General features: G+C 39.9%; 2 protein-coding genes, 1 long non-coding RNA gene and 1 pseudogene across 3 annotated transcripts; 2 read left to right on the top strand and 2 right to left on the bottom strand.

Annotated features, from left to right (window-relative positions):
• The first annotated feature begins 3047 nt into the window (after positions 1-3047).
• On the top strand, positions 3048-3975 carry LOC146312549 (uncharacterized). Its single transcript, XR_014772115.1, has 3 exons — positions 3048-3132; positions 3280-3364; positions 3600-3975. It is a non-coding gene; the product is annotated as an uncharacterized LOC146312549 (long non-coding RNA).
• Positions 3976-33721: 29746 nt separating this feature from the next.
• Positions 33722-37212, top strand: LOC146312548 (uncharacterized). The gene is made up of 6 exons (XM_084739203.1): positions 33722-33937; positions 34676-34804; positions 34891-35084; positions 35862-36009; positions 36559-36767; positions 36888-37212. The coding sequence occupies exons 1-6, from the start codon at positions 33722-33724 to the stop codon at positions 37189-37191; spliced, it is 1200 nt and encodes a 399-aa protein (XP_084595329.1). The 3' UTR covers positions 37192-37212.
• A 271-nt stretch (positions 37213-37483) lies between these two features.
• LOC146312547 (uncharacterized) lies at positions 37484-39899 on the bottom strand. The gene is made up of 6 exons (XM_084739205.1): positions 39714-39899; positions 39333-39610; positions 38786-38976; positions 38498-38594; positions 38156-38361; positions 37484-37677 (listed from the first exon to the last, which is right to left on the bottom strand). The coding sequence occupies exons 1-6, from the start codon at positions 39807-39809 to the stop codon at positions 37484-37486; spliced, it is 1062 nt and encodes a 353-aa protein (XP_084595331.1). The 5' UTR covers positions 39810-39899.
• A 14238-nt stretch (positions 39900-54137) lies between these two features.
• Positions 54138-62303, bottom strand: LOC146312546 (uncharacterized; annotated as a pseudogene).
• Between the last annotated feature and the right edge of the window lie 9786 nt (positions 62304-72089).

Raw genomic sequence — 72089 nt, 5'->3', positions numbered from 1 at the left:
AAAATGTTGATTTTTCAAAAATGGAAACAATAACATGCAAAATATTAAATTGTAATTAAGTAAAAACACTAATACCACAATGTAAAAATCTGAAGTATTTTTTCCATCACAGCAGGTCAGTGATCAGTGTTTCAGTGACTCTCTGTGGATCAGTGAATAATGTTTTATTTATGGCGGCCGCCACATTAAAAACATCGACACCACGACATGATTTTCTATTTTTGGAGCTGCGCACCTTTGTCGGTCGTGTCTTGAAGGTAACGCTTTATTTGCACAACTCTCGCGAGATTTGTGTTCGTTGTTTCTACTAAAATAATCAAACTTGCGCGATCTTTCGCGGGTCTAGGGTTACCTTCTAGACACGACCCTCTCTGTCTCTGTCAAACTACAGACAGCAGACTGTCTGTAAACAGCACAATGTTACACTCTGCAGTGTTTCACACAAAGACTTTATTTGTGTGGACACCCAGGTATGGTTTGTCACGAGTTTTGGTATTTTTATTTTTTTAATTAGTCCGAGAGGACGACGGTATCAGTGATTGATTAGTGATCAGTCTGCCCTCCTCTCCTCCCTCACCTGTTCACTCTGCTGTGAGAAGATCTGAAAGTTTCTCAGAGAGAAACACAGACTCTCCTGTTTTACATATAGGCCTCCTTATACGTTGTTTCATTTTATAAGAGCATCTGGTTGGTGTCGATGTCATTAACCATCACGTTAGTTTGTGTTGTAATAAACTCCGTCATTGACAACAGTCTCCTCCACACGCAGCTCTCTGCAGTTGGTCTGTGTGTTTCCTGATCAGATAAACCAGCACCGGAAAGACTAGAATAGTTGCGCCAGTTAAAATAAGAGCGTCCCGTAAAAAAATAAAATCTATATATCTAATCTATATATAGGCTAATTGTCTTTCTGGTGTAACCAGTCACATATGTGCCTATGTTTAATTAATTATGTCTCATGTGATGATGTTTTTATTTGACAATTATTAGCTGATAGCTTTATTACGTGAAGATTGTTGGTTATGTGTGAACGTTTGCTTAATGTAGTGTGTGTAGAAGTGCCTAGAATTTGAATATTTATTATGAATGTACTTTTTTGCAAACCTATGGATAAAAACAGTCATAACTGGTGCTGCTTAGTTTGAGGAGACATACACACAGACAAACTGAGATACATAAGATGAGACTAATATATTGTTTCCTCTTCTAGGCAAAGAGAAGTACATTTGGAGGCTGTGCTTGATTGGTGAGTGAAGTAAAATCTGAACTGAAAGTGACAACAGAGTACATTATTTGACTGTGGACTGTGCTTAGCTCCCTTAAATGGGACAGAAGAACAATATGGCTGACATTAAAAATGGTAGCAGGCAGCCATGTATATTAGACTTAGAGCCAGACATTCAGTTAAACCAATCACAATCAGCTTTGAAAATTTCTGCCCAGCAACTGTGGGTGGACATGTATCCACTGTGTAGGCAAGACATGCATTTGATGAAAATCTGCCTCTCGAACTACTGCCTCTGAGTGACAGACCCTAAGTCCCACAGCCAAACCAAACACATGTTGAGTGACAAGAGAAGACTGTGAACACAGCCATGTAAATTTTATTCTTGTGGTGCCAAATATGTGGCCACACCAACGATTTAAAGAATTGGAGTCATCTGCTTTTCTCCTGAAGGTCTTAATCTGAGTTAACATGGGAGTGAATGGGGCAGTTGGTTGGAAAACTTGTCCTTTTTGACCTCGCTGAGCCAAAACTATAAGTCCTTTTTCTTCTGTGGTCACATGTTGCTACCGGCACAGCTTTTCCTACAATCTGATGTGCAATTTGTGTATGTTGAGAGAACACTGAAGTCTGAAACTGAGAAAGGATGTAAGTGAGAGAAGAACAAAATGGCTGACAATAAAAATGGCAGTAGGCAGTGATGGATATTAGACTTAGAGCCAGACATTCAATGGCTGCTATGGCCAGCAGCTATGAGTGAGCAGATGAGCATAAGGCACACTCAAAGTTTTGTGCAAAATTTTCTAGTTATACTTAGTGATGCCTATGTGAATTGTACATCAGGCACATTGAATGACACTTACACTACAGCATTTACAGTGAACATGATGCTGAAGCATCCCTTTAATAAATTTAATTCTTTTACAGTAATAAATTCATCCCACTGCAGTTGAAGTAAATAAAGGCAGACTTAAAAAGTGTAAATGTTTCTTTTATGTCAGTCTGCTTTCTTGAAGTTGCATAAGTTAGTCTAATGCCATGTCTAGGTCGGGAGGCTTAAACTGCATTTTCTCACAAAACATGTTGATATACTATTTGTTGGTAAACAAAAAAGCCAAGTGCCTTTAAAACAATTTTAATAGCTTTTAAAGGGATCATTCAGCTTATTTGAAGTGGGGTTATGTGAGGACCTTATCTATAGTCAGTGTATTAACTACAGTGAATTTGAGTCAGCACACCACCAATTGGGACAAGCAGAGAGGAGCACCATTAGGGAAGCTAAGCTGCGTACTACCGTGGATAAGGTCAGTAACAAAACATATTCCATTGTAAATGACCCACTGGTAATCCAGAATTTTACTTATGTCAAGATTAACTAACTCAGATTTTTCACTAAACCTAGAATACACCCCTGGTCTTAGCACAGTGCAGGAGGAGATGGAGTCCAGCAACCCGTCACTGCTGTCCTCACCACTAACCTAAAGCATCCATGTACCTGGGAGTGGGAGTCGGCACACCAAGAGGCCACTGCTTCACCATTATTTAACCTGGAGCACAACCTGGACCTGGTGGGTAACTATGTTTGTTTTTCTTTGATTCTTTGAATGCTGCCAATAACTTATAGTAATACTTATGGACACAGTAAATTCTGACCATGTACATCATTGGTTAATGTCATCTCTCTCTTCCACTGATCTATAAACATGAAATAATTAACATACATAACTTACAACATCTTGAAATTTTTTTTTTTATTATTTTCATTTGCAGAGGTAAACATGTGAATGAGTGTTGATCTGTGTTTGTGCACTTGTTCTTAACAGGAAACAAACATGTTCCAGAGATGGAGAGACAAAACTCACAGGAACACACCACTACTATCTGCTCTATAAATCGACCTGTGCCAGGTAAATAAGAACAGCCTACTCCCATGCATGATATGTGTCTCTTTTTTATTGTGTATTAGTGGTATATAAGCATGTAATGTACACTGTCTGTATTGTGCTTTTTTTATATGCATCAATGGTGTAACATTTTTCTCTTCCTCTCACAAGGCTCTGACAAGATGTGAAGTTGGACACATGTCAATGAAGCAACAAGCAACATCAACAGTCATCTTGAGCTGGAGTCAAACATGCTGTAAGTCAACTTTACAGTTCATAGATTGTGCATACCATTAGTATGAGCAATAGTTATAATGTGAAAACATTTAAAGGTTCAGTCACTGCTCCTTCTGTTTTGCTCTGACACTCAAGTGTTAAACAGAGATTTCTGTGATGTACATGTGCAAAACCACAGACTGTTATGGTATATGCCAACTGTCATATCCTTTTTTTATGTTTGTGTGCTTGTGTCCTTCATGAACAACAAACAGAAATCAAGGAGGGCTCCAGCAACATTTGACCGTGCTTTGCACAGCTAAGCCACACTGAGAGGCTACGATGAATACACCTGACAACTGCCTGACCTGTACCTCGTATGCGACTGTGTTTTTCTGTCAGTCATAAACACTGTAGTGTTACAGCATGACTCTGAAAACTGTTGATTTCCAGACAACAAATAACTGTGGGTTGTTTGTGTTGGCCGTCTACATCATCAGTCTTATAGTGTCCTCTCCTCTCGTCACATAACCAGAGCCACATGGACCGAGGGACAGGAACAGGTAGTGCAGCTATATGTCTTGACCAAACGTGAAGTAGGACACATGTCAACGAAGCAGTGCGGTACCGACAGCAACACTTGAGTGTGCTTTGCACACCTAAGCCACACTGAGAGGCTACGACAAATATACCTGACCTGCACCTGGTATGTGACTGTGTTTTTCTGTCAGTCATGAACACTATAGTGTTACACCATGACTCTGAAAACTGCTGATTTCCAGACATGGCGCTAAAGTTTCCTCTCCTCTCCTCTCCTCTCCTCTCCTCTCCTCTCCTCTCCTCTCCTCTCCTCTCCTCTCAGGGACAGGAAAAGGCAGTGCAGCTATGTGCTTTTTACTCAACATTCATTGCTAATCTTCAGATGGACCCAGACCATCTGTAAGTATCCTATATAGCAGGGGTCCCTAACAGGCGGACCGCGGTCCGAGTCCTGACCCACACGCCGTCCTATATGGACTTGGACCTATAACCAATAAATTCTTAATAGATTTAAAATTTTGACGGGACGCTTCTATTTTAACTGGCGCAACTATTCTAGTCTTTCCGGCGCTGGTTTAGCTGATCAGGTAACGCACAGACCAACTGCAGAGAAGCCGCATGTGGAGGAGACTGTTGTTAATGACGGAGTTTATTACAACAGTCAAAACTAACGTGATGGTTAATGACATCGACACCAACCAGATGCACTTATAAAATTAAACAACGTATAAGGAGGCCTATACGTAAAACGGGAGAGTCTGTGTTTCTCTGTGAGAAACTCTGAGATCTTCTCACAGCAGAGTGAACAGGTGAGGGAGGGGAGGAAGGCACATTGATCTATTCAATCACTGATACCGTCGTCATCTCGGACTGATTAAAAAAAAAAAATGCCAAAATTGGTGACAAATCAAACCTGGGTGTCCACACAAATAAAGTCTTTGTGTGAAACACTGCAGAGTGTAACATCATGCTGTTTACAGACAGTCTGCTGTCATTAGTTTGACAGAGAGACAGAAAGGGTCGTGTCTAGAAGGGAACCCTAGACCTGTGAAAGATTGTGCGAGTTTGATTATTTTAGTAGAAATAACGAACACAAATCTTGCGAGAATTGTGCAAATAAAGAGTTAGAGCTTCTAGACACGACCGAGAAAGGTGCGCAGCTCCAAAAATAGAAAATTATATTGTGGTGTCGATGTTTTTAATGTGGCGGGTTGCCATAAATAAAACACTATTCACTGAAACACTGATCACTGACCTGCTGTGATGGAAAAAAATACTCAGATTCTTTACTTAGGTATTTTTACATTGTGGTATTAGTGTTTTTACTGAATTACAGTTTAAAAATTTTGCATGTTATTGTTTCCTTTTTTGAAAAATCAACATTTTTATTGTTGTTGTTGTAACTTTAATGGTATTCATATTGGTATTTTTGGATGACTAAATACAGACCTGCAAACTCGTAAGAGGAGAAAAAGGTGGCATGTTGGAAAACCAGTCCCAAGTCACTTGGGGGTCTGGGAGCGTCCTGCTCCAGAAGAAAAATGTTGTGATTTTAACATGTTAACAAAACATTCTGGTGACTGTTTTAGTTAAAAGAGTTAGTTGCATTTTCTGTTTGTGGTTTCTGCAGACATTACTACCTTTACTTTTACCTTTGTACTTGGAAAAAGAGTAGAAAGTAAAGTAAAAACAGTAAAAGCAAATCTACATTAAAAGTAAAGTTACTTTACTGAGTATTTTTACTTTAGTAATTTATAGTTGTTCATTTAATAGACCTGTCTTATCTTCTCTTTTGTATATTACCATTGTTCTTAAATAAAGCAAAAGTAATGTAATAGAAAAAAAATGCAGACCACGCAATATTTCTTATTTGATTACTCAATTAATCGCCAGAATAATTGATAGATTATGCTTTAATTTTACTGGTCCAGCCCACTTGAGATCAAATTGGTCTGTATGTGGCCCCTGAACTAAAAAGAGTTTGACACCCCCCTGATATAGATGTTGATACAACTACTACACTACTTCAGTATATATCACTCTCATAACACAAGTTAGACATTATGATGTTCCGGACTTTTGCTTTAGGAAATTTTCTCTAACTGGACCTCTTTGAATTTTAGTTGAATACCCCTGCTATATAGGCTTGGTTTTGAATAGAGTTAATACTTGTTTACAGTTAAATGTGTACTTGTTTTCCAAATCTATTTGTGATGATGTGCTTCATGTTTTTTCTGTTTGCCCCATTATAACATTTATAATGAGATTTTTCTTGTCTAGAGCCAACGCTGCGTTGAGAGAGTCTGAGAGTCCTGAACAGCCAGCCGAGATACATCTTGTTTATCATCAAAGGAACCACTGACAATACTTCTGGTAATCATAGTTTGAATGTAGTAGTAGTTCTGTTAGAGCAGTGAAACTGAGTATTTTTATGTGTGTGGGAACCTGTAAATTTAGAAATGAGTTGATAAGAAATTCGGAGTAGAGACTCTGTTTAAGCATTTAAAAATCTAGATCAATTAGGACATGCTGGCTATGACTTTTCTCATTCATAAGAGTCATTGTTTTTTAAATTCTTAAGCAACAGACAGTCCAATGTTGTACATAATTCAAACATTATTATATTATAAAGGTAGCTATTGAGTGTTCATTATTGCACTAAATTAATGTTATACTGCTTTATAAAAACATTAGTGTGTGTGTTTCTGTTGTTTCAGAATGGCTCGACCAAATAAGCAGTTTGTAGCAGAAGCAGAATTCAAACATTGTGATATTATAAAGGCAGCTATTGAGTGTGGGGTCAGCTTTCTAACAAACATTCAAATATTCTACATAATTCAAATATTATATTTACATGGCAGGTATTCAGTGTTGCGTCAGGTTTTTAAGTAATATTCAAATATTCTACATAATTCAAATATTACCTTAAAAAGGCAGCTATTCAGTGTGGTGTCAGTCATTCTACAAACATTCAAAAATTCCACGTAATTCAAACTTTATTATATTTTAAAGGTAGCTATTCAGTGTGGTGTCAGCCTTTCTAACTAATATTCAAATATTATACATAATTCACGTATTATTACATTATCATGACAGCCATTCAGTGTGGCTTTAGCTTTTTAACTAATATTCAAATATTATACATAATTCAAACCTTCTTATATCATTCACGCAGCTATTCAGTGTGGCGTCAGGCACACACTGGACCTTGTGTTTACACTGGGTGTAGAAATATCCCCTGTCGAACTCTTGGAGATGACTGTATCAGATCACAAATGTATAATTTTTAACTGTGAATTACCTGTGATCAGTACAGCTACACCCAGCACCTTGCCCACTCGATTTGTTAATGAGCGCAGTATCTTAGAGTTCCGCACACTGTTTGGTGATCAAAGTTCACAACTGTCTGAACATCCCAATACCAATGATCTGGCCAACTGCTTCAATTCAATCTGCTTGTCTACTCTCAATGCCATTGCACCTCTTAAAGTTAGGTCTAAGTCCTCAGCAAGAAAACAACCCTGGATAAATGATGACATTCGCAGCTGCAAAAGAGAATGTAGGAAAGCTGAGCACAGATGGAAAAAATCCAAGCTCCATGTACATCTCATTACTATGAAGGGGTTATTGTTAAATTTTAACAAAATGGTCAAGAATGCAAGAACATATTATTTTTCTGACCTTATTTCCAAACATCAACACAATCCTAGAGTTTTATTTAAAACGGTTGACCAGTTGCTAAATCCTCTCCCCCCCTGTGCCCCAGCTGGAAGTAATGCTGATTGTGAAATGTTTTTACCCTAAATTCCTTCAGGGGTCCATCCTCTTTTGTAAGAATGAGCAGTTTTTGAAGCAATGTGACCTTCTGACCTTTCCTGAGAGTTGGTAGTTAAGGTTTGTTTCATTACTTGAGGTGTATTTCACCGTCAATATTGTTATTATTTTTATTATTGTTAATAGTGATTTTGAGGACAGTTTTGCTCTAATTTTTGGTCTGAATGCCTTCCTTTCAATATTATTTGGGTTTATTACATTGACACCAGGCCTTTTCTCTGTATTTGCCCACATGTGTATATTATCTTTCCTCATCTCGTTGTGATGGCCCACTAGCAGATGTAGACATAAAATATTTTTATATTGTGGTGGATTTATTGGACCATGATGCTGTATTCGCTGTGTAAAGATTTATTTAATCACAACTTACAATTTACAATTTAATTTAGCAGACATTTTTATCTAAAGTCACGTACATCTGAGAGCTGATACAACACACAAGCAAGGATCTAGTCATGAGAGAACAACACGAATAAGTCCCATGAAGCAAAGTTCAAGTCTGACTGAGAGACTCTTGACAATCGTTCCACCAGAATGGAAGAGTCTAGTAAGTGACCTTGAACTCTGTTGTGGTGGTCGAATCTGGTGTCTTTCATTTTAGATTATTAGAACATGATGTTGGTCTAAACCATGGAAGAAAATACAATTGTATTTACCAGAAAATGTAAGTGGTTGTAAGTCACCATTTACGTTTCACTTTCAAAGAAACTGCCCATAAAAACTGTACAGATTTGATATTTGATTAGAACTTTAAAGCGGTGAAGAAATTTTCAGCAAATGCTGCTCTAGATGTGCTTTAATTTTACAGAACTCTCTTCTTAAGGATTAACAGAAGTGTCCATGAACGGCCCAGGGGATATACTGTAAATCTACAGAATTTTCCATTTTAGGGTTGAAAGAAATGTCCACAAACCTAACAGAATATGTACTGATAATTTTTTGCCAGGACATCATTAATTACTCTACAGATTGTTTTCTTACAGTGTAGCTGAGTTAACTAGAATAAATTAAAAATAAGTTAAAAAATAAATCTGTAATTTTTACCCAGTAAATACATAAATAACCTGAGGCACAGCACATCTTAAGACAGAAGTTGTTGTCCCTTTATGCCACAAGAGGGAGTATATGTTTAATGAGCTCAAGGAATTACATACATCACACACCTTATGCTGTGGTGCTATAAAAGAAAGGCTGGGCAGAAATGTATAAAAACACTGCAAACTCTGGCTTTTTTGCAGAATACCAACCATGAAAAGGAAAAAAAAAAAGAATTCTTTATTCAAGGGTCAGACAGATACAGCTAACATTTCCTGCCACCTACAAAGTTTTAGAGGAATGGATTTTTTTTTTTAATTCGTATAGATATTCTGGGGCAGTGGTTCTCAAACAGGGGTCTGTGGCACAAGTGGATTGGTGAAAAGTTTTTAGACTCATTAATTAAAAAAAATATGTAAATAAATATCTAGCCTATAGTTTTATTCATAATTCAACAAATAATATATTTTTAATCTTAGCAGTGCCTTTAGCTATGATGAAATGAGACAGAATAAGCAATGCCTGAACATATCAGAAAATAGAGATAACACAATCAAAGTGACAAAGTCATTTCTGGTTTTGGTTTAACTTCTATTCCAATTGCTGATTTGAGGACATGGACCAAAAAAGCAAGTGGATTTTTCATTGTTATTATTTTTTGTTTGTTTGTTTGTTTGTTTGTTTGTTTGATATATCAATATATAATGATATATTGTATATTTGTTTATCCTAATTATCAAAGTTAAATACAGTTTGGGAGGGATGATACATAGACCCCTCTTCAAGATCAAGATCCGTTCGCTCACCTGGTAGAACACATGCCTTATTTGCAAAGGTGGACTCCTTTCAGGGTTTCATTCCAGCCCTTGGACATGTGATGCATGTCATCTGTTCTCTCTCTGCCACCTTTCCTATCACATTCTTCAGTCTGCCCTGTTATTAAAGCCAAAAAAATCAAGCTGTAATGTTATTCAATACATAAGACATGATTTTTAATGTCTGTAATGTGGAAACTAGCTTCTAAACCCTGAGTGGAAAATGAAGTGCTTTATACCAGCTAATCTCACTGTTAGGAGATATATTTTAAATTTTGTGTGTGAGTATAGATTTGAAAAGAATCTCAAGTCAATCTATGTTCGGATTCCTCATTAGCTCAACTGTAATTACACATGTTCCATATGCAAACACTGCATCCTTACTGCAGCGGCCCTGGTTTGATTCCAGTCAGAGTAGGGAGGAGGCTTAAGTGTTTCTTAAGCAGAGGAGAACATGACAAAGAACTGATGAGTGACAGTGAGTTAGTAAAACGCTATGGATTGGACTGTGCGGGGATAACATTTGTGGTCGATCTCATGAGAGACGTGCTCATGTAACAATAATAATGATAAACTTTTTTTTATGTACCACTTTTTTAATGTTACCAAGTACTTTACAAGACAAAATAAAACTAGACAAGGCTGATAAATCTTCCTTAACAACAATAACAATAACACTATGATACCAGAAAATAAAATGATCATAACAGGGAGACTTTGGTCTGTTACAACTTTCCATCAGCAGAGTGATCACACAATTACAGTGCTTTCACAGTCTTACATGGTGATACAGTTGATTTCATTTCCACTGGATGCCCACATCTGCCAGGCTCACAAAATGGCATTCATGGACACAGGAAGTACAATTAGGCTTACAAAGTATTCAGTTCTTAAAGGATAACTTCAGTATTTTTCAGCCTGGGTCCAATTTCCCCATGTGTATGTGTGTGTATGATTGATGGGGACAAGTCATTTTGAAATTGGTCCAGTATTGAGGGATGCAGATGCAGCCAGCAGTCGCAAAACAAGTTACAACAGTATATATGGGGGTAAATGCCTCCTGTAAAAGTTCATGCATTGAAAGTGCTTTTTTTCCACCACAGACCAGCTCAGATCACCAGTGTAAACTCTGTTAACAGCATGCAAAGCACATCTCTTAACCTTCACTTGCTCCAGGCTGTGTGTGACAAAATCTCATGGGATCTTAGTGTGTTGCCAGAAGAAAACAAAGGAACCATGACTGAGAGCCGGTCAGAGTGGAGTTGGTTGTCCCTGAGTGCAGTTGAGAGTTTCACTATATCGATAAAAAAAAAAAAATAAATTAAAAAAAAAGATGCTGAAGTTGTGGCTAATTGTGCTACAAATTGATGCTAACATTCCTGTCCAGACACTGCATCTTGCAGACCATTGGGTCTGCAGTGTACACTTTTCCTAAGATCACTACTGCCAGCCCAAGAAGAGAATACATCCGATTTTAACTCATATGCTACAAGTCTTTAAAGCGGCAGAAAAATTCCTCAAAGTTAAAAGTGTTTGGTGTAAATTATCCCCACTATGGAATAATGGTCACCTTTTATCTAGGGGGAAACCTTTTACTAACAAAGCCTGGGAAGATAAAGGTATTACAACAAGATATTAATGGGGCAAGCACAATCCTTAAGTTCCATACAATATTGACAAACATTCTCTTTTTGGGTCAGTTTGTTAAGCCTATAAAGTTCAGTGGGAATCAGCCTTACAAGAACATCCTATTTTAAGTTGGATACAGTGTGCTCCAGATGAATAGTGGCTTATATATATGACAAATTAAACTTGCTTGGCTTGGGGGAGAGACATAGCTGAGGTGGAACAAGAACTGAAATGGGTTGTAATTTGGAATAAAGTTGCTGATGCCTCCTAAAACCCAAACCATCAGTATATATACATTTGAAATTTTGTCGTACAGCATACCTTGAAGGGGACCTATTATACTCATTTTCGGGCCTTTGTATTTGATTTCTGGACTCCTATAGAGCAGCTACACACATTCGCCCGCACAGAAAGCTTTGTAGAGCTTCAGGACGCTGTGCCTCTCGCTACATCTCTTCCTTGTATTTTCTGCGTCCTGCGAAAATGGTCTGTGTAATTTACTCCACCCCCCCGGCCCTGCTCCATGTACGCCTCCCGCCGAGCCCACTCCGCTGTGATTGGTCACACTCCCGAGGACTTCCGAAGGGCTGACAAGCGCTGCTGAACTCAGCTACCGGCTAATCCAGCTTCGTATTGGCCCGTGTTGACAAAACAGTCCCCTGTGAAGTGCCATAGACAGACAAACACGGAGGTATTTTTCCTTTGCTGGCTGGGAAAAAGCAACTCTATCCACTTCTGCCTGGTGCTCGCCTCTTTAGGAAAGCTAAACAAAGTTAACTTTCCCTCACACCCAAACAATCATTTTTGGAAGCCATTGCTCAACGTACTAACACTGAAATCATTGTAGACAGCAGGGGGCTGTGCTACGAAGAAAGCTCAACACAGCCGGGCTTTCTTTGCACGACAAAGCCTAAAACTGCAATCAGAGATAACGGGTATCATGATGGTGGTTATCAACTCACTTTGTTAATCCAGGCTTTCGTCTTCAGACTCTGTGCGCGTTCATATAAAAGGGGCATTTGTTGCATCATTTGACTCTTCTTCCACATGAAATTAAGCGATCGCGAGCCTTACTTAAGTCAAATCATCAAGTTGTTATAATTATGAGCTGTGGAAAATATACAAAATACATTACGGCAAAAAGCAACATTGTTGCTGCAACGAAAGCAGGAAAAGAAGAATGCCGTCAGAAAATGACTGATGGACTAAATGTGGTCTTAATGCTGCTGTTTATTCTAACATGAAAACTGCACATTAAACAATAAAACTCCATACAGCAGATTTAAACATGATGAAGTCTGTCTGACACTGTCCTATGATGACAGAGACGTGGACATCACTGAAGTTTTTGACCAACCCAACGTAAAATGAGTGTAACTGATTTAAGATTGGCTGTGATAAATGATGATGAATTTTCTAATCAGTGATCTGAGCTGCAAAATCACAGAGACAAAACAGATAACAGTAAAAAGTATTCAAAGTGTCTGTAGTTGCTTCATCATTATTTTACTGTGTGGATTATATACCATGTCAATTTAAAGTGTTAATATGATCTGGAGCAAACGGGAAAAATGACTCTGCATCACCAAACGGAGGTTACCATCATTACAGCGCGATGCAGACAGTTTGTGCTGCTGTTACATTTTTACATTATATGGATTCGTTCGGTGATATTACGAGCATACAGCTCAGTAATTTTTCAATGTTAACGTCCTCCCTCAGTTAAAAAGCTAAGGACAAAAATTAGTTAAAGAATAGCGTGTTTTACATACGATTTAATTTGAAACTCTGAACATAACCTGCTTTGCGACCAGGTTATGAGTTTAGTAGTTTACATGGTTACCAGGTTAAAAGAGAGCCACATTCGTGACACTGAAAATCCTGGCTTTAGACTCAACATAGCTCGCTAACACATTAATCTCACTTCATAGTTCACCACTCAGGGCAGCGATATAACTTCCGAAGCAGAGCGGGGGAGCAGGCAGGCCTAGAGCACATGCCGGGGTATGACCATATAAGTAAGTCTGGCACGCATTGACGTCAATGTTACTACACCGTTTTAAAAAAAGACAGTAAAACACAGCGTGCAGAGCCATCCAAAACAGCTTGCGGGGCTCGCTTCCAAATGCATGAACCTCATTATTTGACGCTTTGGAATCGTTTAACACAAGTATCCAACATTGTGACAACATTTATAGGTCAGAAAAGAGGAAAAAGCATAATAGGTCCCCTTTAAATAGAATGGAGTTGGCCATGGACATTGCAATCTATACAATTCTAAGCATACAGTTGTTTGACATTGACTGTTAGATACTGGTTGGTTAATGGTTTAATAATTTGTGTATCAATTACTTTGTAGCTGATCAGGTTAATTTTCAGCTAATTATAGTCAGGTTCTAACTGCAGTATGCAATAAATGGTTGCCCTTTGTGTGTGTTTACCTGTCACTCACTGCTGAAAGTACAGAACACAATTTAAAACAAATTATATTTTATAATAAAGAGATATTAAATGAGTTTTTAGGTTGTCTGATATACTGCATTTATTTATTGGTTTGATTAATGCTTTACAGTAGCTCATCTGGCTTATTATCAGCTAAGCCTGTTTTATTTTCATAGAGTCTAAATATCACCTACTGTTTGTGCACTTTTGTGCCCTACAATGTGGCCAGAAAGCCCCAATAAATTTGAATTCATCATAGGCCAAAGTGACTTCTCCTAAAAATGACCTCATTCCAGGTCTGAGTCTACATTTCCAGTTCTGACAAAGAAAGAACCAATATTTTTATAGTCATACTTGGAAGAAGCTTACCTTAATGGTGATAACGCACTTGCCACTCTGTATTTTACACACAGCAGCAAACTCCTGGAACATAAGTATGCACACAAAGTGTTAAAGTCAAAAATATGGTGACACAAAACATTGCGTGGCAAAAACACAATATAGGACAAGCAAATGTATAATTCCTCCGGGATGAAAAAAAAGAAACATTCCAAAAACACAGAAATAACCTGATAGTTTAGTCTCACTGGCAAATTTGGCATGAATGTAACGAGTTGTGGCAAAGGACAAACCCATCGTTACTTTGTGATCATCTCATGAAATCTTTGAATTGATACAGAAAAGTACGTAGTAATTTGTGTGTTACTGTATCTTCTGTTTGTTCTGTTTTGTCACGTGCTTCTGTCTTTTATGTGATACAGAACAGGAATTAGCTGTAAACCAGCTTTAAATGAGTCAGGGCTGTTTAATTTGAACTGTAAACAGTAAAGGTGAACAGTAAAGAAGAGTACAGTAAAGATGGATGTTACTACGCTGAATGAAATAATGAAATATAGCAATATGTGGATTGTATCATTTGTCGTGTGATTACTGTTGTTTTGTCAAGGAGACTTTAAAAAGTTTTAACTGGCTCGTGTATCAAAATAAATGTTTTTATTCTTCAGTGCTTATTGTCAAGGTTTATTGCACAAATGCAATAATATGTTTTCAGTCGGCCAAAATATGTATCCCCTGTCTACAAAGCCAGTCTTTACCATATCATCAAGTGGTTTTATTTTACAATTTCTTACCCAGCAAAAGATAAATAACAGAAAAAATTATACATGTCACATGAAAATAAATATCAGTCTAATTTAATTACATACAGCATTCTGAAAGGAACAAATGACCAACATAACATTACATTCTCAAATTAACAACTAGGTAAACATAAAAGATGAATGCTCCATCCTGTCTAGATTACAGTCAATTGTCTACTCATATACAGCATGCTAGCCACGCTCATAGATACACCTCACTAAACTCATCAAACTGTTAAAAACACGGCCAATTATCACTCAAACACATGGCGGACTTTCACCCAACATGTACACATGAACCAGTGAACAGGATGGGTGGTTTTAGTGCTGACGTTTAGACATAATGTAGGATACTGATCCAATGCTTACCTTGCGGAGCAAGCGAAAATAAACTTTGAAAAACATGGCGTCCTACACGGAGCAAATCCCAACACTACGGTGCCCTGGAAGGGATAAACAGATCGAATCACCAGATCAACTGCAGAACAGGCAGCGCAACAGTACCACCCTGTGACGTAAATAGGCAACTGCCCAACATCAAGTAACTGTCTGACAAAAGGAATTGAGAACCGTAACACCAGTACCTCCTTCCCCAACCTGGGTTGATGACACTGAGGGTGAGATCTGAGTTTGCCATCTAGAAAATCAGAACAATCAGTTAAAAGAAGGTTAAAAAGTGTTAATTAATTAAGTGGTGATAATTTTTTACTTTGTGAAAATTCACTAATATGGATTACTGCACTTTTAACAAACAAGAAATTGTTGTGTAAGCGGCAGTTTTTTAAAGAGTGATTATATACATATAAACACAGCTTATAAAATTTTATAAATTTTATTATTTTTCTATTTTTACCTGTTATAATGAAGGAAAACCCCAAACATAAGTTTAGTGTGCATGTGTAGGCCTACTTTGAAATGAATTAAACACTGAACTATGCGTGCCTATTTGTGTAAAATTAATAAAATAAAAACTAGCCCACTTTAATATAAATAAAACATATAGCAGCACCTTAGCAGCTTAAAAAAAGTAAACATAAAATCAGGAATGTTTGTGACTAAAGTCCATTTCAGTGTGCTGTCATCCTTTTCTGTTTTTGTTTTCCTCAGCCACGTACAGCAATCAGCACCGAGGCACCTGAACATACAAACAAAACTACAACAGCTCCGGGTCTAAAATAAATGTTTTTCTGAAAAGCAATAACCTATTAGATTCTAGTGTTCTCACCTATTTAATGTGACTTGATCTTCATCTGTGAGGCGGGAGCAATATTTGGAATTTATGAAGTTCATGCTCAAGAAAACCTGCTCACATAAGTATGTTGAGCCAAAGATGGACATGACTTCAAATGGTTTTTCATGTTCATATAAGTGTCGGGAATGGCATTTCATGTTTCAAAAACAAGTTTGTCGGGTTTGGGGGGGTTTCAATATCACTTCATTAGTGCTCTTTAGCGAGAACGGCCTTCTGACAGATGACTTTTTCAAGATCTGCTGTCAGGCTTTTGAACTTGGACACCCATAAGTCTTTATCCGCTATGTCGACCAGTTCAATTTCAAGATTGGGCTGAATTACTCTTGTGAATGCAGAAATGTTCAGCAGGGATGGGTCCATGTCCAGGGGTGTGACAGGGAAGGACAGAGTGTTTTTTTCCCTTTCTGAACTCGCTGAATCTTTCCCCAAATGCTGTTTGAGCGCACAGTGCTTCTGGGTGCAAGATGCAGTGAAACGTCAGCAGCTTTCGATCCAGTGACTTCTGAAGTAAATTCACAAAGCCCTTCTGTGCTCCTCTCATACTACTGTCAGTTGCCACTGACACCAGGTGAGTGTTTTTTTTTTTCCTTTGGCTTTTAGGCAACTCACAACAGCCTCACAAATGTCCTCCCCCCGTGTTTGTCCTTTTAGCAGTATGAGTTCAATCAGTTCTTCCTGCAGCCCAACAGAGTTTACATATCTGCATAACAGTGCTGTTACATCACTTGACTCATCACAGGCAATTGAATATGCTTGAGCTGAATTGATGTCATGTCAGATGCGCTGATATTTTTATGAACGATTCTTTCATGTATTCTCCATCTGTGAACTGCTTTCTCCGCCTTACGATCTCATGAGCTGCCACAAAACTAGCAGCTGTAGTTGAGTTTGGAGACTGAATGCACTTCTTGAAAGTATGTTTACTCTGCTCAACTTTCCGTTGTAGTTCTGAAATCACTCTCTTTCGCTCATCTCCAGTTTGGTACTTTTCAGCAAATGCTTGTTCTGAAAATGTCTTTCAACGTTACATTTTTTTGTTGTTTGCTAATTTCTCGCCACATATCAAGCACACAGCATTGCTGGCGCTAAAGGCAAAGGAATATGTCCACGGAGAATTAAACTCTCTATTTTCCTCTGAGACTTTTCTTTTTTTGGATTTATTCATGGTTGGCTTACCGAGGGCGAGGGTCGCAAACTCAAGAAGCCGCCTGCAGGTAAAGGTGTGGACAGACGTGGATGTGATGCAGATTTTAGTTGACAGATTATTAAAACTTTTTAAAATTAGTATCACCTCAAACTCCAAGATAACTGTGCAACAAAATAAATAAAAATAAAATAAATCAAAGTTAAATTAAGAAATCACTGTTATTCATTTTCTTTCTTTTCTTTTATTTTTTGGTCAAAGCCAGAGGGAGCCACTACAAGGAGGCTGAAGAGCCGCTTGCGGCTCCAGAGCCATGGGTTGCCGACCTCTGCCTTAGACCTTCTTGAAGGTCAGTGATATCTTGCTGGTGACTAAGCCATCGAGACCAACGCTGTTGCTCGGTGGCTGACTTGATAGTACTGACTTGTTTAAGGCAGACTTTCGTGGTGTAGTGGAGGATCTGCATGTCCGGGACTGAATTTGCGCTCATCCCGGTGTCTGTTAGAAAAGAATTTTCAGACACTTGAATCTTCTTCATTAAAGTTTCTCCTAACAGCACAGCACAGGACAGCAGACAGAGCTGTGTTAGTAGACAGAAATAATAAAACTGGAGACTTATGATCCTTATCCATTAGTACAGCTCTTAATATCAAACACAAACTTAATTATAACTTACCCAAACAATAGTAACAGTAACAGTAACTGCAGTAAAGTTTTAGTACAGAAAACGCTTGTTCAGCTATTATTGTGTGGTGTTTGCTGCCCTCAAGTGGAGTTTATATATGGCATGTATGTATATAGTACAAACATGTCATGAGCTAACTGCGGCCTCCCCCTTATTCCAGCAAAATCCTTTTCCATTTTGCTACATTTTTGGTGTCTGGCAAAGTTTTGACTGAACTGAAGTCCCAGCTCTAATCGTCACGGTTCGCCGCTGAGGTGCAATTCAGGGATACTTTCAACAAATGTCTTTTCTTTGGTGCTTCTATGAACAGGTGCTATGAAAAAAACTGTAAACCTGAGTAAGTTAGGCAAGTACTAGATAATAGACTTATTATTATTATTATTGTTATTATTATTATTGTTGTTGTTGTTGTTGTTGTTGTTGTTATTACTATTTAATATTTATTCACTGTAAACCTGAGTAAGTTAGGAAAGTACTAGAGTAAAGCTAACTTTTTTTTGCGCCAATAAACTCAAAAGTTCAGGGTTATCAGTGCTTAAAATTTTGGAATAAGTGTTAGATGTACTCTTTGATTACAGTGAAAATTGAAACTGATTAAGCAAACAGATATTTTCAACACATGCAACTCTAAATTTTCGTTCACCTTACTCACTGCAAGAGCTGAATAATTTCCAGTATGAAAACTAGGTGTGTCACAGTAAAATGCAGAAAAAGCAACAACAACAAAAAAAACCCCAAAATCAATTAAGTTTAGTTTCTTTTCATTTACGTTGAACAGAGTAGTGCAATTTACTGGGAGGAGCTCAGACTGAGGATACACTGGTGTATCCCTTGATTGGGCAGTTTTGGCGATTTTCATCTTGTGTCATCAAGACCCACAAAGGGAGATCAAAGTCCAGTGACTGACAAAGTTTCTGCAGCACTTTAATGATTCTGCTGTGAATATTTATGACCTTTGGTTTCACAAAGAGCTCATGAAGAAATAACTGATTGCATATCGCTGCATGTTGTGAATAATGACACAAGCAAGTAGAAAGTGTGATGTGTGTATTATTGTGCAGATGACCATAATGGAAGCTGATAAATAGCCTAAGTACACAAATAACACTCATCAGTTGCCTGTATTAATTATAAGATATAAAAAGGAATATTAAATGATGATTAAAATCAACATCAGAAAGAATACTAACAATAATCAGCCATTTCAGTTTACAGATCTAACTGAATGCTGTCAGGTGTCAAAATCGTTCTTAGATTTGTTTCTGTGGACACTTGTACCAGTCAGTTTGAGAGCTGATACAGCTGTTATTAGCTCGTCATCAGTAACTGCCATCGCTTCAGACTAATGCTAAAAGGAATCAAGGATTTTTCATCTCGCAGCTTTGTCTTGAAGCGAGCCCCCCAAATAGCAGAGGGGACACTGCTCTCACCCCTGCAGGGACTGTATTTTACGTAGCAGGAAATCCCTTTCCAGATAGATGTTTTTTAGAAGTCGGCTGCCCTCAGAAGCGCATGAAACTGAGACTTTCCTGCAGGCGACGGCATGTTCATTAATCTGCTGCCTGCAGTGGACTGTATTAGCAGGTCCTTAGCCCCCAGAAAAATTACGGCTAGTTTCTCCGTCCTTTGTCCGGTTGCCACCACGGGTCCCCTGCACAACTTGGCCTCTGCTCACTGGCCTCGTTTCTGGCTTGAGACAACGTATGAACCCCGAGGCATTAAAGCTATGGGAAAGGGGAGAGGGATGAAGGTGGGCCCTCTTATTCTACCCACTGGCCTGACCATGAAGCTCGTTGAAGGCTCCCTAAGGCGCACAGTCTTTTACTTTTGGCGCCGGTTACAAGAAGCAGTTTGCACGAGCCTCACAAACCTACCATGGTGCCTCCTCTCTCCTAGAGAATCCTTAGGTAATTTACCAGATTTAGTTTTCTAAAACTTGGAATCAACTTAGCTCTTAAATCAAAAATCGTTTAAATGATGTTAGTTTAAGTTCAAGTCACTTGATTTCTTAAATATTAAACTTGCATTACTTATTAGATCCAGATTTATACCTAAATCAAGGAACTAAATTTTTAGTCAAAATTAAGTCTTTCTATTTCTTCAGGTATTGAGTTGCTAGACTAGATTCAGTCTTATCCCTAAGTTATTAGGACTTAAATTTTGATTGAATCTTTAACCTATTTAAATCATTGTTACCAGAAACAAAGTCACTCAAATTATAACTGGATCAATCTAAATTTTCTGGATTGAAATTTAGTTCGAGAACTAATTAATTCCTAATACTCCTCATAATTGCAAAAAGTGCACTTATGTTTATAAACCATAATTCATGGTCTACAAAAATATGTCCACATATCAGAAACTATATCCCTTAACCTATAGGAGCCCAACAATTATAAAGCTCCACCGAGCACGAACACCTGGCCAGGGAAGGGGGCCTAAAGATTCTCTATCCTGTGGTGTGTGTATGAGGTGCGAAAGTATATCAGTCATGTGTGCCGTGGGGCTAGAGCTTACCTCTCGGTGCCACGCAGCGTCCTGTGAAGAATAATCTCCTTTATGTGGTTCTTATGGTACTCCCAAAAAGGAAATCCAGAAACCAAGTCATCTCAAGTTTGCATGTTTTTATTTACTCAGTGTTGCGCTTACAATGTCACTTATCCACTATGGCAAAAATAAAACAGAAAAAGATGAACTGGTTTGGTTTGGTTTTACATGCTCTTGTTTCAGGCTTATTTCAATTGTTGTCGCAATTGTCACATCACCACGGCAGAAATTCAGTGGCAGCACGTCTACCAGACAAAACCAGTTCAAAAGTTCAAATAAGTTCATGATGCTCATCTGACCCCACATGTCAGTACAAGGTGAGCCACCATCTCTGCACTTGCAGGAAGTTCTAACCACAAGCTCTTGTCTTGTTTATGGCAGAGAATACCTCACCCATATCCTAGCAATGCTAAAATTGAAACATTAAACATTTTACAAAATCATATCTTTCCTCAAATCTAACACTGTACTTGTTGTCTACTATGATGCAAACAAACAAGTACATAAGAAATTTCCAAAACAATCAAACTAAATTCAGATCATGAACAAACATTTTCCTCCACATACACACAACTCTGATGGAACCCTCCTAAACTTGATAGATTAAAACAAAAAAGTGAAAATGACAATAAATACGTATAAAAAGTTAAGCCCAGTTGTCTGCACAATCTCGAGAAGTAAGATCCATAATAATAGTTAACTGTATTTTGAGTATTAAGAATAAATGGGATGGTGTATATGTAGGTCAATAGGTCATGACCATAAGTCTGCGTGTGCATGCGTGTGAGCATGTGTCCGTGCGTGTGTGTGCATATGCTTAGGTGTTTATGTGACTAAGAATTTTTGATGTTTTGTTAGATATCTGATGAATGTATATCTGTAATAGTGTGCTGCCTAGAATATAGGTCAGAAACAGATTTCTAAAAGTGTCAAATATAAGCTTTATATCTAAATATTGTGACCAAAATAACATTATCTTTTACAGGCACTTTGCCTAACTAAACCTTGATGGAATCCATTTCCAAAACACTTTCAAGTAGGTAAGAATTATGATCAACCATTTGTCACTGTGTTGGATTTTTGTTGGTTATTTCCTGTTTTATTTTGGTAGTTTCTGTTCCTTCCTCATGTGTTCTGGATTTACTTTCTGTCTTTGTCTGTTTTCCCTCCCTTTGTGATTGGCCATTACCTTCACCTGTCCTTGTCTGCCCTCACCTGTGTCTCGTTTTTTTCCCCCTCCCTAGTGTATTTAATCCTGTGTCTTGTCCTCTTACTTTGTTGGTTCATTGTACTCCTCTTGTCTTGTCACCGGTTGGTTTTTTCCTCGTGTTTTCTGGTTCTCCAGTGTGTGGATTTTGGTTTCTTCTCCCTGCATGGATTATGGACTTTCACCTGCAGAATTTATGTAAGCCTTTTTTCGTCTTTTGTTGTTTATTAAAATATCATTTGAACTCTCCCATCTGCCTCCTGTTGCCTGCGTTTGGGTCCTCCACCTAGTTAAACGTAACACCGTTTCCAAAAACATTTCAACATTTCAAAAGCTGAGTATACTGATGTGTAAAAACTTCCTAAAATGATTGTATATCCTTCCTCTTGTGTTAGCTTTCTGTTACTATCTCTTATGTTAACGGGTTGGTTTTGACCCGTGTCTTGAATCAGCCATAAAATACCCTAAAAACAATTATTTATCATCCAATTTGTTTCTTATCTCTTGGTTACCTTTTTAGGCTTCCCTAACCATGAAAAGTTTGGTTTTAATATTTTTGTTGTGGCCCCCTGGGCCTTTCTTTTAACAGCATAGCCCTTGTTTTCAATATAAAAAAACTGCCAAATGAACAGAATTATATAAATAAATAGAAGGTTGTTATGTTACGTGACTGTTACTGAGGGGTATTAGAACACATCTCTTAAATGTTCAAAGAAAGTATTTTTTTTAATTTTAATATTATTGACTATAGTAACATCTATGGTGTTACGGGTCAGTTTTGACCCATATATATTTACTTCAAGAAAAAGGCAAAAAATAAAGTATTTTTCTTTTCAAAAATAGAACTTAATACAAATACAAAATGAAAAGCAGAACTAGTGTCCATCCATCCATTTTCTGTAACTGCTTATTCCGAAAGGGTCGCGGGGAGCTGGAGTCTATCCCAGCTGACATTGGGCAAGAGGCAGGGTTCACCCTGGACAAGTCATCAGTTCATCACAGGGCTGACACATAGAGAAAGACAACCACTCACACCTTCGGGCAATTTAGAGTCACCAATTAACCTAGCATGCATGTCTTTGGACTGTGGGAGGAAGCTGGAGAACCTGGAGAGAACCCACGCAGACACGGGGAGAACATGCAAACTCCGCACAGAAAGGCCCTGCCCCAGCCAGCTGGGGGATTCAAACTCAGGACCTTCTTGCTGTTAGGTGGCAGTGCTAAACACTGCACCACCATGCTGTCCCGCAGAACTAGTAATAAAACAAAATGTAGATTTGAAAGGTCAAACAAACAACAACCAATCAAGCAAATCAAACCAACAGAAATCAAGTACTAGATCCATAAAAACTCTATGTGCAAGAACATGCATGTGTATGCGTGTGTTTAGATGCATGTGTGGCAAAAAATGACACTTTTAGTGTGTTCTTTGCAGAGATATTTTTTGCAGGTGAAGCACAATGTTTGTCTTTCTGTCCTTACAGTAAATCTTCTTGTTGTCGCATGCTGTAAACTGTGTGTATTCTGCAAGTCACCAACCCTAAACTGAATTGGCCTTATGCACCTGGACATGTCAGTCAAATGACATATTTGACCAGACATGTTTGGTCAAACAGGCAGAGAGAAGCCCTTAACTGAAGCGCAAGTGGTTGGAGGAACAGCTGGCTGTGGACTGTTGGCTGATAGTTTGTTTATGATTTCAGTTTTGGCACTTATTATTGTTTTTATAATCTTATATTATAACTGGGTCGAAACCGACCCTAACAACACAAAGGTCATAATTTTAACCAGAGCATTTTATAATTTAGTAAATTTTTTTTTTGATTATTTTGTTTAAATAGAAGTTCCTGACAAAGTCAAAAAGTCTTGATGCAATAAACAAAATTTATGTAGTACTTTTATGCATTTAAAATAAAAAACGGGTCGGTGCCGACCCTAACACGAGAGGAAGGATATGTGTGCCTTACTAAGTGTGCCTGTGTATGAAACAGGATGCTATTCTAGTTCTGACATCTTGTATCGACTGCACCCATGGAGAAATCCTCATGAAGTTATTTTGTTTTGTTTTTTTGTCTTTTCTGAATCTTTTTTTTTTTTTTTTTTTTTTATCCCATTCCTTTCCCTCTCCAGTAGGAGGGATCCAGGAATTCAACAGAATCTGGGCCCTATCAACCCATAACCAGATTTAAGGCTGGCCACCTGCTAAAGTCAGTGAGACAGATCATCAATATCAATTCCACAAATTTCAGCTCTCCCAACAGTCTCCTCCATCCTCGCATCTCTCTGTCATGACCTCACTGGGTGGAGATAAGATGTGAGGAGAGGAAGCAAGTGGAAGAGATGAATTTACAGAATGAAAAGCATCCAATGTCCTTGTTTGGCTGCACTGTCTTCTTTGGCTGTTCTTTTTTTTTAATTTTTTTTTTTTATGGCAGTTGGCAAACAGCATTTTGGTGATTTAATGCCACCCGCTGGATTGGAGTGTTACTACACATGCCAGAATGACAGTCTGACTGAATTGGTCAGAAAAACAAATGTCTTTGTTGTATTCATCATGCACATGCTGTATACCGAACCGTGACGCCAGTGCCATGATGTTGCAGGACAAATATGCATACTGTGACAGGCCTAATGAAGACCCATCATTTCATGTTCAGTAAACCCAATCTCTTAATTATCCGTAACTCAAAAACACAGACTTAATAAAACTTAAAATCGTTTACCACAACTGATTGCCTCACTTTTTTGAGTACATTTGTCCACACTCTTCCTTTATAGCAGAGACTGAAACATAAATAATATTGTAGAAAGAATTCTTTTTAATCCTAAAAGAAAATTATAATTTCAAAGAAACACATCTGGCCATCTGCAAACTGTGCAGCAACTTAAAGCCTCTGGAAATCTGAGTTAAAATACCATAATGCATACATGGTATCCATCAACATTATCAACATTATCAGGAAAGTGTGCAAAAACTGTACCTTAACTACAATTTTTCAAATCTGGATTAAAACTAATTTCTAACACTTTTCAGGTGTTTACAAAGAACCTAAATTACAAAATAGGAAGACTTTGGGTTTCCACAGTCTTTAAACATTATAAAGTGCTGATCAACTCTTTATAATAATAAAATAAATAAATAAATGCTGAAACGTTAAAATGGGGCATCAAAGTATTTCAGATGACTTCAAGTCTGGTTGTATGAGGCACTTATCCATAATCAATGTATTACCTGTAGTAGATGGATGTCGACATTCCCCCAGTTTTGTAGAAGCATACCAGCACAGAAGTGCAGCAATGCACTGCTGGGGAAAGGGTCAGCAACAACATATAACATATTTTAACCTTTCTCCTTGCTGTCATGCAGCCTTTTTTCATTGTAAACTGTTAAAAGTAAAATTATATGAGCCAAGTATCACTCTCTCCAAACCAACCATGTATTAATTAATGCTTCTGCCAAGAGTCAAGTGGCTTTGGAGATATATTTGGCTTGTATAACAGTGTTTTCCTGTCAAAAAAGGCTGGCTGACAGAAAGGTAAAGCAGTAACAATATTTGAAATATTGCATAGTCATAGCAAGTCAAATATTTTTTTTTGTTGGGAGGAACACTTTCAAGCAGTTAAAATGTGTTTTGCTGCTAACCCTGCCTACGGCAGTACATTATTTAGCTCTTCTACACTGGTAGTCCTGCTGCATCTCCAAACCAGAAGCAGTCGACCAACATCCACTGTGGGCAATACACTGACTATGGATAAGTACCTTAATACAAACACACTTTAAATAACATGAACCATCCTCTCGACAGTTATTAAGGTAGTGTGTGGCATTCTTCTGACTATTTAGTTTATATGCTAAACTGTGCAATATGCAGTTTTGGAAAAGGAATTCAAACTAGGAAAGGTAATGTGAATATATGTTCCTTTAATATTTCTTTTTCTACAGGTTTTATACATTGATACATTGATTACAGTTTTTAGACAGTTATGAGTGTGCTATTCAATATCTACAATGTTGCATTAAGAATAATCATGCTAAGTAGGACAAAGTGTATAGTTGCATGCAATTTGCAGAAAGTCACGTACACCCAGTAGAACGACAGGATGTAAGCACAAAATGTACTGCTTTAACAGATAAAAATAGGAACTGTGTTAAAACCACACGAGAAAAATCTGTCTATCATTTAGGGGTCAGACGTAGGTGAAAGGATATCAGATAGGAGCTGTTTCTGCATATGTTTCCAACTTGACTTCCTCGAAACAGGGCGCCAACACAGCTGAGCGAGGCGCGTGCACCCGGTTGCTGAGAGGAAGTAACCAATCAACACACTCCACCAGCGGGCCAACAGCCAATTGGAAGAGAGATCTACCTACATTCTCTAGTTTGACTCTGTATAGTATAAAACAACTGGGTCAGGATAGAATAGGCAGTCAGACTTCGTGAACTGACAAATACTCTGTTGCTGTCAGGGAATAGAAGATCTCGACCCAGAGCTCTGTAAACTGAACTTTGATTGCTGGAATAAATACTGATCGAAACCGGATATCTTCTCCTATTGCTTCATTAACCAACACGCAGAACTCGCTCACACATATGATGATTTTAATGGACTAGAATGAGCCCGAGTTCAACAGTAATAATAGAAAAACTCAAATATTTATTTTATATCTTTTCATAACTGAATAAATAAGGCACCTAAGAGGGAAATGAGATCACTAAAACACTGAAGCCAGAAAGGTGGGTCCCTGCAACCCCCCCCCCAAAACCCCAATATGAAGATTGTTAAATTATGCTCTTTGAGGACAATTTGTTTATTCTATCATTATTTATTCAGTCAGACATGTATCACAGTCCGACATATATCAGTGACTATTCTTCTCTTCTGATTCAAAATTCTTTCCCAAAACTACTTTGTGTGCCTTTAAAAACAAAATCTTTAAAATTGTGACACATCTTATGAACACAACTTATGTTTTTAACAATGGCAAAATTATTACATAAACAAGTTCAAATAGAGTGTGTACTGAAATCCTGAGACTACAGTAGGAATCTGAACAAGATGAGCTAAACAGTCGTCAACATGGACAGCAACATACAACAACATATTCATGTCGCAGACCATGCTGTAACTGAGTGAGCCACTAAAGTTCATTGTTCCTTCAGGATTTCCACTAATCCTGTTTTGATCTTGACTTCTAAAATTGTGTCATTGAGTCATTCTGGAGTCTGCAGCTGTGGTGACAGTTTGCAGCTCCATGTGAGTTTAACCCTCCCGCTGCCTATTATTCTTAACCCTCTCCCCTCTCTCTCCCCGGGTCTGTCTGACTCCCCCCCCCCCGCTGCCCGTTATTCTTAATCCTCTCCCCCCTCTCTCCCCGCACACGCACGCACCCGCACACACACACACACACACACACACACACACATGCGCACGAACGCACGCACACACACACACACACACACACACACGGCCTAGATCATGTGGTTTCAGAAACCCCCCCCCCCCCCCCCCCTCCGACAGTACCACCAAACGAAACGTGTCCGGGCATGCCCGTGTCCGCCATCGCATTAACCCACCGAATAATGTCCATCTCGCCCCCCCCCCAACAAAAAAAAAAAATTCCCTCGACCCTCCCCCTCCGCCAACGCCAACGTCAACGTCAACGCCACCTCCGCGTCAACCAAAGCAGCCATGGCTACACGTTTCAGGCGTTTCACAGCCGAACAGGTTCTAGAACAGATTTTTTCAAACGTAGAGCAAGAGTACTCGGACTCCGAAGCGGAGGACGTGTCGGAAGAAGAAGACTGCAAGGAGTACGACCACGAACGGCGAAGAGGGAGAAAGAGAGGATGGAGAGGGAGAAGGAGAGGATGGAGGAGGAGGAGGAGAAGAAGAAGAAGAAGAAAAAGAAGAAGAAGGAGAAGAAGAAGAAGAAGAAGAAGAAGTAGAGTCGCACCCTCGAGCCCGAGGCGAGACTTTCCTGTCCAAAAACGGACTCGTAAAATGGTCGTCGGTGGCGTACGCGACACAAGGAGACGGGAGACGGGGAGACGGGAGGACCGGGACCGGGACCGGGGGGCGTCAAAGAAGAAACGCCAGGGCCCGCGGGATAATGAACGCAGGACCGACAGCGTACGCGGCTTCCCTCGTCACGGACATCGCCTCGACATTTGGCGCGTTCGTCACGCCGGCGCTAGAAAACGTCATCCTGGACATGACGAATCTGGAAGGGGTGCGAAAATACGGAGACGCGTGGAAGGGGATGGACGCCGTCGACCTGCGCGCCTACCTGGGGCTGCTGCTCTTAGCCGGCGTGTACAGGTCCCGAGGCGAAGCCGCGGCCAGCCTGTGGGACGCGGAGAGCGGAAGGGCGATATTCCGCGCCACGATGCCTCTCAAGACGTTCTACACTTACTCGAGACTGGTGCGATTCGACGACCGCGAGACGAGAGCCGAGAGACGCGCGCACAACAAACTGGCGGCCGTGAGGTGGGTTTGGGACGAGTGGGCCAAACGGCTCCCGCTCCTCTACAACCCCGGGCCTGAGGTGACGGTGGACGAACAACTGGTTCCGTTCAGAGGTGCGGTACACGCTCTCTTTCTTTCTTTCTTTCTTTCTCTCTTGTTTTTTTTTTTTTTTCATTGCTCTCTTTCCTTCTGTTTTCTTTCTTTCTTTCTTTCTTTTGTTCTTTCTTCAATACAGGAAAATAACAGTTTTATTTTGTTTGTGTTATTTGTGTGTGTGTTTGTGTGTGTGTGTGTGTGTGTGTGTTTTATGTACACCACCAAAAAAAATAAATAAATAAATTAAAAAAAAATTAAAAAAAAGGCCGTTGTCCTTTCCGGCAGTATATGCCGAGCAAGCCCGCGAAATACGGGATCAAGTCGTGGGTCGCCTGCGACGCCAGATCCAGCTACGCGTGGAAGATGCAAGTGTACACCGGGAAGCCGACCGATGGAGTTCCGGAGAAAAATCAAGGGATGCGGGTCGTGCTCGACGTGACGGAAGGGACTGAGCGGTGGCAACGTCACTTGCGACAATTTTTTCACTTCGTACGAGCTCGCGCGGCGGCTGCTGCTCGAGAGGAACCTGACCGTGGTCGGCACGGTTCGAAAGAACAAACCCGAGCTGCTGCGCGAGCTCCTGGCGACGAAGAAGAGACAGGTCCTCTCGTCCAAGTTCGCCTTCACGCCGAACGCCACCCTGGTGTCCTACCTACCGAAGAAAAACAAAAACGTGGTGCTCCTGAGCACGCTGCATGAGGACGCAGAGATCGGCGACCGTCGGGAACGGAAACCGGTCATCGTCCTGGACTACAACCGCAACAAAAGAGGCGTGGACAACCTGGACAAGGTGATCGGAACGTACAGCTGCAGAAGGATGACCGCCCGCTGGCCCATGGCCGTCTTCCACAACATCGTCAACGTCTCCTCCTACAACGCCTTCGTGATATGGAGAGAGATCAACCCTAACTGGATGAGCCGTAAGCGGAACAAGAGGAGGGTGTTCCTCGAGCAGCTGGGGAAAGCGCTCGTCGTTCCGCTCATCGAAAGAAGGGAGCGCCTGCCCCGCGCCGGACCGTCGGCCTCGCTCGTGCAAGCCGTGCAGAGCGCCAGACGTCGACCCGTGGCGGAGGAGGATGAGGAGAGGGAGAGGGAGAGGGCGAGGGAGAGGGAGAGGGAGAGGGAGGTTGAGGCTGCCGCGGGACCGATCGCTAAACCGGGCGGCGCGAGTAAGAGAAAGAGGTGTCAGGTATGCCCGAAGAAAAAAGACTGCAAAACTCACACCGTGTGCTGCGGGTGTAGGAAATACATCTGCAAAGGCTGCTCGCTTCCGTACTGCCGTACGTGCGCAGGTGCGGAGGTCGCGCAGTGAACGCGGGGACGATGGGGGGTACGTGAGCAATGGTCCGAATAAGGTTGTGTCTTGCGTGTGACGACTAACTCGTGAGTCACCGCAGGGATACATACAACACGCTGAAGAGAATAAGTGTACATACAATCTCCCAAAAAAAAACAAAAAACAAAAAAAAAACAATTGCGGCTGTATATACAGGCAAAATGCAGATGTGTCAGTCAATCGAAGCAAGCGTTAGACAAACTTGGACCTCGGGTCAGACAGACCCCGACCCCCACCCCCCACCCCCACTGGGAAACTCGGACCTCGGGTCAGAGAGACCCCCTCAATGGGGCAACTCGGACCTCGGGTCGGAAAGACCCCCGGGGGTCAGAGAGACCCCCTCACTGGGGAAAGTCGGACCTCGGGTCGGAGAGACCCCCCCCCCCTCACTGGGAAACTCGGACCTCGGGTCAGAAAGACCCCCGGGGGTCGGAGAGACCCCCTCACTGGGGAAACTCGGACCTCGGGTTGGAGAGACCTGGGGGGGTGGGGGGGCAAACCCCGGTTCAGACACACACACACACACACACACACACACACGCGCACACACACGCACGCACACACCACCGGGCGGGAAACGTGGACCCTGGGTCAGAAAGGCCGCGGGAGGGTTAATGTAGGCAGGTGCCTGACCATTCAAGGCTCTAAACATGATCACAGGAATCTTAAATTGGATCCTGAATTTGAAGAGAATCCAGTGTAAAGAAATCAAAACTGGTGTTACATGACACCTTTTGTATCACTTGGTTTAAAAGCTTGGCAGCAGCAATTTTGTCTACTTGTAAATGGTGAAAAGTTGCCTTGTTAAGACAGCAGAAAAGGGATTACAGTCAAAAAGATGAGAGGAAATAAAGACATGAATAATGATTTCTATCTCAAATAGAGACACAATGAATCTGAAGTTAAACAATGTGAACTTGTGGAAACAGGAGTGAAACAAATAATTTACCTGCTGGTCAACACTCAAAGCCTGTCTCACTGAAACAAAGATTATGGAGGGTAAGTTAAACCAGTTTTGTTGAGCAGACAGTTTGACAAAAGATTGAGTCTTAAACAGTGTACAGACTTGAATATCTTCTGCATAACAATGATAGGAGCAGCCTGTCCTTGTTCCTGTCCAACACTTTGAATACAGAAGCTTGGTCAGTTCCTTTATACTTAAAATTGTACCATAATGTCTTGACACACACCTCTAGTGTTGTGTTTTGATGTGCTGTCTAAGTCTGGTGACTGAATATAAAGAGTAAGAAAGTCTGTGTGTGTTGTAGGTGGGTGGATGGATGGTCAATCAAACACAGGACTTTTTACACACAAGAAACAAGTGTTCATGTCCTGTGTGAAACCAAATTACTTAACTTACGTTAGTTATGGTAAAATATTTTCTGTTCTCTTCTATCCTATTCTATTAATTTCCAATGAGGTTACAGTACATTACATTAGGTATGTTGAGTTACAATGTAGAGTTACTTATTTTAACCAGAACATGATCTTTTCCTGAACCAAACCAAGAAGATTCTGTGCCTTTACTTTGAAAGTCTATCTGGACAGTGCATATTTATTATTGCTCATTTTCCTGCAGAGGGATACCTGCAGTGTCATAGTTTGGAGTGTAGGGCTACTGATCAATGTGTTAATAGAAGATAACTTTAAAATGATCAGATGTCTGTCTGAAAGCTGTTTGTACAATGCAAACAGCAGTGAACCCAGCATAGAACCTTGAGGTTATGTAAAATTATATATTGTGTTATTGAGGAAATGTATACAGTTTTATTGGATGAGCTTTGATCATGATACTGATCTGTGAAAACAATGACTTAACTGTGATCATTATGAGGCAGAAATCAAAGATCAGGGACAAAACTTTTCTGATCAATCGTCTCAACTCAGCTGTTTTTGATCAGAACATGAAATTATAATGTGTGTGTGTGTGTCTGTGTGTGTGTGTGTGTGTGTGTGTGTGTGTGTGTGTCCTCAGTGAAGTGTATCAGTCTCTGCAGTAGCTTCCAGCTGCAGCAGTCAGTTCAGTTTCTGTTCAGTCTGACTGAGGGAGGTTTTTGTATGACGGTTTTTCACTGTGTGAACACATACTGACTGTTGGGGTACTGAAAACTCTGACAGTAGTAAACTGCTGCATCTTCAGTCTGGACTCCACTGATGGTCAGAGTGAAGTCAGAGTTTGATCCACTGCCTGTAAAACGAGCTGGAATCCCTGATACTCGATTGGTAGAACCGTAAATTAGCAGTTTAGGAGTTTCTCCATCTCTCTGTTGGTACCAGTGTAGATCGTTCCCACTATAAACATTCTGACTGGTCCTACATGTGATAGAGACGGAGCGTCCCACAGCAGAGCTCACTGCTCCAGGCTGAGTCACTGTATACTGACCTCTGGACTCTGAGGACACAGAGACAAAAACATAAAGCAGCGTCATGGTTTTGTGGGCTTCATTTCAGAGGGACGGATGTTGATAGAGGAGAGGAGTTTGATTCTCTGGACTTTACCTGTGAAGCAGCAGCAGAGGAGAGTCCAGATGAGGACGCAGATCAAAGTCATGTTTTTGATGAGGAGGATTTCTGTGTCTTCTGTTGTCATGAAGGACAGCTGTCAGTCATCCAGTCTTCAACTCTCAGGACTATAAACTCTCCCAGAGCACTGGAGCATGGTGCTGCTGATGCAAAGTTACTCTCTATGGAAAGTAAGGAAGTTTGTTCATTTGAATATCATCTTTCATGAGCAGAAATCACGAAGTGCTTCACAGTAAAAGAGCACAAGTCAAATAGTAGCACATGAAATGAATCTTGAATTTCAACAGATAGAAAGTTCTATTACATTTCAAGGCTTGTTTGAAATATATAATCAATGTCATCTGTCTGAGAAGAATCATGTTCAATACGATGAGCATCAGATCCAGGACATCACATCACAAGGCAGAGATTCAGTCGATGAGTCATAGTTATGAACTGTAACTGGGAAAGTTTTGTGTGAAATGAAAGCAGAGAACCACTGCAAAGCTGATCCAGAGATACCCACCCACTGCCTGAGTCTCAACCAAGCAGCAGTAAGATCTAATAGAACCAACACAGAACATCCTCCTGCATCACCGTGCATCAACAGATCATTTGAGAAGAGCTGTTTCTGTTGAATACAACTGACTGAAACCAGACTGAAACTCCAAAATGTTGAGCTCATCTAAGACAGATTAGAAACCATGTTTTCTAAAACTGTAGCTATAAAAGGTAACTTAGAAACAGACCTGTACTTCTGGAGCAAAGAAGGGTCAAGATTTATATTTTTGAGAAGTGTTTGAACAGCAGCTTGTTTTAAATATGGTTGGACCTGATCAGATATCAACAGGTTATTGATTATAAAGAGCACACAAGGACCAATGGAACCAATAACTTTTTTTTAGCAAAGAAGTGGGTACACTGTCAAGGGGACCAGAAGAAGTTTTCATATTAACTCTTTCCCTGCCATTGACGATACATCTCGTCATTTAAGACACAACGCTTCCCTGCCAATGAGGAGATATTTGACAAACATTTGTAACTCTAAGATGAAGGAACCGTTGGAATTGAGTAGCAGAAGAAGAAGATGGTGTTATTTAGCATGAAAACATGGTGCTCAGCTGCAGAACTGTGGGTCAGAGAGCATCATGATCTGGCCACAGAGTCTGGGTACAGAGTGGGGCTGCTCGTGCTAAAGCCCCCAGACCTCCACAGCAGCTGTGATACAGCGAGGCTGCTCACACCGCTGACCCTGTAACCTGCAGCGCAGCTGTGGCTGAGAGCTCTCCAGCCCCCAGGATTCTCAGACAGTGTTTCAGGCAGGGGACAAACACGGTCCGTGTACCTTCCGTTCATTCTATTTCCAATTCTGAAACGCAAATCGGAAAACAAAAAAACGGGCATTTTTAGTTTTCCAATATATGTAGCAGATTTTAAAACAAACAAACAAAAGCTGTTATCCATTAAAATATCCCCATAAAATTGGATTTTGTGTTGTTTTCCTATTATAGATTTTTATATTCCCAGATAAACATGAAGAATCCAATCTATGCTAATCCAAAATACAAAAATGTGGGGATATCTGTATTATTACAAGGTGAACTGGAAGCAGTATTTTCGCTTTAACGCGAAAATGCGGTGAACCGGAAGCGGTATTTTAGCTTTTTTTCCGCGAGTACGTCTTAAACACAGCAGATTGGGTTGGCAGGAGTCTAAAGACGGATGAGATGGCTTCACTCGAGCCCTACGAAAATGTAATTAGAGAAATGATTACACAGAATTTCTCGTACGCCGACATTTCAACAAACTTGTCAGAACTAGGTGTGAAGGAAGGATGCTCAGCAATGAGTGTCAGGAGATTTTGTGCACGCCACAACATTTCCAGGAGGGGACATGTATCCGACTCACACTTAGAGGCTGCTATCAGCAGGGCAATAAATCAGGTAGTTTTTTTTGGTTTTCTTTGATTTACAGAGGTGGGTAGTTACGAGTTACATTTACTCAGTTACATTTACCTGATGAGGCTTTTGGATAAGTTGTACTTCTACGATAGTTTTTCATCATCTCCATACTTTTTACTTTTACTTTAGTAGGTTTGTGAAGAAGACTGTACTCTTACTAGACTCCAATAGGCTACACTGAGCTGGTTACTTTCTTCTTTACCCATTTACTATCCTACGCATTATTATCCCCCCTGTGCATCAATTTAATGTTGTATTTTGACAGACAGAGGGACTTCCGCCATAGGCTCTACCACCTGACTGTGTTCCTCCAATCACATTTGGAAATGTGTGTTTCTTGTGCTGTAATTTGTTATTTTGTAAATATTTCATTTATTTTTATGTATTCTATTATTTTATTGATTGGAAGTACTCAAATTTACCTAAAGATTATGATTTTGTATTTTTGTCTGATTAAATGCATGTTTTCACAAATTAATCAGATGTTACTCAACAGTTGCTCAGTACTTGAGTAGTTTTTTTGTCAAGTACTTTTTTACTCTAACTCACAACACCTACTAGATTCACATTTTTCTGAAGTAACGATACTCTTACTTGAGTAGAATTTTTGGCTTCTCTACCCACCTCTGTTGATTTATTTCTAGACTACATATATTTTATTAGATATAAATCCATGAAGACTAGGTCAAATGTCACAGCTTACTTATGTTGATTCATCAGACAGGGTCAACATATGGTCGAAAGATGATGACCGGGTACCTGTCTGCAATGGGAGTGGTTGCTGGTGAACGCCGGGTGGGGAAGATTTTGAGAACAACTCATTGTCCCTATCACGAAATGCGCAAACGTGTAAGTATCTTTTGCAAGCCTTTAATGTTGTGGTATATGGTGTCATGTATTTTACTAGCTAACTTTTACTTACTTTTCCCCCAAAGGGCGCACGTAACCTTAACCCCGTCCCCTACAGAGCTGCATACATGGGACACAAAATCCACATCGACCAGAACGAAAAACTGGTCATGTTCGGAGTGACACACATTCTAGCAGTAGATGGGTACAGCAGTAAGGCCGTTGCCCACACAACCATGCCTGTCAAGAATAACCTCAGGATATATGAAGAAGTTTACAGGTTAGTCCTTCTCAACTTTTTTTTTGCTTCAAAACCCCCTTTCTCTGATTTCAGAATTCAGGCAGGTATAATTTTTTGTGAAAAAGTCCATGGAAAAGTTGGTCTTTATACATACATACTTTTTTTTTTTAATATTACTTTGTATGTAATATAAAGACTAACTTTTCTCACAACTTTACTTTTCTGTGAGTTTTTCTGACTTCCTTTGTGACATTTTTTCAATTCTTTTGACATTTTTTAAAACTGTTTTGTGACTTTTTAGATATGGATTCTACTGTTTTTTGGTCTTTTTAATTTGTGATAGGCATACTGACTCATTGTTTCTCAAATGGGGGTCTGTGTTCCCCAAGGGGTACTCTGAGGTGCAACAGGGGGTACATTTTGGATTGACCGAAAGCACTGTATTTTTCAGGATTCATTTTATTATTTAACAACGTGCTTTCGGTCAATCCAAAAACCTGAAAGTAAAACTAAGGTTTTGGCTCTCTTGTCTGTGTGCATAATTATTAGGCAACTATAAGACTGTAGAGCTATTATGCAACTGAATGAAATACAAAAATGTTCCCTTCTCACCTGTTTGCATTCTTCTGCTAAAGTGAGAATAATAAACAAACAACTCAAATTTCTGAAAGTAAAAAAATATATATCTGTGACCAGTATAGCCACCCTTCTTTTCAATAAATCACAAAAACAGTGCACTAGTAGATTGCAATATTGTTGGTCTATCGTACAGTGCAGACTCAACATTTGATTGAGTCATGTTTCACTATTTTACAGATCAGCAGTTCTTGAATATGGGATGTGGGACCAGGTCAGGGTGGACCATGGCCGTGAATTTTACTTGTCCCTCTACATGCAGGAGATGCTGTCTAACCACAGACACAACTTGCAAAGGCAACCATATCGCCAAACTCAGTCAACAAAGGTGAGGTAACAGTCTCCTTAATGCCAAAAATGAGACTAAGCTTTAGAGATGTTACTCAGTTTTTTATGTACTGGTACTGGACACCAAAATAACAAACTTTTGCTGCACTGATCCTCAATTCAAACACATGAGGCCAAAACCTCAAACCTTAGTTAGCCATATAAACAAACGCCCACCTAAACAATGATTGCATTGTTTACATTCATGCTCCATCTAGAGAAACCGTTGCACAGGTAAACACAGGAGACTATGCAGGGAAGAGCAATAGAGCCAAATGGATGAGTGGTTTTGTGGCAATTCTCTACATGGAGTGTGAATGTACACCAATACCGCATTGTTTAGGTGGGCTGAAGTATCACTTTAACCAGATGCACCCTTGAGTGAGGGGTGCTTGTAGGTACCCATACACATCAATGGTCCTGCTCCTTGGACTCCTAATCAAACCTCTTCAATACCGTCTATAAACTTTTTACATCTGATATAATCCTGTTTCCTCTCACCATCTTAATTTTGCAGACTAAATTGAGTCTACCCTTTTCTTGTCTACAGAATCATACGGTGGAGCGATTGTGGGTCGAGATAAATAACAGGGTAAATTACCCAGTGAAGGAGGCCCTCATACAGCTGCAGGATCAGGAAGTCCTCAACATGGATGACAATGTGACAAGATACTGTACATCTAACCTTACTGCTGAGCTGTGCAAGATTGGCATAACAAGAGCTGTACATGCATGGAATGCACACAGAATTCCAGGTGAGTTAAATAAAAAAAAAAAAAACATGTATCACACAATCCAGTCCTTTTTTGTGAACTTTTAATTTAAATTTGGCATTGAATTTTAACAATGAAATTTTGTGACCTATGCTTTGCTTCACAGGCAAGGAACACCCAATCGCCTGGCAGCAGGAGGATGTCCAAAGAAACTGGGAGAGGAGTTGTTGCCACATGCCTCCCAAGCAGCAGACATGTACGAGCAGGATGTTGGCTCTTCACTAACTAGAGTCTCCTGCTTTGGAACGGACCCCTTCTCAACTGAGGAGGACAAAGTATCAGCAGAACAACTTTTTGCTGAAGAATACCCTGATATTTCAGTTTTATTAGATAACGTGGTAAACTATAACTTCGTACCTTTTCAAGATGCATTGCTGTATCTGATAAACATAACGCAGCAATATGCATGAACATGTCAAATAAAGGCAAGTTGGTTCTGGATATACTGTATATTTTGTTACTGTCCCTTCACAAAATTGAACACTTGCTAATATTGCTACAATAGCAGTGTTAAACATTACACAATATTGGTCTGAAGTGCAACATGAAGTACAAAAAATGTATAAAAATAAAACTATTATGTATCTACAGCTGTTGAACAAGTGCAAAATTCCAACTGGATTTAGAACAAGGCTTTTTGCCAGCTGTAACAGAGGTAATCAAGCTTAAATCGTTGAATGTGATACAATCACACTTAAAGGATTAATCCATCTTAATTACACCAGCCAATGAGGAGAGAAGAGGGTCAAGACTGGTCAGCTTGTGAGCATTGACAGAGAACTCAACTGCCCTGCATTTGAGGCACTGGTCGGATGTCAGCATCCACTGGTCAACGCAGTTTTTGCAGCCAACAAAGCTTTTGCAGCATACGGCAATCACAGGCTCTTCCATTAGCCCTGTTTGATGGAGAAAAAAAAAGCACAACACATATGCAATATTACAGTTCGGTATATTATCTTGTCTTTACTTAAAGGAACAGTTCACCCAAAATGAACATTCTGTCATCATCTACTCACCCTCATGTCAGTTAAACCACAGGTGCAGTTTGTCCATATAACACACAAGGAGGTTGCAGCACTACTGGAGAGGAAGTGGGTCTCCATTGACTTCAACACAGTGCATATAAAGTCAATGGAGACCCACTTGCTACTTGTGTTTTAACTGACACGAGGGTGAATAGATGACAGAATTTTCATTTTTGGGTGAACTGTTCCTTAGATATACATATTGCATATGTTTAAAAGCTTGGCAAGGGACAGTTTCATTGCAACATGGAAAAGCAATAATTAACGTTTGATTCACTTGGACACTCCATTAGATCCTGCTTAAAAGGTAGATTTTAATATAGATCAAAAAACAAAATATCTTACAGACCTTTGCATACAATACAACCAAAGGCATCCTTTATGTGTGTTATCATGGTGTTGGTCAGAAACAGCATGGCACCCCTGGTGTCGTTGGCATGTGTTGACAGGTCCTTCATGACTTGGGTGACCTCACTCAGTCCTTGAGCAGCCAAGATCACTTCTTCTATTTTATCATGGACCCCCTGAAGACCTGTGGAGTCCATGTCTTTATGACTACAGGGAGGGTTAAAAACAACAACAAATATTATACAATATTCATCAGTTCTGTTCAGATAACTTTTTTCCTAAGAGATGTTATTTAAAACAAAATAAAAGACAAATATTGACAGGCAGTAACTAAAATGTTTACCTCAGTGTCTTTCCCTTTGCTCCCTGCTGGAACTCATTGAAGATCTGCTCTGGGACAGCAAGAAACTTTTTTGCATTTTGCTTCCAATACTTGGATCCTAGCAAGAGAGGAAGACAACTCATGTAACAGATACAATGTAAACACATTTACAGCTAAACAGAATACTTTGTGGGTAAAAAAAATTAAGAGACAAAGAGAGCACAGTATTGAAGTAGATGGGGCATGTAGTTTAACAAACAAAGCATATTTATTTATTATTATGCAACTATTCATTTTTTCAGTTAGTACCTCTTGTCCCTTCAGAGTCCACAATCTCATTTCCCTGGGCATCAGTCAGGATGAGAGGGTCATCACTCTGCAGGGCATCATGTATTTTTGCAAGGATACCTGTGGTTGTGGCTTCAAACTCAAACAGTCTAAGTACAACCATACGGGCAGGCTTCAGTTTCCCCTGGCTGAGCTCAGCAATGAAAACAGACCTAGAAAGATTGTTGTGGGAGTGGTTTGCATCAAGTCAAATCAATTAATTCCATCTCAAACACATAGCCTACATTACAACTGATCCAATTACAATTGATTCAAGTTTTAAAATGATCTTGGTTACAAAGGATCTTAAGAATTACAAAAACAAATACAATCATGTGGATTTATTCATATGTAGCTAGCCTTGGACCAAGACGTTCATGAAAGCAACACCCCTTTTTAAATATTTAAATAATTTTAAATAATGTACATTTTGATATTTAAATAATTAAATATTTTTTTAATAATTTGACTAGCAAATAACTTGCTAATCAGTGGTAGGGGGGCTCTGAACTGATGGGACTGGGGGTACCTTTGGAAGGTGTTACTCATGCTTGCTCGAGGGGGAGTGGGAGCAATGGCCTGAGCAGGTGATCCCAGAGCAGCAGTGGGCTGTGCTGGACGGTGGAACTGGAAACGGTTCTGGCCTGACAATGGAGGAGTCTGCTCGGCAACTGGTAGAGCAATATCATCCCCATGAACCTCATAGTGGCCTCGAGGTCTAAGGTCCAAGCAGCTGAAATGTCCAGACGATCCCGGGAATATCGCCACATTGTCATCATCGGTTATGTACAGGCTAGGAGCATATACCTTTGAAAGAAAACATGTAGGGACCTTAATCAGACGGCTATTCTGTGCTAGCATCCTTTGATCTTAGCATGTTCTCCAAACAAACGAAAAAAGTGTTACTTACCTGGAAAATTCTGGCAATTTTATCTCCCATCATGTCGTCCTCCCTAAGCGTTAGCCTCTTGTTTCCTTTAAAAAGGATATAACTGGTTGAGTCCATTATTTGCGAACGAGGAATTGTTGCTCGACACCAACTTGAAGTGAAAAACACCGGACTAGCACCGCGACCTCCCTGACACACGGACCAATCCGCGCGTAGGCTATATTTATTTATTTCCGGGCCATGGACTGAAAAGCATAAAAATTTAAAATTGAAATTCGAAAAATAGAAATTTAAGGCATTTCAACGAACACTAAAATTTGAGTAAGAAATGCAATAGTTTTTTTTTTAAAAAAAGGTCATTAAATAGTTGTCCGATTTTTGTTTCAGAAATGGTAATAGAAAAAATGGCCCTAAATGTGTTTTTTGATTTGCCTTTCAGAATTGGAAATAGAATGAACGGAAGGTACACGGACCAAACACACAGCTGATGTTAACCACACTGATGACAGTGATGTCACACATTTAACATGAAGTGATAAAAAAACAAAAAGAAAATGTGAAGTCGATATTCTGCTTAAAAATGTCCTTTTCCCAAGAATGCTTCTTTCTCCATTTCTTGTCTGAAAAATGGATTTTTTGATGAAACCAACCAACATTCAAGAGCTAATATAAAAAGAATGATTAAGGTCACTTATGTATGTTGTTGCAATTAAAACTGCTATTTGACTGTCCTTTATTATATATATTACAGTGAAAATGGTCTTTTGACTATCCCTGATATTGATCTGTGTCTTCATGTCATTAAGTGAATATATATTGAAATAACTGTGATCCAGTATGAAGCAGAGGTCAAAACTTATGACTTAGACATTTGTCATTAACATTTCCAGGTTGGCTGCTCTTTATTATTTATGAGAACATGGGATGATAATATGAACGGATACTGAAAAATTGTGATAGAGAAGATAATTTGATTTTATACAAGTTTTTGTTTTGATGTTCATTGGTGGTTAAAGCTAAAATGGTTACATTTTAATTCTGCTTGATGAAATGTGTGTGTGTGTGTGTGTGTGTGTGTGCGTGTGTGTGTGTGTGTGTGTGTGTGTGTGTGTGTGTGTGCGCGTGTGTGTGTGTGTCCTCAGTGAAGTGTATCAGTCTCTGCAGTAGCGTCCAGCTGCAGCAGTCAGTTCAGTTTCTGTTCAGTCTGACTGAGGGAGGTTTTTGTATGACGGTTTTTCACTGTGTGAACACATACTGACTGTTGATGTAGTGAAGACTCTGACAGTAGTAAACTGCTGCATCTTCAGTCTGGACTCCACTGATGGTCAGAGTGAAGTCAGAGTTTGATCCACTGCCTGTAAAACGAGCTGGAATCCCTGATCCTCGAGAAGTTGCCCAATAGATGAGCCGTTTCGGGGTTTCTCCATCTCTCTGTTGGTGCCAGGCTAAACAGTGGTTGGTGTTGTTATAAATATAAACATCCTGACTGGTCCTACATGTGATGGAGATGGAGCGTCCCACAGCAGAGCTCACTGCTCCAGACTGAGTCACTGTGATCTGACCTCTGGACTCTGAGGACACAGAGACAAAAACATAAAGCAGCGTCATGGTTTTGTGGGCTTCATTTCAGAGGGACGGATGTTGATAGAGGAGAGGAGTTTGATTCTCTGGACTTTACCTGTGAAGCAGCAGCAGAGGAGAGTCCAGATGAGGACGCAGATCAAAGTCATGTTTTTGATGAGGAGGATTTCTGTGTCTTCTGTTGTCATGAAGGACAGCTGTCAGTCATCCAGTCTTCAACTCTCAGGACTATAAACTCTCCCAGAGCACTGGAGCATGGTGCTGCTGATGCAAAGTCACTCTCTATGGAAATCTAAGCTGATTGGTGTCTCCTAGGTGATGCTCGTCCCACCCTGACGGTGCTGCCCCCCTCCAGTGAGGAGCTGCATCAGGGAAAAGCCAGTGTTACATGCCAGTCAGGAAAAGAGCTTGTTTCTTGTTTTTCCCTCCTGTCTGCCCTTTCTCCCCTCCCCCTCCCCTCTTGTCTCCAGGTGATAATGGACAGGCTCCTCATTGGTTCCCTAAGCTTGGAGCTGTCCACTGGCTGACATGGGAGGGTCATCAGCTGATTGAGCTCACCTGGGCCTCTGAGCTTAAAAGCTGGGCCCTTTGCTCACTCTGTCTCTCCCTTCCTCCAGCTGGCATCCACCTTGTGGTCTTTTTGGTTTGTGTTACATTCTGCGTTAGCTTTAGGTTAATAAATTATTCTTGTTTTTACTTTAACCCCTTGTGTGGACTCCCCTTCTTGTTGCATTCCTTGAGCCGGTTTGTAACACCAGGCTCATGTGTCTAGCCATCAATATCACTGAAATACCTTGAAAACAAATATTTAAAATTTATATTTCAACAAACTACTATTTTAATTTAATACAGAACAAACTGTATTTACTGACAGTGTTTTTGTTTTATATCGACTTTAGTGTCAAATTTCTAAAGTGTCTCTGTTTCTGTGCAGCTGTTGTTTCACATCTGTTGTTTCATTCTGTTGCATTGCTCTTTTACTTACTCTCATGTTATTCCAGATCTGGACCCTCTTTCCTGTCCTGCAGTAACTCTTTACTCCTCGTTTCCACCACCTGATCTTCTCCCTCACTCACTCAGTTGTTTCCTATTTCCCCTGATCAGCTCAGTAATATACATGCAGGTTCATTTCCACTGGTTCTCCTCCAGATTATCTCACTTGCATCCTCATCTGTCCAGCCTTGTTTATTCTGCCTGCATGAACCCACCTGCCTTGTTCTCTGTCTTCCTCTGCTTGTTAGTGATTTAAAGCTGACAGTTACTTATGAAGAGCACCACAGCTGTATCAGCTGTCAAACAGACTGGTGTCAATGTCCACAGATTTGAGAATAGTTTCAACACCTGACAGTATTCTTTTAGATCAGGAAATAGTTTATTTATTGTGGGAGAAGAAAAGACAAAATGCTGCTTTTTACAACATTACATTTACTCACATCTCTACTCATGCACCCCGACACTGCTGATCTTACTGATTATCTATGTCATTGTAAGCTTAAGTTCTTCTCTTATATTGTTCTTTTTCTAAGAAATAATTAGTTCATGCTCTCTCCTTTGTAGGGACCATGTGGCCCAGTATGTTAGATCTTAGTCAGAGGATTTATGTCAGTTAAATAATTTCAGATGCTTAAATGTAAACTCTGTGCACTAAAACTGTGGATTGAACTTTGCTGTACATATAAAAGAATAATAATCCTGCTTTGATCCATGATCAGATTTGGGACTGAAAGAAGGGAGGATGAGAAAATTGTGATGTATAACAAGATGTCATCTGCAAATAATACTTTTTTTTGGTGTGTGATTTTGAGATGGAGTCTGAGATGTTGGTGCTTTTCTTGATGAAAACAACCAGAGATTCAATTTATGACATAAATCAGGGAGAGACAGAAAATCCATGTTTACTGAGCATTTGTTACTATCTGTGTGTGTGTGTGTGTGTGTGTGTGTGTGTGTGTGTGTGTGTGTGTGTGTGTCCTCAGTGAAGTGTATCAGTCTCTGCAGTAGCTTCCAGCTGCAGCAGTCAGTTCAGTTTCTGTTCAGTCTGACTGAGGGAGGTTTTTGTACGACGACTTTTCACTGTGTGAACACATACTGACTGTTGGGGTAGTGAAAACTCTGACAGTAGTAAACTGCTGCATCTTCAGTCTGGACTCCACTGATGGTCAGAGTGAAGTCAGAGTTTGATCCACTGCCTGTAAAACGAGCTGGAATCCCTGATGCTCGAGTCCTAGCAGTGTAAATGAGGAGTTTAGGTTTTTCTCCATTTCTCTGTTGGTACCAAGCTAACGAGTTACCACTATAAACATTCTGACTGGTCCTACATGTGATGGAGACGGAGCGTCCCACAGCAGAGCTCACTGCTCCAGGCTGAGTCACTGTGATCTGACCTCTGGACTCTGAGGACACAGAGACAAAAACATAAAGCAGCGTCATGGTTTTGTGGGCTTCATTTCAGAGGGACGGATGTTGATAGAGGAGAGGAGTTTGATTCTCTGGACTTTACCTGTGAAGCAGCAGCAGAGGAGAGTCCAGATGAGGACGCAGATCAAAGTCATGTTTTTGATGAGGAGGATTTCTGTGTCTTCTGTTGTCATGAAGGACAGCTGTCAGTCATCCAGTCTTCAACTCTCAGGACTATAAACTCTCCCAGAGCACTGGAGCATGGTGCTGCTGATGCAAAGTCACTCTCTATGGAAAGTAAGTCATTTTCTTTATTTGAATACCATCTTTCATGAGCAGAAATCACAAAGTGCTTCACAATAAAGAAAAAGGAACAATAAGACTGTCTGTGTTACAGACTTAAAATGCAGACATCCAGCTAAAAATGAGGCAAAACAAATTAAACAGAAGAAACAGATTATTCTTGAGATGCCTTTTAGACGAGTCCAAGTCCAATCAGAGAGAACTCCAAAGTTTAGGAGCTTTTAAACAGAGTCTCCTCTTATCTTGATCCTGATGTGTGGAACAACCAACAAACCCTGATCAGAGAACCTCAGAACAGGGCAGCAGTAGCTCTTTAAAAAGGGAGGTTCATCACCACATCACCTTCTACAGTGACAGATCCTCATAGGCTGGTAGTGAACCAGAGTCCCACTGATACACCCCAGGATCTGCCTCATCCACATCATCCTGAAAGAATGAAAGAAAGACCATACACTAATCACATTCACTGAAAAACAACGGTTGCTTGTCATGAAAATGCTGTATACTCAAGTCTGATAGATCTGTTTTCATTTTACTGATTAGTGCTCTTGATTGCAGAGAAAGTAAGATGACCTTCAAGTGTGCCTCTACTGGACTAATGACAGTTGTTTGATATGTTTGGGGTGGTGCTGCTACTAACAATTATTTTTAATATTTCATAATTTATAATTTCATAATGAATCTGTTGATTAATCAATCAGTTGGACTATAAAATGTACAAAAAATATGAAAATCATTTTATCAGCATTTCTTGAAGTCCAAGGTAACGTCCTCAAATGTCTTCTTTTATGCACAACCCAGAGATGTTTAGTTTACTGTCGTAGAGGACTAAAGAAACCAGAGTATGAGTAGTATTGAGACTTTTTTCTTTTAAAAAATGACTCAAAGTGGTTAATCACTTAACAAAATTGTTACACTTCAGAGGTTTCAAAACTTCTCACCTGCAGTTGAAATTAAGCTGGCTAACTGGTTGGTGAACACCTGCACATTTACAGAAATGCTGGTTAGATTATCCTTAGAAATGAATGAATGAATGAATGAATGAATGAATGAATGAATGGATTAACCCTTTTGTGGTGTCCATATTGGTTACTACTGCTGGTTATTCAGCCAGTATTCGTGAGTCTGGTGGATCCGCTCCATTTTTGAGTTTTTAATTCAACAAAATCAAACAATTTTATGTTAAAATACTCAACAGATGTTTACTTCATCCCGGTTACTTATTCCAAAATTTTAAGCACTGATAACCCTGAACTTTTGAGTTTATTGGCGCAAAAAAAGTTAGCTTTAATCTAGTACTTGCCTAACTTACTCAGGTTTACAGTGAATAAATATTAAATAGTAACAACAACAACAACAACAACAACAATAATGATAATAATAATAATAATAATAATAATAATAACACAGTTATCTTGGAGTTTGAGGTGATACTAATTTTAAAAAGTTTTAATAATCTGTCAATTAAAATATGCATCACATCCACGTCTGTCCACACCTTTACCTGCAGGGGGCTTCTTGAGTTTGCGACCCCTGCCCTCGGTAAGCCCACCATGAATAAATCCAAAAAAAGAAAAGTCTCAGAGGAAAATAGAGAGTTTAATTCTCCGTGGACATATTCCTTTGCCTTTAGCGCCAGCAATGCTGTGTGCTTAATATGTGGCGAGAAATTAGCAAACAACAAAAAAATGTAACGTTGAAAGACATTTTCAGAACAAGCATTTGCTGAAAAGTACCAAACTGGGGATGAGCGAAAGAGAGTGATTTCAGAACTACAACGGAAAGTTGAGCAGAGTAAACATACTTTCAAGAAGTGCATTCAGTCTCCAAACTCAACTACAGCTGCTAGTTTTGTGGCAGCTCATGAGATCGTAAGGCGGAGAAAGCAGTTCACAGATGGAGAATACATGAAAGAATCGTTCATAAAAATATCAGCGCATCTGACATGACATCAATTCAGCTCAAGCATATTCAATTGCCTGTGATGAGTCTAGTGATGTAACAGCACTGTTATGCAGATATGTAAACTCTGTTGGGCTGCAGGAAGAACTGATTGAACTCATGATGCTAAAAGGACAAACACGGGGGGAGGACATTTGTGAGGCTGTTGTGAGTTGCCTAAAAGCCAAAGGAAAAAAAAACCCCACTCACCTGGTGTCAGTGGCAACTGACAGTAGTATGAGAGGAGCACAGAAGGGCTTTGTGAATTTACTTCAGAAGTCACTGGATCGAAAGCTGCTGACGTTTCACTGCATCTTGCACCCAGAAGCACTGTGCGCTCAAACAGCATTTGGGGAAAGATTCAGCGAGTTCAGAAAGGGAAAAAAACACTCTGTCCTTCCCTGTCACACCCCTGGACATGGACCCATCCCTGCTGAACATTTCTGCATTCACAAGAGTAATTCAGCCCAATCTTGAAATTGAACTGGCCGACATAGCGGATAAAGACTTATGGGTGTCCAAGTTCAAAAGCCTGACAGCGGATCTTGAAAAAGTCATCTGTCAGAAGGCCGTTCTCGCTAAAGAGCACTAATGGAGTGATATTGAAACCCCCCCCAAACCCGACAAACTTGTTTTTTAAACATGAAATGCCATTCCCGACACTTATATGAACATGAAAAACCATTTGAAGTCCTGTCCATCTTTGGCTCAACATACTTATGTGAGCAGGTTTTCTTGAGCATGAACTTCATAAATTCCAAATATTGCTCCCGCCTCACAGATGAAAATCAAGTCACATTAAATAGGTGAGAACACTAGCATTTAATAGGTTATTGCTTTTCAGAAAAACATTTATTTTAGACCCGAAGCTGATGTAGTTTTGTTTGTATGTTCAGGTGCTTTCGTTGCTGATTGCTGTACGTGGCTGAGGAAAACAAAAACAGAAAAGGATGACACCACACTGAAATAGACTTTAGTCACAAACATTCCTGATTTTATGTTTACTTTTTTTAAGCTGCTAAGGTGCTGCTATATGTTTTATTTATATTAAAGTGGGCTAGTTTTTATTTTATTAATTTTACACAAATAGGCACGCATAGTTCAGTGTTTAATTCATTTCAAAGTAGGCCTACACATGCACACTAAACTTATGTTTGGGGTTTTCCTTCATTATAACAGGTAAAAATAGAAAAATAATAAAATTTATAAAATTTTATAAGCTGTGTTTATATGTATATAATCACTCTTTAAAAAACTGCCGCTTACACAACAATTTCTCGTTTGTTAAAAGTGCAGTAATCCATATTAGTGAATTTTCACAAAGTAAAAAATTATCACCACTTAATTAATTAACACTTTTTAACCTTCTTTTAACTGATTGTTCTGATTTTCTAGATGGCAAACTCAGATCTCACCCTCAGTGTCATCAACCCAGGTTGGGGAAGGAGATACTGGTGTTACGGTTCTCAATTCCTTTTGTCAGACAGTTACTTGATGTTGGGCAGTTGCCTATTTACGTCACAGGGTGGTACTGTTGCGCTGCCTGTTCTGCAGTTGATCTGGTGATTCGCTCTGTTTATCCCTTCCACAGCACCGTAGTGTTGGGATTTGCTCCGTGTAGGACGCCATGTTTTTCAAAGTTTATTTTCGCTTGCTCCGCAAGGTAAGCATTGGATCAGTATCCTACATTATGTCTAAACGTCAGCACTAAAACCACCCATCCTGTTCACTGGTTCATGTGTACATGTTGGGTGAAAGTCCGCCATGTGTTTAAGTGATAATTGGCCGTGTTTTTAACAGTGACAGGTAAACACACACAAAGGGCAACCATTTATTGCATACTGCAGTTAGAACCTGACTATAATTAGCTGGCAATTAACCTGATCAGCTACAAAGTAATTGATACACAAATTATTAAACCATTAACCAACCAGTATCTAACAGTCAATGTCAAACAACTGTATGCTTAGAATTATATAGATTGCGATGTCCATGGCCAACTCCATTCTATTTAAAGGGGACCTATTATGCTTTTTCCTCTTTTCTGACCTATAAATGTTGTCACAATGTTGGATACTTGTGTTAAACGATTCCAAAGCGTCAAATAATGAGGTTCATGCATTTGGAAGCGAGCCCCACAAGCTGTTTTGGATGGCTCTGCACGCTGTGTTTTACTGTCTTTTTTTTAACGGTGTAGTAACATTGACGTCAATGCGTGCCAGACTTACTTATATGGTCATACCCCGGCATGTGCTCTAGGCCTGCCTGCTCCCCTGCTCTGCTTCGGAAGTTATATCGCTGCCCTGAGTGGTGAACTATGAAGTGAGATTAATGTGTTAGCGAGCTATGTTGAGTCTAAAGCCAGGATTTTCAGTGTCACGAATGTGGCTCTCTTTTAACCTGGTAACCATGGTAACTACTAAACTCATAACCTGGTCGCAAGCAGGTTATGTTCAGAGTTTCAAATTAAATCGTCTGTAAAATGCGCTGTTCTTTAACTAATTTTTGTCCTTAGCTTTTAAACTGAGGGAGGACGTTAACATTGAAAAATTACTGAGCTGTATGCTCGTAATATCACCGAATGAATCCATATAATGTAAAAATGTAACAGCAGCACAAACTGTCTGCATCGCGCTGTCATGACGGTAACCTCGGTTTGGTGATGCAGAGTCATTTTCCCCGTTTGCTCCAGATCATATTAACACTTTAAATTGACATCGTATATAATCCACACAGTAAAATAATGATGAAGCAACTACAGACACTTTGAATACTTCTTACTGTTATCGGTTTTGTCTTGGTGATATTGCAGCTCAGATCACTGATTAGAAAATTCATCATCATTTATCACAGCCAATCTTAAATCAGTTACACTCATTTTACGTTGGGTTGGTCAAAAACTTCAGTGATGTCCACGTCTCTGTCATCATAGGACAGTGTCAGACAGACTTCATCATGTTTAAATCTACTGTATGGAGTTTTATTGTTTAATGTGCGGTTTTCATGTTAGAATAAACGGCAGCATTAAGACCACATTTAGTCCATCAGTCATTTTCTGACGGCATTCTTCTTTTCCTGCTTTCTTTGCAGCAACAATGTTGCTTTTTGCCGTAATGTATTTTGTATATTTTCCACAGCTCATAATTATAACAACTTGATGATTTGACTTAAGTAAGGCTCGCGATCGCTTAATTTCATGTGGAAGAAGAGTCAAATGATGCAACAAATGCCCCTTTTATATGAACGCGCACAGAGTCTGAAGACGAAAGCCTGGATTAACAAAGTGAGTTGATAACCACCATCATGATACCCGTTATCTCTGATTGCAGTTTTAGGCTTTGTCATGCAGAGAAAGCCTGGCTGTGTTGAGCTTCCTTCGTAGTACAGCCCCCTGCTGTCTACAATGATTTCAGTGTTAGTACGTTGAGCAATGGCTTCCAAAAATGATTGTTCGAGTGTGAGGGAAAGTTAACTTTGTTTAGCTTTCCTAAAGAGGCAAGCACCAGGCAGAAGTGGATAGAGTTGCTTTTTCCCGGCCAGCAATGGAAAAATACCTCCGTGTTTGTCTGTCTATGGCACTTCACAGGGGACTGTTTTGTCAACACGGGCCAATACGAAGCTGGGTTAGCCGGTAGCCGAGCTTGGCAGCGCTTGTCAGCCCTTCGGAAGTCCTCGGGAGTGTGACCAATCACAGCGGAGTGGGCTCGGCGGGAGGCGTATATGGAGGAGGGCCAGGGGGTGGAGTAAATTACACAGACCGTTTTCGCGGGATGCAGAAAATACAAGGAAGAGATTCAGCGAGAGGCACAGCGTCCTGACGATCTACAAAGCTTTCTGTGCGGGCGAATGTGTGTAGCTGCTCTATAGGAGTCCAAAATCAAATACAAAGGCCCAAAAATGAGTATAATAGGTCCCCTTTTAAGTCGACCTTTGCAAATTCTGCTTTTCTGTCTTTGTAAGACCTGTAATTGACAGTATATAGACACGTTTTTGTAACTTTTCTTTAATGGAAAATTAAATTGTACATTCCTTCATACAGTCATAATAAAACACTAGCTATGAAATAACTTTTACATTTTCTCCAAAAGTGCTCTGGGTCACTCTTAGCCTTAGTCTTATTAAGTTTATGTACCAGAGGAAGCACAAGCTCTTGTGAAGTCATGGGTAGGCAGATGTAAACAAAACAGAGGCTGACTTGGTGCAACAGTTTGCTGTAGTACTGCTTAGCAGTGAGGAAAAAACAAAAGAAGAGACCTAAATGAGTCTGGATGATGTTTGGGGAGACATGGTCAGCACAGATTGTTATTATTCTTAAGTCAGAACAGGAAATGAGTTTTTAACTGCCACTGTGTGAACAGTAATATGCTGCCAGCTACACCGCAAAATCTGTATACTCAGATTAACACTGTTGGAATTGATTTTGAACACTTTTGTAATGTCTATATGGGTCCACACCACAGATAGTTAATTTTATTGTTTTTGGAGAGTTGGTACCTTAACACTAATTTAGTGTAATTATTGACACTTTTTGAGTTAAAATTCAACACTTCTTGCATTGCATGTATGCAGTGTTGATATTAATTCTCTCACATAGGAACTTGTAACTCTACAAGTGTTACCACTAACACTGTAAGGTGTTGGCTAATATAGCTTCTCTTAATTACTGAAAATGAACTTGAAAAGTACAATTTTCAACACTTTTTACACTTTTCAACAATATTGAAGAGTATATGCTTTTGTGCTTATTTATGGTCTCAAATGAGTGAGCTGGTTAAAAGCACAACATGTTGACTATTTTTCTCCCATATACACTATACAGCCCACAGGTAAAAGCACTACAGGGCTGTACAGTGCGACAATTTTCGTTGCATTTGCTACTAAAAATCATTCTGTGCGAAGAGAAATACGTGTCCACTCGCACAAGTGCGAAGGAGTTGCGCTGGTATCATGTCTAAAAAAAAATAGTAGGGAAAACAAGGCTATAGGCCACATACGGCCCGCGAGATAATTTCACATGTCTGTTATGAATGGCCCGTCGGTAAATAGCACTCCCACCACTCATACTACAAGTCCCACAATGCTGCCGCGCAACTCGAGAAATAAATCAGCTCGCAGTCGCGAAGACGCGAGCTTCTGTCAAACGACAATGTAAACAGGTTTGTCTGTTTAGGCAACTGACTCAGTGCAAAGAAACACAAGTATATGAGGAGGGAGATGAACTGCAGCTCCACCTGAAACCAGGTAAAAATAAAAATAAGACTGACCCACAGCAGATAGATAGATAGATAGATAGATAGATAGAGAGAGAGAGAGAGAGAGAGAGAGAGAGAGAGAGTCAATGTGAGATGTGTCGACTTGATATAAAAAACTTTTTATTATCATGAATCATAATATTAATGTACACTTATGTGGTGCACGATTTTTTTTTTACTCCAAGTCTGATTTGTGTACTTTTAAATACTTAATTGCTGCGTTATTGTAAGTCATGATGAAGAGTCCAGACTCTGTCTCTCCTCTTCATCTCCTCAGTGTGTGTCAGTGTGCAGTTTAACCTTTTCCTAAAATACTGCTGGTTCTGTGGTGTTACATTTTAAATCTGAAGCCTGCAGTGCACCATAGAAGCTACAGTTGACTTTTCTGTTGAAGTTCTCAGTGCGTTTTGGCCTTAATGTTAAATTGAGCAGGTCAATATGTTCATCTGTACCTGATGGGCTGATGGGTTTGTAATATTATTATATGAGCAGACTTTTATGCCAAATGCAGTGCCATTGAGGGGTTGCATGATTAAAATGTGCGATATCTTGTGTGCAGACAAAAAGCAAGCATTTTCAAATGTAACCCCCACCTGGATATGTGAGCTGAAATATTCTTGTTTTCTTTTGTTATTGTTGAAGAAAAATCTTATTTATTTTATTGAGGAAAAAGTTGTTGCAGTCTGGCTGTTCAAATTCATATTTCTGAATAAAACATAGTCAGTTTTAGACAGTTTAATAAATGTTAATCCTGTTTGGCCCGCGACTTAGACTATGTTTTAAATTTTGGCCCTTTCTGTGTTTGAGTTTGACACCCCTGCTATAGGCTGTCTCTCGTCCTATACGTCAGTTGTTGTAGCAATGCTTCACGGGAGTTGTAGTTCTAAGTGTGTACCGTCCTTCTCAATACGAATACAAAAGAACTACATTTCCGGGTAAACAAACCAAAAAAGCGCCTTTTTGTAAATATTGTGTGGCGGTAGGTGAACTGATGGCAGGGAATACGCCATACATCACAGAGAGTACAATCTTCAAACGTGACAACGTTTATAAACACAGTATTACAAAGCGACACATCGCCTGTAGAGATGCCCCCCTGGCCTCAAGTCAAGTTTTTTTGTAACATATTGTTCTGTTTTGAGTGTTCAATTTGAATGTTCAAGTACGTAAAATAAATAAGAATTGAAAGATCTGCTGCTGCTGATTTAAAAATAATTTCAGTGGAAACGTGGAAAAAAAGTGGAAACAGAAATAACAAGATTTGTATGCATAGGCCTATGATGAGTAAATGGCAGATTTTAGTGTTGAACAGTAAAAATGACTAATTTTACTATTTTTCTCAAAGATGAAACCCTAACATTACAGAATGCATGATTATAATCAGCAACTTTGAGATAAAAAAATTTGGTTTGAATGGGAGTTAATTGTCCTTAACGTCTAAATCTGATGCTACACAAAAACTAATAATGCATCAAAGTCAGTATTTTGGTTAATCCTTGACATATCCAAGACTGATAAAAAAAATGCCCCAGCCACCCAACATTTGTTGTATGGAAAATATCTAAATTTCTTTGCTTTTTTTCATAAATAATAACAGTGATATCGAGTAATCAAACAGGCATATAAAGGGTTAAACTTCTCAAAATGATTGAATGTTTAGTTTTGGGGGCAGGACTGAAGTTGTTTGAGAGATTTATGCAGAAAAAAGTAGAAAAAATATGAATCTGTACTTTTTTAATGTAGTTTTTATGGAGGTGGACATTTTTGTCCTTAACAACCAATTAGGATGGAAATTAAGACGAAGCCAGGGGGTTAACATTGTTAGAATTTCTGATCAGTATCGAATTTAGCCAATAAACACGTTAACTAACTGTCCAACTGTGTGTGTTACTAAATTTTTCTTTGTGCTACTAAAATTTTTAACTTGCTACCACCAGTGCTACCACCTAAAAAAGTAAGCGTACAGCCCTGCACTATGTAAAAGGATAGTCCATCCAGAAATGAAAATTTAGTCATTATCTACTCAAACTTAAGTCAATTGAGGGTCGGGCATATTTTGTTAGTCTGCAAAACACTGCTGAGTTTGACATGAAAACAGAGTTGCTGAATCTCCCAAACAATGTAAATGAATGGTGACCAGTTTTCAAACATTAAAAACAACTGGGGAGAGAAAAAACATAAAATTCCTCCATACTGGTGTAATCCAAGTCCCCTTGCACATCGTCACAACAAACACACCTAGTTAAGACAGTGTGCATGTGATCGAGGCTCAAACCTAAGGATCTAGAGTGAAGATTCAGGCTAAAACATGGTGTAAATAACATTCTTTTAGTCAACCTGGTGTGCTGGGTCTTTAGGAGACTTGGGTTACACCAGACGAGTAATATGTAGTCTTTTTTTTTTCTCTTGTTTTTCCATGTTTGAAAACTAGCCATGATTCACTTCCATTGTTTGGAGGATTCTATAATGCTGTTTTCCTGTGAAAGTCAGCAGTGTTTTGTGGACTAAAAAACTAAACCTGATCTTCAGTTGGCATGAGGGCGAGTAGATAACAACTAAATTTTCATATAAAAAAACAAAACAAAAAACAACGAAAAAAAACAATAATTTTGCACACAAATGTTACACAAAGAATATATAAAAATCACAACCCTTTTTAGCGGGGTAACCGCCCAGTCATCTTGCTAGCTGGCGAGGTATGCTGGCCGTCTCATTAGCAGGACAACACATCTTAGGAGCAAATTTTAAACTACGCGCTATCCTGATGAATTGGCCACAGATTTTAAGTTTTAACTTCTACATTCTCACATAAAAGAATCTTAAAATTACATTCCGTAATGTGAGATGTACGAGGCACTAGACAATTAAAAAAAATAATAAAAAATTCTCCTTGAGCCTATAAAGAAAATAGCCTATGATTTATACCTGGGTCATGTCCTTGTTGCGCACGAGGAAAACCAGCATATTCACCTTATGTGGTTTCAGAGAGGATTGGAGAGGGGTAACAATATTTCCAGCTGCACTGAAAACTCTCTCCGATGGTGCACTTGTTGCGCAAATGCACATGTACTTGCAGGCGACTTTAGAGAGGAGAGGATATCTACCCTGGTTGTCACTCCACCATGCGAGTGGGTCTGCACTGGAGTCGATGGGGTCCTCCTGGAGGTAGCATGTGAGTTCAGTGTCGGCTCAAACTCTCTTGGGTATGGTTGCAGAGGTGGTTGTCCATGGCTTAAGCAGGTCTCTAAGGGTTTTCTTTTTAGCCACTGGTGGCACCGCTGTTTGCGCCGAGGACTCCTGTTGTGCAGCAGCTGACGCACTGACACCGCTCCCTCCGTCCTCCACATCTAGTATTTCCTCAATCAGCGCGTACTTTGTCTCCTCTGTGTCATCATCAAAATTGTTGCCCTAATATGTAGGGTCCAGCAAGCAGGCCTTTGCCAAAGTTTTTTGTAGGGCAGCTGGTCTGTACTTTTCCTCGAGAACACTGCACATCTTCCACTTGATGTCCGCGATCAGAGTGGTGTCCTCGTCCGATGGTTTTAAAACATCTTCAGTGAGGAGTTTCAGGATGTATTTAATGGATGAGACTGTGACATAGGTCTCGCCAGACAGCAGATGCGTAAATTCAGCCGCTGGCTTTAATGCCGTGTTCACCGACTCCAAAACCGCAATGTCCTGCCAGCTAGGCATGAGATGCTGATGCCACCGATCATCCAGAACTCTTTTTATAGCTGGAGTTTGCTCCAAGACTCGGTCCACCATTTTCTGTTTGGAGTTCCATCTTGTAGGACAGTCCTGCATGGACAGAGTGATGGCCGTTTAATTATGGAAGTGAAATTAGCCTGGCTACACCTACTTAATAATTCTTTAAATGAATAGGCTATATTTTAATTTATTTTTCATTTCAGTGTAATTTTTTCTAAACGAAAAATATTTTTTTAACCATCTCAGAAAGCCAGCAACTGGTTGTATGGGCAGTTTTAGGCTGCATCGATGTTTCATTGAATGAATGAATTTTGGGCAACATTTTAAAAGATTATTCATACAGTATTCAGATTTTTAGTAAACCTATTGGGCCTATGTAATGATTTAAAATAGGCCTACATATAAATAATCCCAGCAAGACTGGGCTGGAATGAGCGTGGTCCGTCATTGGGGTCCTTGCAGAACCCTCTCGCCAAAGGACCCCATTACCATGATTACAGAGCACTTGGACCTGAATAAACAGTTAACACTGATTTGTGTTCATATTTTTTTATTTTAGCAACGGAACACTGTTTGTATTCATTTATTTATTTATGCATCTATCCATCCCTCCATCAGGCACGGCTTTATGGGTGGGCCTAACAGGCCTGGGCCCACCCACTTATACAATGGCCCACCTTAAATGACTGGGAGAACATATATTTTCTTAACTTTTATTTTTAATTATTAAAATCAGGATTTTAATACACCCTTAAGACAAAAAAGTTTCCATCTGACAAAAAGACAACATTTATTCAGCTAGTATCACATGTGAGGTCTGGACCAATCACAGGGGGCCATAATTCGTCGCACCAGATATGTTACCCTTGCACATGCACATCACACTATGGCGGTTGTTCGGCAGAAATGATGACCGGTGTACTGAGGAAAGCTTATCATTGTCTTATTTTATACATGCAAATGCCTTTTTCATCAAAACTAGAATGTCTATAAAATGTAGACAATACAGGAGGTAGAGCTGAATATTGCTGCCTGACTTGATGTCTTCAGATTACCTTCACAGCACAGATAAGTTTATGAATGAACAGCGCATTGCAGCGCGTTCTCTCTCCTGTTAAAAGTCATTGTAGCTCACCCATCATTCTGATCGCTTTCTTTCTCTCTCTCCTTACAATGAATTGAAAGAGTAATCCAGCCAAATCAAATGAAAATGCATTAAAAGGAATAAAATGACAGTTCTTATTGAACTGATATACTGATCTACTTGATCTATAGTGAAAACATAGATAAGGAGATATCCTGTGCCATTTGAAATAAATATAAACCGCAGACCAGTGTATGTGTGAGAAAGGAGCGAGGGGGGAGACCCGCCCGTCATGGAGGAGAGGAGAAATGCATTGTAATGAATGTAATGAAACAATAGCAATGCAAACTAGCTCATTTGTGCATCACTGTCAACTACTGGGCTGAAGTGTGGAGCAGAAGTTTGTCATGCACGAGTAGATGAAAAATTTACTCGCACTGTCGCAAATTTTAGTCGCAAAATGCGACCATTTAGTCGCAGTCTGGAGCCCTGCGTGATGCACGCCAGCTGCTTCTCATCCAGGGGCCACTCATCAAATGCCCTGCGGTGAGCCTCTGCGATGTTGTCGGATGTGTGATTCTGGGGCATAAACAATGTTTTGAGGTAGCATGATTTTAGAGTCCAGTCTGTGGTCAGGTAATGTACAGTTAAACTCATGTAAGGAGTCATATTTATGCTTGACCACATGTCAGTGGTGGCAGTGAAATAGTCCACTTGTCAAATTTTTGAAGCAGTGGCTTGAATGCCGGTTTCTCCACCATAGTAAACGGCACCATCTCCTCGACCAGGTACCGTGTAACAGCATCTGTTAGGCGTTTATGCCTGTCACTTTCAATGCTGTACTTGGCAACTCAAGGAGACTCCAAGCTGTTGGCTTGCACTGACATGAGCTGCTATGCGACTTGGTGTGGGAGGAGGCAGCCTCGCCTCATAGTTGGATGGTAACTTGCTAGGTGAGACCTTAAAATAAAGTGTTTCCTCATTTTACTTGGATCTTTTTGCCACAGATTTTAGAAACGGCCTCATCTAAATTAGCTGGTTCCCCCTTTTCATTTGGCTGAAAGCTGAAATGCTCCCAAAGGGGTGAAGTAACATTTGGTTTCGGTACAAGCGCAACTGCCATTGTCTCCTGTTCAACGTAAGGTGTGATGAGGTCAGCTCATGTGCGGTGGTGACGGTGGCTCACCATGCAGTGCGGTGGGTCCCGATTTGATTACCCACCGATTTTCGATTATTAACGATTCTCGATTAGCAATTATTGATTTTCCATTTGACAACAGTAACCCAAAAATACACTACAAAGTTATTGCACCATTTAAAAAAACAGTCAGTTGCTGAATTACCTAATTCTTTTATTGAGTAACAACTCAAAGCACTTCCTGTGTAGTGTAGGTGTAACTTCAGAATTACTTGTTTTAACTTGGCAAAACATATTGTAGCTTTATTAGCTTATATACTGTAGAACACAGAAATGAACACAGCACATTGTGTTGTGACTGATCAAGTTGTACTAAAGGAAGGCTTATAATTGTTCAGATCAGCAAAAAAGAAAAATATGGTGGGATTAGGGTTAAATTATTTTAAAAATGCACTTGTCTTTGATCTTTGTCTGTCTGTAATTATCACCATAGTTGTGTAATGTAATAATAATGATAATAGTAATGATAATGGAAATTATGTTAAAAACTTCAAACTTATACAGTGCTGTACTATGTATATACTATACATATATTAGATCATTATACACTGTCGGTATAATACACAACTACGCTCTATAGTCTGGTTCAGTGTCCCGCCTACAGCACAGCACATCTGATTGGTTAGAAGTCATGATCAATCAGTCATCACCAGTGAATAGAGAGGAGCTGTGTAGAAGTTAAGACAGCTGATATTACCAAAGTTTCAATGAACATCACAGTTTTATGATCCGTTTCTTTGGTGATAGCATAGTTACATCAGTGAAAAAAAGTTACGGTCTGGATTTCACTCAAGGCGATGTGACGGCATTTAAATAAGTCGCTCTTCACAGAGATGCGCTGCACACAGCAGCATCTGTCCTGTCTTTTCACTGCAGCTCTGCATTGAGATTTCGGGTATTATATCTTATACAAAAGTAACAGTGACAGTAAAACTATGATTCTCACATGTGGTCTGCGGATCACATGCGTGCCGAACCGTAGATGGCGATCCGTTGCACCCCTAGTTGGTTGCTCGTTGCTGGTTGTTTCTCATCCATTTTACACACCTGCTTGTATGGCTCACTCGCTCTGGCCGCTGCACGCACTTGCCAATTGGAAGTGGGCGTGCTCGCGTGACGTTCAACTTCTGTTGACCGCGGGATAACATTTTTTCAAAATAAAACAATGCAAAAAATAATAGATTTTTGAAAATTGATAACATTATTGCGATTAATTAATAATCAATTTTTTTCACCACCTCTGCTTCTTAGTATTGCGGTAATTCGTTTTTGCGGTTACCGTGACAGCCCTGCCTGTAAAATCTGTCTGTTTTCTTATTTACTCATGTAAAGAAAATCCAGTGTTCGGATTGACTGTTAAAAATCACTTATGATGTGATTGGCTGTTGTAAAAAAAAAAAAAAAGAAAAAAAAGAAAAAAATGTTCTTTTATTTGTTCGTGTGCTGTGATTGGCTGTCATCATTGGCTGATGTAAAACCCACCTGTCTCGTGGTTGGCAGCTGTAAAGGGTCTGACTGTTGTAACAAGGGTTAGGGTTAGCAAAAGGGTTAACAAAAAAACAAAAACAACCCTTGTGCTCATAGAAAATTCCCTGTGTTTTGCTATGCTGTTGTAAAATCCCCCTCTTCTTTTATCTGAGGGGTGTACTACGAAGCGAGATTAATGGGTTAACGAGCTATGTTGAGTCTAAAGCCAGGATTTTCAGTGTCACGAAGGTGGCTCTCTTTTAACCTGGCTAGATAACCATGGTAACTTATGCTAAACTCATAACCTGGTCGGGAGCAGCTTATGTTCAGAGTTTCAGATTAAATCGTCTGTAAAACGTGCTGTTCTTTAACTAATTATTGTCCTAACAAGGTTGTTTATGAGCAATATAGCTTTTAAACTGAGGAAAGACGTTAAAAATGAAAAGTTGCTAAGCTGTATATTCGTAATATCACCGAACGAATCCATATAATGTAAAAATGTAACAGCGGCACAAACTGTATACATCGTGCTGTCATGGTAACCTCCGTTTGGTGATGCAGAGTCATTTTTCCCATTTGCTCCAGATCATATTAACACTTTAAATTGACATCGTATACAGTCCACACAATAAAATAATGATGAAGCAACTACAGACACTTTGAATACTTTTTACTGTTATCTGTTTTGTCTCAGTGATATTGCAGCTCAGATCACTGATTAGAAAATTCATCATCATTTATCTTAAATCAGTTACACTCATTTTACGTTGGGTTGGTCAAAAACAGTGATCTCCACGTCTCTGCCATCAAAGGACAGTGTCAGACAGACTTCCTCATGTCCTCACGTGAGTTTTATTGTTTAATGTGCAGTTTTCATGTTAGAATAAACAGCAGCATTAAGACCGCATTTAGTCGATCAGTAATTTTCTGACAGCATTCTTCTTTTCCTGCTTTATTTGCAGCAATAATGTTGCTTTTTGCTGTAATGTATTTTGCATATTTTCCACAGCTCATAATTATAACAACTTGATCATTTTGACTTAAGTGGCTTGTAATCGCTGTAATGACCTGCTGCTGCAAAATGCTCATTAAAAGCTGTGCATATTTCCAAGTGATCTGTTATTACTTGCTGGCCAGAGGTTACATGTGAGGGCAGAGAAACAGTATGTTTGTTTTTAGTGGAATTCACTACCTTCCAAAATTTAGCTGGGTTTGAAGAACAGCTAGAGATGGTATTTAAATAATAATCAGATTTAGCTTTCCTCACAAATGATGTAAGTTTATTTGTTAGCTGCCTAAAAGCAAGCCAGTGGGAGGGATCCCCAGTTTTTCTAGCTAAAGCCCAGGTTTTATTCTTCAGTTGGTACAAAGATGAGAGCTCAGATGTGAACCAAGGACTCGATCTGTCTTTGATTCTTTGCTTCTTAAAAGGGGCGTGTTTGTTAACAACTAAGTTGAAGGTGTTTATAAAATGATCCAATGCTAATTCAGCATCTGGGATTTGTAATGTGGTTAAAATATTACTATGACAAAGATCATGTAAGAAGGCCTGTTCATTAAATTTTTTTGAGATTTCTCCTCAGAACAATTTGTGGTTTAGTTCTCTGCAATCTCGTATCCCTAATACAAGCTATGGGGCAGTGGTCACTTATTCCAAGGTCAAAGACACCAGAAGCAACTATTTTATCACTCCTGTTAGACAAAATCATGTCTATTAAAGTTGACTTTGAGTTGTTTTTTAGGTTAGGCCTAGTGGGGTCAGAAATCAGCTGAGTTAGGTTGAGATTATCACAGACCTCCTTCCAATAAGCAGACACACTAGTTAACCAATTGAGGTTAAAATCGCCCAAAATTATAAGCTCTGAATTACTATATTGAGAGATTAAATCAGCCAATTTATCAATGGCATCCGGTTCAGCAGACGGACGTCTATAAATCCCAATCACAACTAAGTTACTAGGCCCTAAATTGACCTTCAAAGCAATGAATTCAAAACATTTTTGTATGGTAACAGTATTTAGAACTGTAACCAAATAACGTGATTTAATAAAAATAGCCACCCCACCTCCTCTTGCATTTCTGTCAGTTCTAAATAAATTATAATCATTTAAAGATACTTCACAATCACTGACATGTTTCTTTAACCAAGTTTCAGTCAACACCAGAATATCAGGGTCTGTTTGGGAAACTAGAATCTTAAGGTGATCAAGTTTTTGATGTTGAAGCAGACTTCTAATGTTCCAGTGGATGAAACCCAGACCTTTTCTGTTTTTAAAAGTATGTGGATTAAGTGAGGAGGGTGGAGTTGACCCAAGTTCATACGATGAGGGGGTAGCAGTATTGGACTGAAGGGGAACTCTAATTAAATTTGAGACAACTGCAGTGCGTTTTGAACATTTCAAATAAGTTCGAGGTTTCCATAGGACAGGTATCCTGAGTAAGGGAGTTGCTGGCATAGAAGTTATCAAGGGGAGAGTGTTACAGCAGGAGACTGGAAACTTGTGGTCACCAGGCGGAGCTAGTGAGTAAGTGACTGAGTTTGATGTGGGGCGTAAGGTGTGAGGCGGAGCATGTGACCGATGACCGGAAGTGGCCATCTCCAAATTTGAACATGAGGCATTGGACAGTCACTCTGAGGAGGTCTTATTTACGACTGCATAAAATACGTTGTCTGTCAAAATCCGTACACCCAGGCCATTGGGGTGAATGCCGTCAAACCTGAAGAAGGACGCACGATTCCAAAACAGGTTAAAATTGTCAATAAAAATGGCACCGAAGTTCGAGCAGACAGATTGCAACCAGGTGTGGAGGCTAAGGGTCCTGCTAAAACGACCAATGCCTCTCTTGAAGGGAGCAATTGGGCCTGAAATAAAAACTTGTTTGCCGGAGTTTTTAAGGAAGTCTAAGAGCCTGCTAAAATCCTGCCTTAAAACTTTGGACCTCTGGCTGGCAATATCATTACAGCCAACGTGGATAATTACATTCCTGACATGAGGGTGATTGGCTAAGAGGCCGGGAATCACCTCCAGAATGTCAGCAACCCTTGCACCAGGAAAACAATGGGTCTCCGCAGATCTTCCCCTAACATTCTTCACAATTGAATCTCCAATAACGAGTGTGGTGGGAGAAGAGGCTCGTGGTGGTGCTTGGAGTTCAGGTGAAGAAGCGCACGGGAGACGACGCGCCGCGGAGTGAACCGGAGGCTTCCGCGCTGCGGTGAAGTTGGGCTCAGAGCGGCGGGTTTTGGGCAGAGTGGATTGGCCGAGCTTGTCATACTTGCTCTGCATTCCTGAATGGGCAGCCAGAGGTGATGCAGATGGTAGAGACCCAGATATCACAGATGTCCGCGCAGGAGTAGGTGGAGGACGCGGATCGCCAGCCAATGGGGGGAAATCATTGGGATCGAGGATGCTAAATTTGTTTTCCAGCGGGATGCCATGGGTTGGAGAAGCCCCCTTCCCTGTCCAGCGTTTTTTGTGGGTGCCGACCACAGTCCAAGACTCGGGATGTAGTGGGGTGGAGCTGATGGGAGCTCTCGGTCTAGCTCCAAGCTGGACCCAGTGATTGTCGATGGGGGGAGAGACCGGAGCGGCAGGAGCACCTGCAGCGGCGGTGGCTGTACCAGTAGCGGCGGTGGCTGTACCAGCAGCGGAGACAGAGCATGGAGCGGTGGAGTCCATCTCTCCTGTCTCCGGCTTGTCAGCGCAGCAGTGTCGCTCACTTTTGCATGTGATGCAAAACATTTAAAATAACATCATTATAACAAAAAGAATAAACCTGCAGTGCTTGAAGTGCTAGCTTGGGGGATCGGGAGTTTTGTGGCTTCAGCAGCTGATGAAGACGAAGGTGCGCAAATAAATTGGTTGTCTGAACATTTTTCACGGACACACATTTGTTGCATATTTTGCAGATAGGCTTTGTTGTGTCCGTCGGCTCACCTCTGGCATAAACCCAAAAAACTCCCAAATTGGAGATGTGGCGTTTTTCTTTGCCACCAAAGTGGCCAAAGGGTCAGTGTTGGCACTGTTGCTGACTGGTAGCGATCAACATAAGACACGTGCCAAGGACACGTGCCGCCCCTGCCCCCTTGCCAATTTAATCGTGTATTGGCAATCTAGAGCAATGACAATCTACAATTTGAAATTTAGAGGCAATCGCACAGCCCTAGTCAGCTCTGTTCAAAATGATGTCAGATTGGTTTACAAATACGCAAGAAACTTTTATGGATTGGTCTCCAGTCTCTAGCATGTTATCCCCGCCCTTTTATCAAAAATTTAGACACAAATAACTTCCCTTGATCATAACACAATCATTTACAACACACTGTTGATGTGGATGTGAGAAAACACCTAGATAACCTGTCTGTCGTTTATGTTGGATCTCCCCTAACGTTTAACCCTGATCTTCCTGTACAGATCAGGAGTTTTGATCTGAAGGAGTGGCCGATTTGATTTTGCAGGCCTGATGATCTTTGGCTTTGAAGTTTGAGCAAATTAGAACAGATTTTAATATCCCTCACAGAGATTCTTTTAAGTATGTCCAAATTTGTGATTTTACAGAATCTCTTTTAAGGAAGAATGGGATTTGCTTAAAACTGTCAGTTAAGAGATATATTGATCTCAGCCAGGTCTCCCAAGGATGCAAGGGGATCTTTCCGAAATGGACCTCAATTCCTACACGTCAGCAAAATTTTTACATTTTTTTTCCACACAGGATTTATTGTACACCTGTCTGCCTCCAGAAAATGTTCCCCAACAGCTCAAACCTCTGTTTTAAATGTAAAACACACAAAGGTACACTACCGTTCAAAAGTTTGGGGTCACCCAGACAATTTTGTGTTTTCCATGAAAAGTCACACTTTTATTTACCACCATGAGTTGTAAAATGAATAGAAAATATAGTCAAGACATTGACAAGGTTAGAAATAATGATTTGTTTTTGAAATAATAATTTTTTCCTTTAAACTTTGCTTTCGTCAAAGAATCCTCCATTTGCAGCAATTACAGCATTGCAGACCTTAGGCATTCTAGCTGTTAATTTGTTGAGGTAATCTGGAGAAATTTCACCCCACGCTTCTAGAAGCCTCTCCCACAAGTTGGATTGGCTGGATGGGCACTTCTTGCGTACCATACGGTCAAGCTGCTCCCACAACAGCTCAATGGGGTTTAGATCTGGTGACTGCGCTGGCCACTCCATTACAGATGTCTGCTTCTTCTCTAAATAGTTCTTGCACAATTTGGAGGTGTGCTTTGGGTCATTGTCCTTTTGTAGGATGAAATTGGCTCCAATCAAGCACTCTCCACAGGTTATGGCATGGCGTTGCAAAATGGAGTGATAGCCTTCCTTATTCAAAATCCCTTTTACCCTGAACAAATCTCCCACCTTACCAGCACCAAAGCAACCCCAGACCATCACGTTACCCCCACCATGCTTGACAGATGGCATCAGGCACTCTTCCAGCATCTTTTCAGTTGTTCTGCGTCTCACAAATGTTCTTCTGTGTGATCCAAACACCTCAAACTTCAATTCGTCCATCCATAACACTTTTTTCAATCTTCCTCTGTCCAATGTCTGTGTTCTTTTGCCCATATTAATCTTTTTCTTTTATTGGCCAGTCTCAGATATGGCTTTTTCGTTGCCACTCTGCCCTGTAGGCCAGCATCCCGGAGTCGCCTCTTCACTGTAGATGTTGACACTGGCGTTTTGCGGGTACTATTTAATGAAGCTGCCAGTTGAGGACCTGTGAGGTGTCTATTTCTCAAACTAGAGACTCTCATGTACTTATCTTCTTGCTCAGTTGTGCAGCGGGGCCTCCCACTTCTTTTTCTACTCTGGTTAGAGCCTGTTTGTGCTGTTCTCTGAAGGGAGTAGTACACACCGTTGTAGGAAATCTTCAGGTTCTTGGCAATTTCTCGCATGGAATAGCCTTCATTTCTAAGAACAAGAATAGACTGTCGAGTTTCACATGAAAGTTCTCTTTTTCTGGCCATTTTGAGGTTTTAATCGACCCCACAAATGTGATGCTCCAGATACTCAACCTGCTCAAAGGAAGGTCAGTTTTATAGCTTCTCTAACCAGCTAAACTGTTTTCAGCTATGCTAACATGATTGCACAAGGGTTTTCTAATCATCCATTAGCCTTCTGACGCAATGAGCAAACACATTGTACCATTAGAACACTGGAGTGATAGTTGCTGGAAATGGGCCTCTATACACCTATGTAGGTATTGCACCAAAAACCAGACATTTGCAGCTAGAATAGTCATTTACCACATTAGCAATGTATAGAGTATATTTCTGATTAGTTTAAAGTTATCTTCATTGAAAAATACAGTGCTTTTCTTTCAAAAATAAGGAAATTTCTAAGTGACCCCAAACTTTTGAACGGTAGTGTACATTTGCTTCATGTGTCCCGGTCATGCCAGTGTATGCACATATTTTGGAAAGAGCTTCACTCTGTAATTCAGGAGGTTACTGGCAGACAGTTCTTATTGACTCCTTTGTTCTCCTTGCTGCACCATACTTCAAACAATTTCTTTAATAATGATGTCAAATCTGTGTTAACGGCTCTTTTATATTTGGCTAAAAAGCGCAACTTGTTGGGATGGTCTGTCCCACAGGTCCCCACAGTTGACATGTGGTTATCACAGATATCAGCTGTGCTTCCTCTGGAGAAACTGACTTATGATCTCAATAACAAGTCATACAAGGGGCGACGCCTGTAGCTTAGCTGGTAGAGCGCATGCCCCATGTACTGTTGTTATCAGTCCTCCACAGTGGCCGCTGGTTCAACTCCCACCTGTGGCCCATTTGCTGTGTGTCATCCCCTGTCTCTCGACCCCCCTTTCCTGTCATATATTTTGCTGCCACTGTCAAATAAAGGCAAAAAAGCCAGAAAAAATTATCCTGGAGGAAAAAAAACAAAACAAATCGGGCAGGTTCTGTCACCTTTGGGAACCCTTACACCTTTTCCTCCAGAAACTCTGACTTGCTAACTGATGACATCTGTTGATGTCATTATCACATTGTTGGACAATGTCTTTTTTTATTTGCTTAATTTTTTTAGTTGTAATATTGTGCAGCATTTGTTAATTTTGCATGGATTTTTTTGAATGGATAATATATTATGTTTGTGTTGTTTCTGTTGGTTGATCTTGGTTGTTTATACATGTATATGTTTTAGTTATAAAATCTCATAAAAAAGAAAAGAAAAAATAGGGTGGAAATTAGACATATTTTAAAAATATGACACTATTATCATTATTCCAATATGCTTTATTTGTCTGTTTTGCAGGATTATGATTGAATAAAATATTGACATATTAATAAGACAAGTTTTTATCTGCAATTTTTGGTAAGTTAATTGTTATATAATTGAATAATAAAAAAAAAAATGTCAGATTAATCAGTAAATTAATCAATAGATTAATAATTTAAAGGAGAAGTGTGTGATTTCCAGTGGCATCTAGCGTTCAAACCTTAGATTGCAACTAAGAGGATTTACCCGACACTGCCCCTCTCTCACCAAGAGTATGGTGGCCGTCAGCGGACAAAATGGCGAGCGAAAGCTATCTCACAACAAACTACAATTATGTGTGTAGGATGAATTACCTGTCCAGCAGAAAACAGGCAACCTTGGCATCACTGTGAAAACGTTTGTCCTCCATCAGCGATTTCCATCGTGTGAACGCTATGCTGATGTTGATTCGTGTTTTTGCCGTTTCCTGTCATGCTTGCGTTTACTTTCTTTGCGTCTCCGCTTCTTGGATGACGGGGATTCACTGTCCGCTGCTTTTTGTTCTGGTACAGTGTATGTATGATCCTCCATTTGTCAAAACTGTGCCAGTCAAGGTTCACAACACTAAATGGTCTGCCAGCAATCACCCACGTCTATCCTCCCCATCTACTTACGTCTTTACGTTATTGTTGCAACAGATATTATGTTTATTGCTCTCTTCATGTTTTCGTTAAATACACTTGAGGTGCACCTGTAATTGCAGGTCCTCACCACAACATCTCACTGAAAGCCATGTATCTCTCCTCTGAATATTATTCACAAACATTCTAAAAAATGAAACAAAAGGGACAGAAACTTTTATCTTGGTGAGGAGTTGTGGTTGACCCTGTTGCTAGGTATGATTTATTCTTTTAAAAGGTGTGGTTGGTTGATCCAAAAAATAGGACAGATAGAACTTTGACAAAATTTTGATTAATTGTTCACAGTTGCAATAAGTTCTGCTGCAATCGCAGGATGCGCAACATTTTTGAAAGGCAAAGTGAAGGTCAAAACAGAACAAACAAAAGATAAAGTAACACACAAATTACTACATACTTTGCTGTATCAATTCAAAGATTTCATGAGATGATCACAAAGTAATGATGGGTTTGTCCTTTGCCACAACTCATTGCATTCATGCCAAATTTGCCAGTGAGGCTAAACTTTGAATGTTTTTTTTTTTTTCAACCCAGAGAAATTATACATTTACTTGTCCTATATAATGTTTTTGCCACGCAATATTCTGTGTCACCATGTTTTTGACTTTAACACTTTGTGTGCATACTTATGTTCCAGGAGTTTGCTGCTGCGTGTAAAATGCAGAGTGGCAAGTGCGTTATCACCGTTAAGGTAAGCTGCTTCCATGTGATGTAGCTTAAGTATGACTATAAAAATATTGGTTCTTTCTTTGTCAGAACAGGCTATTGGCAACCTATACTCAGGCCTGGAATGAGGTCATTTTTAGGAGAAGTCACTTTGGCCTATGATGAATTCAAATTTATTGGGGCTTTCTGGCCAAATTGTAGGGCACAAAAGTGCACAAACAGTAGGTGATAATTACACTGTTTGAAGATGAAACAGTTTTAGCTGATAATTAGCTAGATGACCTACTGTAAATAACCAACACAAACACACATTATTAGACTGTAAACCATTAATCAAACCACTAAATAAATGCAGTCAATCAGACAATTTAAAAGCTAATTTTATATTTCACTATTTTAAAAATATCGGGTATTTATTGTGTTGTGTAATTTCAGTAGTGAGTGACAGGTAAACACACACAAAGGGAACCATTTATTGCATACTGCAGTTAGAAACTGACAGTAATGAGCTGATAATTAACCTGATCAGCCACAAAGTAATTGATACACAAATTATTAAACCATCAACCAACCAACATGATTAGACCAACTGTAAGATTAGAATTGTGTCGATTGCAATGTCCATGGCCAATTCCACTCTATTTAAAGTCTGACCTTTGCAACATCTCACTGAAAGTCATGTATCTCTCCTCTGAATATCTGGAGTGGTACTCACAAACATTCTAAAAAATGAAAAAAAAGGAGGAGGGACAGAAACTTTTGTCTTGGTGAGGAGGTGTGGTTGACGCTGTTGCTGGGTATGACTTATTCTTTTAAAAGGTGTGATTGGTTGATCCAAAAAATAGGACAGACAGAATTTAGTCTCTATTGGGGCTGAACAATTAATCAAAATTTTGTCACAATTGCATTGCAATATGTTCTGCTGCAATTTTCAAATCACAGGATGCGCAACATTTTTGAAAGGCAAAGTGAAGGTCAAAAGACCATTTTAAATTAAAAATTGTGGCGCTGCAGAGGTGTACTGGCCAACACATCATTCTCTAGTTTAGTGCAGATCCCTGAAATTAACAGATCATAATCATTTTAATGTGTTTTTCAACTGAGAATAAAGATGTAAAAAATATCCTTTCCTCCAATATTGCAAATCCTATTGCAATAGCAAAATCTGTCAAAATAATTACAACTAGATATTTCTTAAAATTAAAAAAAAGCCCCTATTAAGACATGGTGTAATGAAAATGGGTAGAAGTCGACACTGAAGCGTCGATTCTGATGCCTCCGCCTGCAACAGTTTCATACAACTGTGACTTTTTGTGTTCCCTACACCTGATTGAAACCATTGATTCATTATAAATCCTATTTGCAAGTGTCCCAGGAGTTTGAGAATTATGGCTCTATTGATTCAGTATATAGTTAATGAGCAAAGATTGCAAGGAAAGAGCTATTACCTTTATTACCTAATAGTATCCAACATAGTTATTCAAAAATATATCAAAGTCAAATATAAAAAAGCTTTAAAATTGACCAAGTCATTGGCATAAGTGTGTTTTCAGAGACAGGTCTGTCAGGCGGCCATTTTGCGGCTCTGGAAAGCGTTGGCATCCAAAATTTAATCAGTTCATGTACCTGTTATAGAGTGTTAGCACACAAGATTTGGTTCAAATCCGTCCACCCGTTCAAAAGTTATCGTGCAAACAAAAATCTTTGATGGACGGACAGACGCATGGACTCACGTACGGCCGGACAACCGGAGAACAGTATGCCTCCGGCCCGGCACCTTCGGCGGGCGGAGGCATAATTATGAACACTATTTAACCCTCAATAACACCCGTGGACATTTTTGTCCTTTTGGATTTTATTTTTTCAATCATTTTGGCTGTGTTAATGCATATTGCATATGCTTTGGTCAGGTTGTGTATTTTTGTGTTAATTTAGACACTTTAACTTCATATCCTATAATATGTCTAAAATAAACTGTGTAATGAAAATGCTCCCCAGTTTACACCCAGAAGATATTTTTGTCCCATTGACTACTAGCAAAACTGCGATTTTTGATCCCATTGCCATTGGAGCATAAAAGCATGTTTTGGTTTTTTTCGGCTCTCATCCTGCAGTCTTCAAAGTTGTTTTTGTATGTCTGCTGTAAACTATACTTGATGTGGATGTGGACTTAGAGAAATTAAATGTGAGCTTTGAGCTTTATTTGTAGTAAAGTTCAAAGTCTCTCAAAAATCCACAGTCACACATTCACTCATTCATCTCATTCATGTAAACAGACAGCTGCATGAAGGACACAGGTGCAGGAAAAACAGAACAAAAGTCAGAAGGGGGCAAGAAGGGAAAGTCAGAGAGTCCATGAGTTTACACACAACAAAGTTTACACACAAACTCTCTCTCTCTCTCTCTCTCTCTCTCTCTCTCTCTCTCTCTCTCTTTCTCCCTCTGTGTGTAGCTGTTATCAGCAGTGATATCAGTTTGTCTGCTGCGCACATAACGTGACCATCGTGCAGAACTCGTGTGTGACAATGACGGGCACAGAATCGGATATGTGATGCTGACCGGCCGGTCACCGGTCAGGGCAGGTCATGCTGAAAACCGGCTGGTTCCGGTCCATCAGTGCATCCCTAGTATGCGCTGTACTTATTCAGGAATGCACAAGGGTTAAGATAATCTCTTTTGAATAAATTGTAAGCCATACTGTAAAAGTAGCCTACAAAATATAGCAGTAGCTATTAGGGATGGGCATCAAGACCCGGTTTTACTTTAGAACCAGTTCCAAAATTACAATTACTCCAGAATCATTAAGAATTGAGATTTCCAATACCACTATTGATTCCCTTGTGCAAATTTAATGCGTCTGAACTCACAGACTCAAACTTTTCCCGACTTGGTTTTCTCTGCACCTGGGTCCTTGATACACATGTATGCATTCCACGGAGTGCACGTGTGATTGATGTTATCGAGTGGCTTTGAACTTCAGCATTAAGCTCACATTGTATCTCTGTGGTTCACATCCACATGAAGCAGAGTGAATGCAAAAAAACATGCAATGAGGACCACTATAGTTTTACCCCTACAAAGATGCACACATGTACACACACACGCACACACACACACCACATAGCGGGTGAGGGAGGTACCCATCACCTGTTCAGGCCCAGATTCTTTAACTTGCTGATGAGCCTGAAGGGCCCTATGGTGTTACACCCTGAACTGTAGTCCACAAACATCTCTCGCACATATGTAATATGATTATTATTATTTTTTTTTTAATAACAGGACAAGCTGTGGCATGTAGCAATAACAAAACATAGAAGAGGGGGCTATGTACCAGGGGCTATGCAGTAAAGACTTCAGTGTTGCAAATGGGGCATGTACACTACCAGGTAAGCAACTCGAGAGCCCCAAGATAAGGGATGGGCCTTGACACCCTGTTAACCCACTTAAGAACCAATTCCAAAAGTACAATTCCATCAATGGCTTTATACATATGTGTGTATTTTTGGCCCAAACCTACTGCTACATAGCCTTTTTCTACAATGTTGAACACAAATTGAAGCATTGCAATTACTTCTTAAGCGAATATGAAGAAATGGTAAAATAAAGCAGTGACCTAAAAGTATGAACAGCATCACAGGAGAGAACCTAAACGTTAATCCACAGTCATTCATTTAGAGGTTAGAAAGTACTGAGAGCCTAAGGTGATAGTTTACCCACAAATTAAATTTCTCTCGATATCTACTCATCCCTGTGCTGATGTGAGGATGGGTGAAGATCTCCAGTTCACAAAACACTCCTAGAGCTTCAGTGGAAAACAGCGTTTCGGCCAATTGTAATGAATGGTGACCAGTTTTAAAATGTAAAAAAAGAACACAAAAAACCCCACAAAATGTCTCCATACTCTTTGTGTGTCCGTAAGCTGCGACCTTAAAATTTGACCCAAAGAGACGCCATATTTTTAGACTAAATGTCAACTGTAACCTCTGAGACCGGAGTTGCTTGCACACGCCTAAAGTGGGTACACAAGCTCTTGCCCAAGCGGCGCAACATGAGATATACAAGGTCTTGCGATACTTTCACGCCTGTGTTTACATGCTACCTGGAAGCAACTCAGACAGAGCGAGATCTTCTCAGAAATAGTGACTTGTTATGCGTACAGTTGACTTTGCAAACTTTCAACCAAGAAGAAAATGTCTGAGGACTGATATAGAAGAGGAACATCATTTTTTTGCTGCAGCTACATCACTTGGGCGAGAGCTTGTGTACCTGCTTCAGGCGTGTGCACACAGATCCGGTCTGAGAGGCAACAGATAATATTTAGGCTAAAAACATGGTGTAAATGGCATGAGTGGCTCTAACTGGTTACTCGTCCTTGAACACACAGTTATTCTCTCTTTGGAAGAACAACTTCTGATAACACAATCACATCCCGACAGGTCCATCCTGACCCAACCTCCTTCATCTCCTAACCCTGTAAAACAGATTTACATTCTTGACTCATTATCAGTTCCTTTTACACTTTGTGTGTGACTGTGTACTGATCCTTTGCAAAGCTCGATTAAAACACCACAAAGACAATCTTGGTCATGGGGTCTGTCTTAATTTTCATATTTTCCACCACGCCACCTTACAGGATTTCCGCCCTCTGACAGCAGGGTAGTGCTGGATACCTTCTTTCATGTGGCCAAAATAAATTGGAGGAGGCAACAAAAGCCACAGGGACCAAATGGTCAAATATCCATTGAGTAAGTATAAATAATATGTCTTCATGCATGTAATATCTGTACCTAGAATTATTTGACAGATGCGCCTTTTCTGTTGCATGCATTTGTTTGCCCTCAGACATTTCTAAATCATCTTAACCCT

The sequence above is a fragment of the Lutjanus erythropterus genome, chromosome 16, assembly GCF_056507025.1.
Source record: "Lutjanus erythropterus isolate fLutEry1 chromosome 16, fLutEry1.hap2, whole genome shotgun sequence".
NCBI lineage: Eukaryota > Metazoa > Chordata > Actinopteri > Lutjaniformes > Lutjanidae > Lutjanus > Lutjanus erythropterus.
The sequence above is the reverse complement of the archived record's forward strand: the minus strand, read 5'-3'. Positions and strand labels throughout refer to the sequence as shown.

What these genes read in the sequence shown, in the direction of transcription:
- LOC146312547 (XM_084739205.1), bottom strand. Translation starts at nt 39,809, where the DNA reads ATGGACTCAACCAGTTATATCCTTTTTAAAGGAAACAAGAGGCTAACG. An exon ending in ATGAGTAACACCTTCCAAAG is followed by an intron (nt 38,977 to 39,332) that starts GTACCCCCAGTC and finishes CAATCTTTCTAG; the next exon opens with GTCTGTTTTCATTGCTGAGC. An exon ending in GCAAAGGGAAAGACACTGAG is followed by an intron (nt 38,362 to 38,497) that starts GTAAACATTTTA and finishes CCCTCCCTGTAG; the next exon opens with TCATAAAGACATGGACTCCA.
- LOC146312548 (XM_084739203.1), top strand. Translation starts at nt 33,722, where the DNA reads ATGGCTTCACTCGAGCCCTACGAAAATGTAATTAGAGAAATGATTACA. An exon ending in ATCACGAAATGCGCAAACGT is followed by an intron (nt 34,805 to 34,890) that starts GTAAGTATCTTT and finishes TTTCCCCCAAAG; the next exon opens with GGCGCACGTAACCTTAACCC. An exon ending in ATATATGAAGAAGTTTACAG is followed by an intron (nt 35,085 to 35,861) that starts GTTAGTCCTTCT and finishes ACTATTTTACAG; the next exon opens with ATCAGCAGTTCTTGAATATG.